The following is a 71,010-nucleotide window of genomic DNA, read 5'->3' as shown; positions in this document are numbered from 1 at the left end:
CAATGCTGGAGACTCCTCGTCAGCACATTCCTTATCACTTTGGATAAGAACGGTGTATCCCAAGAACAGTCAGATAATGATTTTTTGGCCTTACGCAGCATATCCCACTTCTCTGAGTCTTTTGATTTCTTCCCCCACTGTTTGCCACCATAGTTCTGGCATTTTTGCTTTACTTAATGTGGGCCATTGCTTCTTCCAAGCTTCCAAGGGCCAACCAAATACTATCACCTGGGATCTGTGGCAAGCTATTAAACCCTGTCATAGGTTTAGTCTCCTTTTTTCAACTTTATATTCTGTCTCCCTCCATCGAACGCAGTCCCATATATGCTCTTCTGAGAGTTCATGTGGCCCAGTTCTGCAGCTCCTTTAGCATATAGTCCTTTTATACCTTTAGCCAGCCGAGTATTTCCTCTGCTGGGCTGTATTGTGACTTCATCCCAGCTATTGCTCTGCTGGTCGGGAGTGAAGAATGGGTTAAAGGATAAGGGGAGCTGTGTATTATCTTGGAAGCCAAAAACATCTATATCATCAAGCTTATGCATACATCTCCCAAGAGAAGAGCATCAGTCTTTAAAAGAATAGATTACTTTTGTAGATCAAAAGCATTCAGAGAAATATGGAAATTTAAGGTTTTCAAATGCACTGACCCAAATGACCCCATTTTGTCCCAGTATCCCTTTTTTTTCTCAATCAGGTCCCTGACCTTGGCATAGCAGACTTGGGGTTAAAAATTTAACCTTCTCTGGAACTCTGCTACTTATATAACTTAGTTTTGGAGTCTGGCCCACAGATTTTTTTGCCCTCTGGGTACAGAATATGCAAATTACTTTACCTGCTGCCGAACAGACCCTCTGGCTTTCACAATTGATCTGATATAGGCAATTAATCATCCTCAGTCTTTCACTGTCTTTCTTGAATAATGTTTTTCATTCTGAATTCATGAGCACTCCTTCCCCTCCCCAAAATGGCGAATTCCAAAGTTCTTATAATAACTATTTTCTAAACCCAGAGATATTTCATCTGTTGGTGCACTCCCTTCCATAGGCATCCCATTCCAGTTTGCCACTGGTGAAAATTTTAACAATTGTCATAGCATTCCAGGGGCTCTCAGTGCTCCACTACCACCAGTGATGGGGTTCCCATTACCAGCAAGCTGGCTGGTGACACAACTTCAGAATTTAATTTTAGAGTCTTTTTCCAGGACCATTTCTTGTACCAACTCTCATTGGTTGATTCTTTAGGGAACGCATTTTAAGATTTGCATGCAGGTTTTTCATTGGGCGGTACTCTCAGAACCAACATCTGAGAGGGATCAGGGAAGCAGGATTGGGCAGCTGTTGTACTATAATGCAACTGCAACAGAGATTTAGAGCCCATAAGGCTTGTACCCTGGTAGAGTTAAACATTATCAATCTTTTAACTTTTATTGAGCATCTGCACCGCCAGATTTCTGGGCAGGGCTCTGGGATTAGAAGACGATCAACCATAGCTCCATGGTAAGGTTCTCCCTCTCACCAAAAGGCAGACACTAATAGAGGTATAAGCTATACATACACTCGAAAGTAAAGGAATCTTCTTCAGACGTCTCTGCTCTTAAAACACGTACGGTTTGCTCCGTGACGACAAAGCCAGAGAGAGATCAGGGACCCTCAGGGTGCCCTCTTCTGGCAAAAGGTTGACTCCACTCTTCCCAATCCCCATCCTTTGGGCAGAAGCAGGTTGCTAGTCGAATTGTGTGGCCTCAGAAAAGCCACTGAGATGCCCCATAACTGCCAGTGAAGATTACAGCGAGGTACAGGTCATGTAGGTTCGTACTCAAAAAGACGATGGGTCTTTTGAGACCTTCGATGGACCGCGGAGTTCCCGAGGCCCGCGCACCCCTCCCCAACCGCCTTAGCGGGTGAGCGGTCTTGGATCCCTCCCTGCCCACGCTCGCTGAGCATGCCCCCGGTACCGTCCAGTGTCTCCTCTGGACGGTCAGGGTCAAGTGCTCTTGCGCTGAAGTTTCCAGTGGGAAAAATGCACGAAGACAGGGTGGAACTTTATTTACACTTCTTCAACTATTCTCGTTCCACTCTATACATCTCTAAAAATCTGTGTCTTCTAAGTAAAATCGTATAGGAGGTAATGGGTCTCTGAACCAGGCGCGCGAGCGCGCGGCGGACCGGAAATGACGCATTACGTGCCCGCGGATTCCCGCCCTGCCCTTCGCCTGCTGTTCAGTGGCGGGAAGTCTGTCAACTCTGCTGAGGGCAGCGACTCTTGTCACCGGGCCCGGCTGCTCGGGGCTTTTTAGGCCTAATATTCTCAGTTTGGGGAACGGAGCTAAGACTTCGAGACCACCTCGCCCTCTCAGCGTCCCGGAAGCCCCAGGAACGAGCCGGCGGCGTCCTTGCTCCAGAGACGAGCAGCTGAAAGGCCCAGATAGTGCCCAGGAACACGCGCGGGGAGCCGGGGATATCAGGTGACCTGCTGGAGAAACTGCGAAGGTTGCGTTCTCTTTCCTCTACTCCTGCATCTTTGATGCCTCTGTGATGTCTTCCACCTCCATCGTAACACGTACAGGGGCCGCACCAGCGCTCCAGCCTAGCTATCTCCTACCCCTTTGGGAACTGGTGTTTCAATACAGCATCTTTCATAGCCCTGCTCCTTACTGTATTACTGTTTAGCAAGCCTGTGGCAGGGATGGAGTAATCCAATAATGTTAAGAACTTTGGCCGTTTAGAGATATTAACAGTTTATTTTGTTTGAGTACATACTCATGCCAAGCACAGAACTGTGTGATTTTACAATTCTTTTATTTAACTCACTTGCTTTATGGACTAGGCAGGCTGTAGCTCCTTTTACAGAAGGGAAAACTGTTTCTCATAAGTGGTAATTCAGTCATCAAATAATATGAAGCATCTATCATATGCCAGTTACTGCACTAGACGGGCAGGGGTAGGGGTTACAGCAGTGAAGAAAACAGAATTGCCACTAACGCTGGGAATTTTCAGGCAAGTTAATGATGTCTCTCTGTTCCTAAAAACTGCCTATGCTGCCTGGAAGAATGTTTACATGAATGTTAATAGTAGTTATCTTCTGGGTGAGATTTTCATCTACGTTTCTTTAAACTCCGAGGCATTTCTGCATTTTTTTTTTTTATTTCTTCAATGAGCATGTTATCAAGAAACAGATTTTTCCACTTTAACAACAGATTCTCCAACAGGACCAACCCTCCCAGTAAAATAGGCCCTTAAATGGAGCTCTAGGCCCAAGAAAAAAAGTAGAGGTTCTCATTTGTGGTCCCAGCACTCCTAGTTGCTGAGTCCATTCCAGAGTCTGAGCTAGAGCTAGGCCCATGACTGAAATGGTAGAGACTGTAGGAGCCTGTGTAGGGTTTGGCCATTAATGACATCATATTTATCAAAAAATTTGGAACTCTTAAAAAATTTTCCATAAGATTTATGTTTATAACTCCCTCATAAATAAATTCAAAGTTCCTTAAACACTTTGGCATCTTTCATGTCCCTACAGGTTTCAGTACAATGCATTCAGAGGTCATAGGGTGATGTCTTTTATTTAATAATTACTGAATATCTTTGCACAAGGTTAAGTGTGTTTTCAACTGTCCTTCCTCATAATGGTTTCAAAAGAGTTTTTCCTTTTCTGTCTTGCACCTAGTCAGGGTGAAGTAACCATGCAGGCGTTTCTAAAAGGTACATCCATCAGTACTAAACCACCATTGACCAAGGATCGAGGAGTAGCTGCCATTGCAGGAAGCAGTGGAGAGAACAAGAAGGCCAAACCTGTTCCATGGGTGGAAAAATAGTAAGAACTCTTGCGTTTTTGTTGAAGTAGTTAATAAATTAGATCTCTAACCAGTTTTGATCATTTTTTTGTTGTCGCTTTTTTAACTTAAGGGGGAATGATTTGCTTTGTTTATATGTCCTTGAAATATCACCCAATTATGTAAGTCATAGAACCTTAGAACTGAAAGTTACCTTAGAAGGATCTAATTTCCTTCTCTTATAGGTGAACTAAAGTCTTCTTTATAACTCAGGTCTATGGTTTTCAGGGCTAGGATATAGCAACCAAGAAAAAGTTTTTATAAGCTGGCTCTTGGTCAGGAGTTCTACTTAAGTCCACTTTCATTACCGATAGGTGGAAATTGTTGAGGTTTTTTAATACATTTTTTTTTCAAAAACACTTGAAGTGGCACTTAAATGTTAGTAAGCTAAGTGGTATTTTAACAAGTTGTAGTCGTAATCCATGGTGTAGTCCAGGGATCCCTAACTGCTACCAGTCGGTGGCCTGTTAGGAACCAGGCCACACGGCAGGAGGTGAGTGGTAGGAGAGAGAAGCTTCATCTGTATTTGCAGCCGCTCCCCAGCGCTAGCATTACCACCTCAGCTCAACCTCAGATCATCAGGCATTGGATTCTTATAGGAGCACCAGTCCTTGGTGCCAAAAAGATTGGGAACCGCTGGTATAGCCTGTTATTACCAAGGGTTTGCAGATTACTTATAGGCCACATAGGGCCCTCATAGGTTTTGTTTGGCACCAACAATGCTTTTAAAAATTTTGCATAAAAATCTAGATTTTTTTTTTTTCATTAAAAAAAAATTATCTAAGGAGGAAAATGTAGATTTTCAGCTTCTCAGAAGATTAGGTAACACTAAATGCAAATTCTCACCTGACAACAGTCAGATGGACTTGAATACTGCTTCTCATTTTGGAAAGGTCATATGTTCCTCAATTCACTATAGTCCCTGTTTTCTCTTTCTTTACACTCTGCCTTCTTCGCTCTTGTTATCTGCCTGGCCTCTGCAGGTATTTGAATATGAAACTCTGGTTTATAACATACACTGGTTTTCCTAGGTAACATTATCTGGCATGAAATTCTCACTGGGCACTGACCTGATTAATTAGAAAAGTATGACTCAAAGAAGAGTTTTTGATTAGTTAACTAAGCACAAAGCCTAATCTTAGGGTTGGGAATATAACTGTTCTAGCTTCTCTTGAAATCACAAGTTAATAATTTAAGATGAAATTTATATGTTTTACTTTATAGTGGTTAAACTTATTTTGCTATTCCTCAATGACTTGATAGATATGCCTTTTTTTTTTTTTTTTTTTTTTTGCATTTAGGCAATGGAAGAAATCGCTATTAACCAGTTAGCAACATAATTATGTAATAGTATTAACCAAAATAGTTAGCTATCCTGATGTTAGTAAATAGTTCCCCTAAGTTTTCAGCTTAGATGTGTGATCAAAATATATTACTTTCCAGGCAAGTGCCGACTTTAAATTTTTAAGCAGTTGGCATTTGTGGTATAATAAAAATCATTTTGCTTAATTTTTATAAGCATAACAGATGCAAGCTATATATCTGGAGAAGTGAAGACTTACTCCTTCAGTATGTAGTTGTTTAAGGTAAATACAAATGATGTTTCCACCTACTTCCAATTATGAAATTTTCTCATTTCATTACCAATATATGAGAATTATCATTGGTATTTTAGCAAAAGGAACACTTGGAGACTTTTCTGTGGCTACTACAATATACTAAACAATCCTCCCCATTTTTTTTTTTTTTTTGCAGTCGCCCAAAATGTGTGGATGAAGTTGCTTTCCAGGAAGAAGTGGTTGCAGTACTGAAAAAGTCTTTAGAAGGAGCTGATGTGAGTAGCAGATGATGTTTAATATCACTGGGAGATTTAAGACTTAATTTATTCACCCTTTTCCTCCCTTTATAACTTCCCTCCCCCTTTAAATACTATGCTATATATACAGTAGGCCCTTGATGACTATTTGTACAATGGATGATTAGATCAACAAATACTTGTTGGGCGTCTCCTATCTTAATCGTTATATAGTACTCAAATATAGGCTATTGAGCAAGGCAGACTGGGTCCTTTTGTTCATGAGCTTTTATTTTGGTGGAGAATGACAAAGTAAACATGTAAGCCAAATAAATAAAAGAATTCTAGATAATGATATGTCTTATAAAGAAGAGTCAGAGAGGAGTCATACAAATAATGTATATGACATCCATATATATTTTGAAGCATAACAATAAAATGAATCACCCATCTTAAAATATTACCAATACTAAAAAAAAAAGAAGTCAGAGATTCTTTGAAAGTATAATTTCTCACCTAGTTTTAGGATTTGGTTTGAACTACAATACAAAAAATAAACATTTAATTCTGCTTATAGCATTGTCTCTTGCCATGATGGGTGGGATAAAACGTTCTTGAGTGACTTTCATTTTAGATTTTTCAAAGACAAAATAAACCTATATAAAGAATTAGCAATTTAAAATTGTGTATAAGTGTTTTAAGAACTCAGTGAAGGAAGGGAAAAAGTTGCAGATGAAAGTGGGATTTGTTTTTTCCTTTGTTCATAAGATTTGCTTCCTTCCTCTCAACCTGGCTCCAAAAGAACCTCTCAACAAGGTTCTTTTGATTACCGCTGCTTTTGTTCTCTTCCTGGAATTACAGTACAACACTACATATTTTGAAGTTGTATTTCTAAAACTATTTTAAAAAAAAATTTGCCACTATTTGTTTTGATTGAATCCAATGTTTACTTTTTAATTTTATAATATTATAGAATTCTAATTGCATAGTAATATTTACACAGATTGCAGGATAAAGATTTATTTTAATCGCTAGTATTCCCAATTCTTTAAGTAAATGTAGTGGGATTAAGATCCAGTTCTTGACTTTATATCGTCTAATTTAGAAGCTTTTTTAACAGCTTGCTTAATATTTCTTTACATACTAAGTTTTGTAAAATGTGAAGTAATTTTTTTTAATTCTAAAGAGTACAGGAAAATTAATTCTTTCATTTACTTTAAAAAGTTTTGAAGTTTTTTTTCCAGAAATCAGTTTTAAGGACTGATACTCCACCTACAGTTCTTCTCCTCCCCCAGTTTTATTGAGATATAATTGACTTACCTCACTGTATAAGTGTAGAGCATATAGCATAATGATTTGACTTACATGTATTATGAATTGATTACTATAGTAAGTGGTTAGTATCCATCATCTCATTTAGGTACAAAAAATATATATATATTTTTTTCTCCTTATGATGAGAACTCTTAGAATTTACTCTCAGCAACTCTGTATATATCATACAGTAGTGCTAACTATAGTTATGTTGTACATTACATTCCTAGAGCTTATTTATTTCATAACTGGAAATTTGTACCTTTTGACTTCCTTCCTCCAATCCCTGCCTCTAGTAACCACAATTCTGATCTCTTTTTCTGTTAGATTTTTTTTTTATTCCACATATAAGTGAAATCATACAGTATTTGTCTTTCTGACTTATTTAACTTAGCATGGTGCCTTCAAAGTTCATGTTGTCACAATCGGCAAGATTTCCTAGTATTTTATGGCTGAACAATACTCCATTTTTCTTTTTTTAATTAAGTTTATTGAGATAACACTGATCAATAACAAATTTCTGGTGTACCACATTGTAATTTGATATTTGTATACTCTGTGTGCTCACTACCCACAATCTAATTTTCTTCCATAACCATATATTTGACTTCTTTTACCTAATTTGCCCTCCCCACAACCCCCTTTCCCCTGGTAACCACTATTCGGTTGTCTTTGAGTTTGTTTTTGTTTGTTCTGTTTGTTACTTTTTGTTTTATATTACACTAGTGAAATCATATGGCTTTTGTCCTTTTCTGTCTGGCATATTTCATTTAGCATAATACTTTCAAAATCCATCACAAATGGCAATATTTCTTTTTTTTTTTTTAATGGCCAAAGTATTTTATTTTACTTATATACCACATCTTTATCCAGTCATCCGTCAGTGGACACTTAGATTGCTTCCATGTGTTGGCTATTGTAACTAATGCTACAGTGAACATACGTATACATATATTTTTATGAATTAGCGTTTTCATATTTTTCAGGTAAATTATCAGACCATATGGTAGTTCTGTTCTTAATTTTTCAAAGAACCTCCATACTGTTTTCCATAGTGGCTACACCAATTTATATTTCTACCAGCAGTATATGAGAGTTCCCTTTTCTCCACATCCTCTCCAATGCTTATTTTTTGTCTTTTTGATAACAGCCATTCTAACAAGTGTGAAGTCATATTTCATTATGGTTTTCATTTGTTTCCCTAATAAATAGTGATCCACATACAGCTCTTGAATGTACCATATGTATATTTACCATATATATGTATGTATATATCATATTGTTACATAAACTAAGGTTTAATAATTTTACCGTGTTTTAAAAAATTTAAGTTATTATAAATAATTTACAATATTGATCGTTAACCTGGATGAATCATTACAAATATTGAAGAATGCACAGATCAAAGTAATAGACCTTAAAAATGAAGCCTAGGAGTTTTTTTGGTTTTTGTTTTTTAGTGAGTCTCATAGTTTATATCTTAAGCTATATGTTACCAATGTAACAGTAATAGTATTCTGATTACTATATTTATCTATATATTTATTTGGCATATATTGAGTACTGCATGCGGTGCTGAGAATACAAATGCGAATAAAATAAATATGGTCCTGACCTTAAGCTTACCATCTAGTAAGGTAGACAAGTATTTTACAATTAAACCCAACCATTAAATAAATAATTTTAAAAATTGCTAATTGCATCAGGTGCAACAGAGACTAATGAGAGAATAAGCAAGGAGACCCACTTAGATTGGTCAGAGAAGGCTTCGGACTTGGAGTAGGAGTTAGGCGGAATAAAGGAGTCACACCCCAGCTTGTGGGGGATAGCATATATGTAGGCTATAAAGTGCTTAGCTGTTGGAGGCCATTGTAAATTGGAGCCTAAAGGTAAGAGGTGGTAGGCAGATTATGGATGTCCTTGTAGGTTATGGTAAGCAGGTAGATTGTTTGTCTGTTTTTTCCTACATGGAGAAGCCAGTGAATAGTTTTAAGTAGCAAGCAGAGTGACATCTGATTTGAGTGAAGAATGAATGGATGGGAATGGGGAGGGTTAGGCAAGAGTGGAAGCAAATAAACTCTACTGCCTAATTTCGTATGTGCAATGATTTCCCTACATTGAATCATGGAAGAATATACTGTTTCATAACAGCTTATTAGAATTTAGTACATTTATTGATCTGTACCAGAGATCAGTTGCCTGCTTGATAAGGAGCCAGGCTAACTAGGCTGAAGGTATAAAAGAAGATACCAGTTATTTTATCCTTTCTTTCTGTAATGAATTCTCCCTGGTATATGCAGGTATCCCAACAGGGTACATGATTGTAATGTGGAGCACTGCCTGGCATTTAGTAGATGCTTAGTTTTTTAAATGTTGTTATTCTTGCAACTTTAGCTCATCCAAAGCACTAATATGTCCTGTCACCCCTTTTTACTCAGTATTGGCCAAATCCATTTACTCCTTTGGTCTATATCTATACTCTTTGTAACAACTGACATTTTTTTTTTTAAACGTTTATTATTATTATTATTATTATTATTATTATTATTTTTTAGATGACAACCCTTGATTGACCTCACAGATTGCAGGACCTTGTCAGTTACAATCCTCCCCTCCCCCCTTTTTTTTTACACCTACAGCACCTGATCTTCCTAGGTGGTCCTCCATCCAAGTACTAACCAGGCCTGACCCTGCTTAGCTTCCAAGATCAGACGGGATCGGGCTTGTTCAGGGTGGCATGGCCGTAAACTATTTTTATAAAATAGAAAATCTTGCCCAATCCTAAGCAAAAGAGTGAGATAGGGAACTGACAGAAGCCTGGGATTCCCTTCAGAAATAAAAAGTTTCTAATTTGTTTTGAAATTCCACCTAAGTAGAGTAAGTATAGAGCAATCATAAGTATGATTCAGCTTACAATATTAGAAAGACATCTTGGGGAAAAGTGATAGTATTATGTGAAGAAGCAAGATTTAAATTTAATACTATGATACCAGTTATATTAAGAAATCTGTGTATTAAGATATATGTGCCCTCTCAGGGAAGTTATTGCACTGTTCCATAGATATTTTTAGCCATCATTTTTACCTATTTGTGCCAGAACACAATTTTTAAAATAAAATTTAACTTCGACAGCTCCCTAATCTCTTGTTTTACGGGCCACCTGGAACTGGAAAAACATCCACTATTTTGGCAGCAGCTAGGGAACTTTTTGGGTAAGTTAAAGTCTCTTTTTTTTTTTTTAGATTTGATACTGAAAATCTCTGGTACTACCTTTCTTTCTCTAAAAATTTGCATTTGGTTTCTCTCTGAAGTTGTTGGGTTTGTTTTTGTTTCTGAGTTTTTAATTAATCCAGTGGGCCCACTTCCAGTTCTTCCCCTCCAATGAATTAGCTTGCCCACATCTTTTGTAAACTTCATTCTGAACCTTATTCAAAATTTGGATGTACTGCACATAGGGAGCCTTTTGATTTTTTTAGCAGTTTATTTTCATTATTATTTTGGAGCCCAGAGGACCCAACCTATCTCTAGTCATGTCAATAGTTTTATCACTCTTAATGATTGTGTTCACATATGTCATGTGATAGAATCTGTTGTGTATGATGCCACTAACCCACACCACTTGTTCTTGAGTTCCTTTTTCCTCTGGATTTCCCAGGCCCTGCCTCTGAAGTGGCTAGGCCAGCTCCTTGCTCTCAAGCATCCTGAGTATAAGCAGAGTGTGTGGTGGCTGCTGCAGTATGATTCCAGGTACAGCAGAAAAATCTCTGAGCCACCTTCTTAGATTCTTCTTGCTAGATCGACTTTTGACAGGGTTAGCCAACCATAGTATAGGAGCCCTTTACCTAGAAAAGATATATCAGCCCAGGTCTGATACCCATGCAACATATACCAACATAGCAAAGGATCTTAAATTTATCTGGAATTTTTATATCAGGCTATGACCAAAAGGTACATCTGAAATCCTACATATGAAAATAACTAGATACCTCTGCAATCATCAAATATGTAAGAATAATTAGTTATATTGAAATGTGAAGGGAGACAAAAGGTGAAGCTGCTATGACCCTGACATTATTTTAGACAGCAACTTTTGTTTCTTAAGGAAATTATAAGAGTTGTTTTGATTATTATACTACTCAGTTAGACCCAAACTGAACCAGCCTTAGCAATGTACTCATAATAAAATTGTTAAGTAGTTTATTATTTATTCTAGAGTAGGTCAGTCCAGAGTATAACTTTTAAAATGTCCTCTTAAAAATAATGCTTGTCCTTATAGAAAAGAACTTATTTTAATTATAAAGTCAAAATTTGTGGAATATATGTGGTTATAAAATAGAAAATATATTTGCAGAGCTTCCCAAACGTTTATGCCCACAGAAAAAAATACTTAATATATCTTGTTATTTAAGAAAAAGAGCAATAAATCTAAATTTTGTTGTTTTTATTTAAAAAATATAAATATGTAGAAAAATTAGAAGGAAGTTTTTAAAACAGTGCTTCGGCAGGGTACACCATTTATTTTAATTATCTTTTGAAAAAAATCTTTTGATGTGTCATATTTCTCTAAAGTGAGCTACTTTAAATAATTTTCTCAAAAACTCACTTAAAAGAAAACTTCATGTTTTAAACTAGTAATTTTTCTTGCATGCTACCCTATGGAAATCAGAGTATGCTGTATTGCAGCATTGTTTAAAATTGTAACATATTTAAAACTAAATGCCTAACTATAGAAGGTCATTAAATTCATGATGGCACAGTCATAGGATGGAATGTCATATAGCTATTAAAGTGGTTCTGATGACATAGCGAGATGTTTATGACACAATCCTAAGTGGAAATTGATTTAAATTTTTATCTGCATACCTTTACGAAAGAGAAAATACAGAAGTGACTGCTTTTTATCCATATTTATGAGGTGGATTTTAAACTACTGCAGAATGTACAAGTGTTAAAATGTGGTTTAAATCTGGGTTACTTATATGTTCTATGATGTTGCATATTTGTTTTATTTTGACATAGGCCTGAACTTTTTCGATTAAGAGTTCTTGAGTTAAATGCATCTGATGAACGTGGAATACAAGTAGTTAGAGAGAAGGTGAAGAATTTTGCTCAATTAACTGTATCAGGAAGTCGTTCAGAGTAAGTAAGCTCACCCTCCCTTCTCCATACCATGTTATTGTATTTGTTGAAAATACATGTTTCTGCCAAATTTACAACTTCTTTTTCATGTTAGGTCATATTTTTATCTAAAATTTTTAAACTCAGAAATGATCTTTCTATTTATACTTACTAATTTTATTTCGCTATCAAGGGTTTTTCACTAACATTTTGTCTAAGGAGTATTAATTAAATTTGATAGTTTGGTGATAGAGTCATAAAGTTTTGTCAGATATCTTAAGCTTCAGTGTATATTTCATAATTAGGGTGAGCATATAAGTTCTAACTGGAATGCTTTTAGAGTGAAAGAGAAGGTATTATTAATAATTAAATAGGACTGCCCTGAGTTAAACAAGGATGTTGAGTCAACTACTTATACTCTTTAGATGGCAAAGTTCCAAGATTAAATTTTTGCTGTATATTTAAATTTATATCAGAGCGCACATTAAGAATTTGTAGAAAGTGAATGACTAATTTTTGATATCCACCTTGAATTGACAATATATATATTTGATAAGGCACTTAAAGAACTCTGACAACTCAATAATAAAAAAACAACCCAATTTAAAAATGGGCAAAGGATCTGAATAGACATTACTCAGGAAGATATACAACTGGCCAATAAGCACATGAAAACTTGCTTATCAACATCATTAGCCATTAGAAATATGCAAATCAAAACCACTTTACACTCACTACGATGGTTATAAGCAAAAAGATGGAATATAACACAGGTATTGGCAAGGATGTGGAGCAATTGGAGCCCTTACACATTGCTAGTTGGAATATAAAACAGTGCAGCCACTTTAAGAAGTCTGGCAATTCCTCTAAAAGTTAAACATAGAGTTAGTTACCACATGACCCAGAATTTCTAGTCCTAAGTATATACCCACAAGAAATGAAAATGTTCATTTCTTGTGGGTATATACCTATAAATAACAGCACTATTCATAATGGTTCATTTCTTGTGGGTATATACCTATAAATAACAGCACTATTCATAATGGTCAAACATGGAACTAACAGCACTATTCATAATGGTCAAACATGGAACCAACCCAGAATACCCATTAGCTAATGAATGGACTAATAAAATGCAGTATATCTATTTGGCATATTATTTAGCAATAAAAAGGAATGAAGTAATAACATACTACAACAGGGATGAATCTTGAAAACATTATGCTAAGTGAAAAAAGCCAGTAACAAAACAACATATTAATGTTGACATCATAAGATTTCGTTTATATGAAATATCCAGAGCACATGAAATACCCAGGCACATCTGTGGAAACAAAGTAAAAATTCATGATTGCCTATGGCTGAAAGTTGGGTGAAAAGTGATTCCTAATGGGCACAGGGTTTCTAGTCAGGATGATGAATATGTTCTAAAATTAGATTGCGATATGCGAATTATAATTCCTCTGTGTTTCTCTGAATCAGTGGGAAGCCATGTCCTCCTTTTAAGATTGTGATTCTGGATGAAGCAGATTCTATGACCTCAGCTGCTCAGGCAGCTTTAAGACGTACCATGGAGAAAGAGTCTAAAACCACCCGATTCTGTCTTATCTGTAACTATGTCAGTCGGTATGTATATTCTGAAGATAGATGCTAGGCAGCCTTGTTTTGATTACCCCCATTAAGAAGAGAAAAAATTTAAATGCTTCAATGCTACATTAATTTCTCCATCAAATCTTTTGTTCTTGATAAAAATGAGTTCTTTGGGGGAAATTCTTTAAACACTAGCATGTTTTTTCTAATATTTTACAGAATAATTGAACCTCTGACCTCTAGATGTTCTAAATTCCGCTTCAAACCTCTGTCAGATAAAATTCAGCAGCAGCGATTATTAGACATTGCCGGTAAAGAACATGTCAAAATTAGCAACGAGGTAATTACTAATTCCTCTAATGAATGCCTGTAGAAGAAGTCCTGAAATGAGTCATGTGTGTGTTGTTTGTGTTTCAATTTCTGATGCCAATTCTTCAGTTAAAGTTAAGCTAAATGAGCAACAGTTTCAATGTCTAGGAATTACAGGTTCAGTCTTTGTTATTTTTATTATCAATATCAGACCCAGAAGTGGGGCAGATTTTATACATAGTATGCAAATTATGCAACAATCTCTCCATAATGACAAAATTTTAGTCTAGGTACTATTCCACTTCAAAAATTAATTTGGTATGATGAAATTCTGGTACAGTGATAGAATATATAGGCCTCTTACTCATTATAGCAATAACCGTAATTTGAATTGTCTTTGCTTTATATAATCAAGAAAATAGAATGAGAATGAGAAGTATGGAACATCTCTTTGTCTCTGCAAATTTCTTTCAAAGGCAAGAGCTCCATTCACACCGTGCTTCTCATTGGACCGATGCTATTCTCCATGAATTTTGCTACTATGGATCTGATAATATTCCCTCAAAAATAAATTTTTGCTAAAATAATAGTGCTGTTCACTCTATTAAAAGAGCCTTAATTAATTGATCATCAGTAAAAAAAACTTTTTTTCTTTTCAGGGAGTATCTTATCTTGTTAAAGTGTCAGAAGGAGACTTAAGAAAAGCCATTACATTTCTTCAAAGTGCTACTCGATTAACAGGTGGGAAGGAGATCACAGAGAAGGTGATCACAGATATTGCTGGGGTAAGCACACTAGTTATTCTGAAATTCTTTTAGATGGGTTTTAGAAAATTTTCACCCAACAGGTACATATGGAATGCTTATTATATGCTTAGTTCATTCAGGCTGTTGTAACAAAATACCATAGGCTGAATGGCTTATAAACAACAAAATTATAGTTCCAGAGGCTGGGAAGTTCAAGATCAAGGTGCCCACAGATTCCGTGTCTGGTGAGGACCCACCTCCTAGATCATAGACTCCTAATTCATAAATGGCCTTCATCTCACTGCTTCCACCTGTGGCAGAAGGGATTCTCTGGGGCCTTCTATAAGGGCACTAATCCCATTCACAGGGGTTCCACTCTCACAACCTAGTCACCTCCCAATAACCCCATCTCCAAATACCATCATTTTAGGTATTAACATGAAATGAGAGGGATGGTACATTTAGTCTACAGCAAGTGCCAAATACTGTGCTAGGAACAGTGTAATAACCTGCAAGTACTGAATGTTTCAGGCATGTGGCAGTTAAAGATTTAACAGATATCCCTGTTGTTAGAAATCTATTCTAAAAAAAGGGTCATACATAAACAAGGGGCATGCACATTCAGCTCATAGAAAATGGAGTGCCACACCTGGCTTTGGCCTTACCTCAGGATCAGTACTACTTTCCAAACAGTTCCTAAGGCATTTTTCACACTACAGTAAAACCAATAGCATTAGTTCCCGTCCATTTTCTTGGCATTATGGGTTTTAAAACCACTCATTAGTGGCATCTTTATTTGAAAAAAGGTCACTTCCCCTTAAAATTGTTTTTCAAGCTACTTTAACCACTGCTGAGGAAATTTTGTATATTCACTAGAGCCATTAATGGATTTTAAAAGCAAAATGCACAATTTAGTATATGAAATTGGTTTCATAGTACTATTGGCATAGCCGAGGCCAGAGGTCTCGGTTACCTCAGTTTCAGGTCTAATAGCTTTCTGGACCATCTCTGAGAACATAAGCCTTAAGGCTTAGAGACCCCAACTTTGTAAAGTATCGGGATTGGTGCTTCATGTCCTATGCTATAAAACAGGAGTCCCCAACCCACAGACCTAGAACTGAGCCACAGAGCAGGTGAGCCACGGATGTATGAATGCTGCTTCATCTGTATTTGCAGCTACTCCCAACACTAGCATTACCACCTCAACTCTCAGATTAGGCCTTAGATTCTCGTTAAGAGCACTGGCACCTGGTACCAAAAAGGTTGGGAACCGCTGCTATAGAATGTCGTCTTGCTCACAGTGAACCTAGCATGGAATGTGTAGGTGTGGATATTCCAAATTCCAAATTGTCTTCACCCCAAATACAATTTTAACTTTTTAGGTAATACCAGCTGAGACAATTGATGGAATATTTGCTGCATGTCAGAGTGGCTCTTTTGACAAACTAGAAGCTGTGGTAAAGGTAAAGTTACTTTACAGACTTTGGGGAAGAGAAAATTAATAAATCTTACTAAATGGCAACTTTACTGTTACAGGACTTAATAGATGAGGGTCATGCAGCAACTCAGCTTGTAAATCAACTTCATGATGTGATTGTAGAAAATGACAATCTTTCTGATAAACAGAAGTCCATCATTACAGAAAAACTTGCCGTAAGTAGGCACTTTTGCACATTTCAGCAAAAGATACCAGAAAGGGAATTTAATAAACTTTTTTTTCTTGTAGGAAGTAGATAAGTGCTTAGCAGATGGTGCTGACGAACACCTGCAATTGATCAGCCTCTGTGCTACTGTGATGCAGCAGTTGACTCAGAATTGTTGATTCATATTTCTTGTAAATAAAATGACCAAAGCACCTTTAAAGTGAATGTACAATTTATTTAACATTCAAACTTCATTAAGACATGTGCAATATGGCAATTTTACTGGGGTTTTAACCCTACCTAGGATGATTGCTTGCTGGGGCTTAGCAACAGGGTCCAGTTCACACTTAGCACTAATTAAATACTTTATTGAATAAATACAATACCAAACAAAATGCATTCAAATGCTCTCTAAAAAAAATCAGTTTTAAAGGCCTTTCTATTCCAGGCTAATGACAAACACAATAAAGGCAGGTAAGCTAGTTTAACATAATTGGCTGATTTTATACAGCACTTATATCTTTTAGTCCACAAGTATATTATTAAATGATAGAGAACATCTAATACAACCATTTCTACATAACTAGGAAATAAATTTCTAAGAAAAAAAGATTTTACAGACCCCATCTTTTATACCCAACCCCAACAGTCTAACTCTAAAGAGGATAAAGCCAATGACTTTCCTCACAAGAGCTCACGAAATCTGTATTTCTGATCCGTTATGAGCATTGAGACAAGATTCAAAATTCCCAAAGAAAGAAGCACAATGCACGTTGTGATCGCCTATTCAGCAACAGCGGGCACTGCATTCAAAACTATCTCATCCCAGGAATTAAATAAGGTCAGCCACATTCATAGGCATTTCCTCCACTGTAGTGTTGTAGAAAGTCTCAATGTCACGAAGAATCCTCTTGTCTTCTTCAGTAACAAAGTTTATAGCCACACCTTTCCTCCCAAATCGACCCCCTCTGCCAATTCTGTGTAAGAAAAGAAATCAACAATTAGAATGTTACTTCCACATACTGTGTGAACTACTGAACATGATGATCCACTTGTTAACCATCAGCTGCTGTTTACTTATCAAGGTTATAGTTCGTGCTTCTAACTGGAGCACTATCTGCTAATCAATATCTAGAGAAAGAAGTCTTCCTTTGCAGTTAGTGGCAAAAGGATTCAAGGCTTGTCTGGCTGCAAAATGAGATTTTATCAGGTGTCTTGAGCATTATTTTTAAAGCAGATGACAGTATTGTGTTTGGGGTAGTGAAATTAAAAGGCCCATACCAAAGTGGGCCAGCCAAGAGCAGATGTCAGCCTGGGACAGATGTAAACACCAGGAATAAAACAAAAAGAACAGTTATGTAATCCATTTCGACGCACTTCTGGAACTGTAAACTGTAAACACAAATGCTGCAAGCAAGGTTAACTACTGTCTAAAACAACTTTTTCCAGTGGGAAAACAAGTATTTGGTATGGTAACCCAAACTCATCACTGCTTTTTTGCTCAGTTTCACACGTTATAACTCAAATTACTCAAACGTGTTTACCTCCAACAAACTTTTCTACCTCCCTGATAGAAACCAGACAATACAAACCACCTAAGAGACTATTATTATACAAAAATGCCTTGGCTGGAACAACTTAAAATATCAAATAATCATGACAAAAGAAAAACAAATATAAATACCGACTCGCTCTTTATTCAAACAGTGTGCTGTTTCGCTTATGATTCCACGTCCTAAATTACGTCAACGCCGTTTCTGAGTGCCATCTCGCCATCAACTGCTGCTATCGACTCCTGTATTTTTTAAAAAGTCTTTTTTTACATCATATAACAAAGTACAATTCAATTTACTTAGGGATAAAGCCACTATAACTAAACCAGGGACTGCTCAAATTGCTACCAGACGACACCATGAAAATCCCAACTATAGAGGAATCACCAAGAAAGCACATGGACACACAAGAGCATCACTAAAAATAAAGCTCAAAAATAAACTAAGACCAAAAGATCTAAAGCAATCTAATCTGTACATATGAGCCCACAATTTGGGCAACATTTACACAACTGTTTTCCCACTGTGTGTGATCAATCTTCCCAAGTACAATTTTAATTACATCCTACCAAGTTTATTGTCTATTTACTAAATCAATTCCCTGATTTGAGGTTAAGTTTCAGACAAAATCAGTCAACAGAAAAGCAATATAAATTCATTTTACCAGTAAGGTAATAAGGTGCCATTTACTCACCTGTGAATATAGTTTTCACGATTGGTAGGTAGATCATAGTTTATAACCAATGACACTTGTTGCACATCAATCCCACGAGCCTGAAATATAATGGTATAATGTTTAAATTCTAACTGAAAAATCTAGACACCTATGTAATGTAGGCCACAAAATAGTAGTGAACTATATGTTTAGTGATACAGCTCACTGTGGAGTGTGGTCTTTACTCTCCCAAATAGCTCAAATTGGTAAAGGTTATTTATAAACCTTCCCCCAAAAACACCTTTTGGTAGGAATAAAAAACAGCAATAAGAGACTTACTTACCAACAAGTCAGTAGTGATCAGAACACGGCTTGACCCTGATCGGAATTCCCTCATGATAACATCTCTTTCCTTCTGGTCCATATCACCATGCTGCAAATTAACAAACCTTAATTCAAGAATCACCAGTCAAATCAATATTTAATTTTATTGACCATGTATGAAACCAAGCGTCCCTGGCTGCTACAGAACACTGCAGACAGGTATAGTAAAGAATCAACTTTATTTTGAGCAGGGGGAACGACAACACAGCACTTAACAGCTATATTGTAGTCTAAATCCTGCTTTAATGAAAATACATCGTAATTACCATTACTAAATTAGAACACCTTACCAAAGCGGAAACTGTGAAGTCTCTGGCATGCATTTTCTCAGTGAGCCAGTCCACCTTGCGCCTTGTATTGAGAAAAATAACAGCCTGTGTAATGGTGAGTGTCTCGTACAAGTCACAAAGCGTATCCAATTTCCATTCCTACAGTATTTCAAAGAGAAAGGTAACAATCATTAAATTTCTAACTTACAATCATTAGAAGTTCACTGTCAGGTTGGTATACAGACATATTGCACCAAATCTTAAGACAAAGGACACTGGACATTAAGAAAGAGGTCCACCCCAGTCTTTACAATCTAGTGCAGTTACTTTTCTTCTTGTGTGTACTCTGCTAGCATTATCACAAAGACCAAGATGTAATCCTAGTTTCTGCAATTTTAGCACAGTGCTTATACAAGAAGGTCAAAAAAACCTGGCTACATTTTTATTTTAATAATTAGACAAGTTACCTCTCTTTCAACATTAATATAAAACTGTTTGATTCCTTCAAGGGTCAATTCTTCCTTCTTCACCAGAATTCGAATTGGATCTCTCATGAATTTTTTGGTCACTTCCAACACATCAGTTGGCATAGTGGCAGAAAGCAACACAACCTTAAAAGGACAATGATGATGATGTCACACAAGCAGTTAATTAGCACAACCATCACAATACTCTACGTGTTTGAGACCAAGCGTCTCTGTCTTGCTAAGGAATTGCAGTAGACAGGTAGTTATGCATCAATTACTTTAAACAGGGGAAACGACAATAGAACACTTCAGTTGTATTCTAACAGTACCTGCATAAACCTAATCTCCAGCTACAGAAGAAAAATAAAAGCTCACCTGAATACTTGTATTTAATTTTTGGAAAATCTCGTAGATTTGATCCTTAAATCCTCGGCTCAACATTTCATCTGCTTCATCCAAAACAAACATTTTGATCCATTTTGGAGCTATTAAAAACAAAGTCATTATCATCTCTAGTTTCACAGGGATACTAATGAAATGCATTAATAGTAAAAAAAAACTTATGCTCTCTAAACAGCAATACTTACAAAGATATCTTCTGTTTAACATATCAAACACTCTCCCTGGTGTACCAACAACAATATGTGGTGCTTCAGCCTGCAGTTTTTGCATTTCATTTCGAACATTGGTTCCACCAATGCAAGCATGACAAGTTGCTCCCATGTAGTCTCCAAGTGCCAGAATTACCTTTTGGATCTAAAAGCCAAGAGCCTTAATTATTATTCAGCAGAATTACAGACTGTGACTAAATTCCAAAGCATAATGGCAAATATCTGGTCTGCAAACAGCCTTTACGCATGCATAGCATTTAACTACTTCCAAGCTTAAGATGCAAACTGATCTAACTGCTTCAAGATAGAATTCTCTTAAAATCTTTCTTGTGCCTTGTCAAACTTGGGATCCTGTTGCCCCAGGTACCAGACCAGCTAGTTTAAGAACTACATTTCTTTTTATTATTCTTCATTGTGTAAGAAGGTGTAAATAGTGGATCAAGCTCTGCAATTACAGCTAGGACAAGATACTTTACTTTTCCCACAGGGTAATGCCTACAGTTTTATCAGCAAAGTTTACTTCAAAGCCAATAGCAATGTGCTTTGAAAACATCATGCAACAGATGCATCACAAACTACTGAGACAGTCAAATAACATGTCACTGCAGTTTTCATGTTGCACAACTGCATTCAAACTTAAAAATGGGAACAAATCTAGTCCACCCTAAACAGAAATAAAGCTTTTTGATTTGTCCATTTTATACAACCCTGCAAACCATACCTGCATACCCAGTTGCTATTTAACTTTCAACAAAAACTCCCTGCATGCATGGACAGTTAAAAGGAGGGCTCTCATAGGACCAATTTATACTGTTTTAAATTCTTCACAGTTGTGAAACCTGAAACCTATGCAACACGCAAGCAGTTTTTTTGAACTACACTATCAATACCTGTTGAGCCAGTTCTCTGGTGGGGGCCAATACTAGTGCTTGGGTCTCCTTGAACTCAATCTCCAACTGTTGCAGGATGGAAATAGCAAATGTGGCTGTCTTGCCAGTACCTGACTGAGCTTGAGCAATCACATCATACCCTAAAAAAAGTAGGATACATATTTACCGATCCCACACCAAACCGTCACTTCTAGTTCACACCATGTATTCCATTTGGAACATGAACTATGCCCAAATAATTAAGTGATCAGCAATGAGTATTCTCTTCATTTCAGGTCAGTCCCGAAAGATGATTGCCATCATTTCACTTTAAGGAATACAAACAGGTGCTAGTCCCCCAGAAGTTATTTTCCCTTTTAATGGTCCAGGTCTATGTAAAACTGAATCGTTTTTAAAAAGTGCTGAGTTCTTTTACCTTTAATACAAGGAATAATAGCTCTCTGCTGAATAGCTGAAGGCTTCTCAAAACCATAAGCATAGATGCCCCGTAGTAGAGACTCCTTTAAGTTCATATCGTCAAAGTTATCAACAATTTCATTCCAGTTGCTCTATAAATTTAAAAAAAAAAAAAGGGTGGGGAATAAATAGGATGAACAAACTCACCTTTCCAGAGTTTCAAAATCCACACACATTTCTTACCTCGATGACACCATCGGGGTCCATTCCCTCTGGGCCGCCATGTTCTCTGCAAACAAGACCACTACAGTTAAAAAACATATCCCTTTCCCAAGACATCCTAACTGTACATTAGGAGAACAGCTCTTTACAACCAATCTCATCAGGTTACCCTCCTCCAACACGTGTACACATCCCAGTAAAAGAGCAAAAGCTGATGGTGCAGGGCCCGATATACTACGCGCCTGCCCAAGAGTTGAGAACCAGGGACACGCAGAAAGCCCCACGGACGCCGGCCCTCCTCCCCTAACCCGTGCGCCAGGTGCTCCCGTCTCGCGAGAGCTCCACGCGCTGAGCTCCGCCCCTTACTCTGCGCAAGCCGATGATTGACGCGGGCCTAGGCCCGGAGAGCTATGCCAACGGTTCGCCGGGCCCCGGTTGCCGCCGGCCCGGTCCCAGCGCACCTTCTGGCCATGGCGAGTGACCGCCGCTGTCACCCTCCCCCCACCACCTACAGTCTAGCACTAAGTCGCGCCGTTGGCCGCAAATAAAGCTTCGGGCCCCAGTTACACTACCGAATGCGGACTGCACCACGGCTTTAAATGCCGGGCTCCGTACGGGCAGAGGAAGGGTCGAAATTTTAAAGGATCTTGGGGAAGAAAACACACCCTCTAACCACTCCGTTTTCATACCCTTATCACGTCTCCCCGCAATCCGAGGCTCTAGCCATCAAATTAGATTCTCGAAAAGGCAAGGGTACCGTACCCCAAGGAAATGCCTATGAATCTGGAGTTCCCTTCCTCACGCCAGCTACTCCAATCTCCTCTAGCGCCCCATGACCTTCACCACGAAAACACCACCACCGAAAATACGCCATACCTGTTATAATCCGCGGAGCCACCAGACATGTTCCGAAAAACCACTCAGCGCCCGACTGAAAAGACAGCGGGGCCCCGCCACCCGTTTTTTATAGGCTCGCGGCCGGAACCCGTTTTCTGCGGAGGAATTTTCTCGTCGTTCTTCGTTGGCTTCAAAATTGTGATCCAAGTGTTCTTACCTCGGAAAATATTCTAAGCGAGTCGGTGGGAAAATCCAAGTTGGTTATTCCAAGATATTGCAGGGGCACTGGAAATCCCAGGGCCGTGGGAGAAGGTTGGGACTCTTTGCTCGGCGGCGGAAGAATATTGCAGCAAGCAGCGGTCGAACTGCGTTCTCCTCCCACCCTGCTCCTACGGGGTTTCCGCGTCCCTGAAGCAGAGGCGGCCGGGGGAAGCGGGGCAGGACCGGGAGGCGGGAGCCTGAGCCCCGCTCCTCGCTGGCCGCCCCGGGCTATCCCGGGGGCAAGCGGGACCAAGTTCATCTTTCACCGCCTGTGCTTGGTGCCGGAGAGGCAGGCACGCCCACGTTCTGCACTGCAGGGGGAATCAGGTTGTTCCGCCCGATTAAATAGCTGTGGGAAAAGGCTATTTTATTTGACAATAAAGAGCCGCTATCTTAAAAGCGTAAAACTCTTACTAGGGAAAACGTCGGCCACCCAGCACATCCCGGGAAACCCGGTTTACCATACATTGTGCAGGGCGAGAAAAAGACATGTAGTGTCATTTGCAAATGTCTCTGGAGTAGCCAATTCCATTCTTACCACGCGGCTTCTGGTCTTCTCTCGCTCTCTTTAAAATAATGCTAATGATTTTAATAGGTGTGAGAATGACTGACAAAACCATTGCAAACTTTTGCAAAGCTATAATAGCTGAGGAGTAGCAATTTTCCTCGTAACGCAGGAATTTAAATGGATGCATCTGACAGCTACAGTTCCATGCTGCTTTGAGGCTTTGATCCTGATCTATATTGGTAATTTTTTTTAAAAAAAGACCGAGTTTTAATTCCTTATGCATAATGAATGATTTATTGAAATTGAGAGCAATACAACTCTTACTCCTTGAGGAAACTGCATAATTCTTTAAGCTCCAGAGGCTTTCAGTTGTAACCCTATCCCAGGCCCTTTGGTAAAAACAAAATAATATAGTCATTTAACTTTAAAATACAATCATACTCATGCTGCAAGATATCACAAATAAGAAAACATTTTCTCAATGATTCAGAGTAGCAATCTAAAGTCCGAAAACTAGAAAAACTGACTTAATTTTCTATATTTGTATGTCATATTTGATACGATAGTCGGTTCTAAATAACGTCTTTTTTAAACCATCTATTTATTTGTTTGTTTGTTTGTTTGAAAATTGTTTTACCAGGAACTGTGACAAAAACTAATACCAAGATAACAAAATGGGCCTGGTCCTCAGTCTAGTGGTGCTATCTATTCTCTTGTAATGCTGAAGTCTAGATTTGAGGTAATGCCAGACATTTTCTGAGAATGGAAGTCAGAGATCCTTACTGGCTCATCCAAAACCTACTTAAAAATCTGCTGAAGAAAATACTAAATCAGAAATGGAACCATTTAATTTCATTTGAGTCTTTAAGGTGAAATCAGTCAGTTACAGGGTGAAATCAATCAACAATTTACACCTAATTGTTGAGTGTTTTCTTTAGGGTTGGCACTGCTGCTACATGCTGTGGGGGATTTCCAGAGTCTCTTAAGAGGAAATCATCAAGGGTCAAACTCTGCTTTAGGGTTGCATGCAATGGGGATCTGGATTTTGAGTCTGGATTTTTACTAAATTTTGGATTATGACACTCTCTTATCATAAAACCACTTTAGCCTAAAGCAGAGTTTGGCCCTTGAATGCTGCACTCACCACGTTTTCATGTGCTTACTAATTAGTAGTAAGAAGTAATAAATGAGTTAAAGATCTAAAACACACACAAGTTTTGCATGGCAACATAGAACATACTTTTTTAGGGTTGAGATACATTTTTCTACTCACCTGAGATCTAAAATTAGATGGCCTTCTCAGAGTCAACCACAACGCCATATTCTTCACAATAACTTTTAAAGCCATTTACATGAAGATATTAATAGACTTGAAGAAAACTGAGGAAGACCATGAAAAGGACTGTTGAGCTATATAAGGACTTAATGGGTTTAAATCCATTAATTCAAGGTTATTAAACTCTGTCATATAATCAAGATATGGAGATTTTTCTAGCTCTACCCTTATAAAGACTAAAATAAAAATACATTATATACTTCTATTCAAGTCATCTATAACGGGTATGCATAAAAATCAATGGAAGATCTATCTGAAATGCAGGTGAATGTGGAATCTGCCCTCTTACCCACATTTGGTAGATCTGATCTGAGGTGGGGACAGCTTTTCACTTTGAAAAATTCTGAACTTAAAGAAAAGTTACAAGAATAAAGCAATGAACACCAAATGTTTGTCACACTTGCAAACTGTTAACAGTTTACTGCATTTATTCTCTCATTTTTTTCTGAACTTTCTGAAAGTCACAGACGTAGCGGTATCACTTCACTCCTAATAGTTCAGTGTTACATCCTAAAAACAAAGATATTCTCTTTCCATAAAACCAAACAATTCTATTAGAAGATGAACAAAAGACATGAAAAGACTTTTCATTGAAGAGGATATACAGATGGCAAATAAGCAAATGAAAAGATGTTTAACATTATTAGCCATTTGAGAAATGCAAATAAAAACCACTATGAGATATCACTTTATTAGAATGGCTAAAATAAAAAATAGTGACAACACAAAATTCTGACAAGGATGCAGAGAAACTACATCACTCATACATTGCTGGTGGCACTGTAAAATGGTATAACCACTCCAGAAAATAGTATGTCAGTTTCTTAAAAAATGAATCATGCATCTATGCCCATGCCACTCTGAACAAGCCCAATGCCGTCCGATCTCATAAGCTAAGCGGGGTCGGACCTAGTTAGTACTTGGGTGGTAGACCATCTAGGAAGACCAGGTGCTATAAGTGTAAAAGATAAAAAATAAGGGATTGTAAGCTGACAAGGTCCTTGCAATCTGCGAGGTCAACCAAGGATTGCCTCACCTAAAAATAAAATAAATAAAAAATAAAAATAAATAAAAATAAGGAGACACTCTTGCCTTGTCTTAAAAAAGAAAAAAATGCAACTGCCATATGATGTGGCAATTTTGCTCATGGGCATTCACTCCTGGGCATCTGAAAAATGAAGATATGCTCACGCAAAGACTGTGCATGAATTGTTATAGCAGCTTCATTTATAATAGCCAAAAGCTGGAAACAGTTCACATGTCCTTCAATAGATAAGTGGTTAAGCTGCACTACATCTGTACCATGGAATACTACTCAGTAATAGAAAGGAAGGATCAGTTTATTGAGAAACACGCAACCTAGACTATTATGTTGAGTGAAAAAAAGTCAGTCACAAAAGGTTCCATACTGTATGATTGCATTTATATAACATTCTTGAAAAGACAAAATTATAGAAAAGGAGAACTGGATGGTGGTTGCCAGGGGTTAAGGAGAAGGTGGGGGCAGGAGAGTAGTGAGTGTGGCTATAAAAGAGGAACGAGAGACATCCTTGTGGTGATGGAAATATTTATATCTTAACTATGTCACCGTCAATATCTTGGTTTTGACGTATTGTGGTTTTCTAAGATGTTACTTACAACTGAGGGAAACTGGGGAAAGAGTACATGTATGATCTTACAGCTGCATGTGAATCTACTATTACCTCAAAATAAAAAATAAAAGTTTAATTAAAAAATAAAGAGAATAATCGCAAAAGGTAACATGGTATTCTTGATTGGATCCTGATATGATAAAATGATAGCGGAAACAACAACAAAGTCACTAGATCTATATGTACCAATATGGAAAGGTTTTCAAGATCTAAATGGAAAAAACTCATTGAAGAACATTATATTTAATAATATCCTGTTTGTGTTGAAAATGAATAGATATATGTATACTTTTATGCAGAGAACCATCTTGTCTTTGTTTGTGCTGCCACACAAAATACTACAGACTGGGTGGCTTAAACAACAGGAATTTAATTCCCACAGTTCTGGAGACCAGATGTCCAAGATCAAGGTGCCAGCAGGATCAATGTCTGGTCAGAGCTCTCTCCTTGGGTGGCAGATGGAAACCTCCTCACTGTGTCCTCACATGGCCTTCCTCGGTATGTTTGGGGGTGGAGAGAAAAAGAGAAAGGTGAGGGGAAGGAAGGAAGCTCTCTGGTGTCTTACATACAATGATTTCAATCAAGCAGTTCTAGAAGGAAACTGATTTATTCTAGAAGGAACGCATAAATGAGAGAGAAGAAAATTTTTATATTTTACTTGATGTAGTATTATTCAGTTTATATTTTTGTACCATTGGCAAATATTACATTTTGTAATTTTTAAAATAATAGTTACAATATGATCTGGACTGAACTGTCTTTCCCCAGAATTCATATACTGAAACCCTAACACCCAGTGTGACTGTATTTGGAGTTAGGGCCTTTAAAGAGGTAATTAAAGTTAAATGAGGTCACAAAGGTGGGACTCCAATCCAGTAGAACTGGCATCCTTATAAGGAGAGGAAGAGACTAGGGGTGGGCAAGCACAGAGGAAAGGCAATGTGAAGACACCAGGAAGAAGGCATTTGTCTGCAAGTCAAAGAGAGAGGGCTTAGAGGAAACCAAACCCGTAGATACCTTGATCTTGCACTTCCAGCCTCTTGAACAGCGAGAAAATAAATGTTTGCTGTTTAAGCCACCCAGTCTGTGGTATTCTATCATGGCAGCTCTAGCAGACTAATGGATGTCATTCTTCAGATTTAAACAAGTCTAACCATGTCTTATTTAATATAAAATATATGTTAGGGCATGATTATATTTTATTATAGGGATGTTTCTTTATCAAATGACTAATAATAAGTTTATTTTAGAATAAAGTATTATATAATTTAATTTGTAAAGCTTATGCCAATTTCTCTATCCCTTTTATCTCTTAAAATATATTGATCCTCTTAGGATCAGCTCAAAAGCCTGTTTTCTATTATGTCCTTCCTAATTACCCTACAAATAAGGTGATTTCTTTCCTTGGACTCCCACAGCCATTCTGGTGTACCTCTCTTACAATATTCATCATGTTCTAGCTTATGGTTTAGTATATGTGTTTTATCTCTTCGAAATTGTAAACATCTTGAAAGGAGGGATTATGTTTTTTTCATCTTTGTATCTCTCACAACATGAAGCCCAAGTTTTGAGGCTTATATTAGTTTCTATTATTGCTGTAACTAATTACCACAAACTGAGTGGCTTAATACAACACATGGTCAGAAATCTGAAATGGGTCTTACCAAGCTAACATCAAAGTATCAGAAGAGCTGTGTTCCTTCTAGAGGCTCTAGGAAAGAATTTATCTGTTCCTTGTCTTTTCCGGCTTCTAGAAGCTGCCCACATTCCTTGGCTCCCGGCCATATCACTCTGCTTCTGTTATGGTCACATCTCCTCCTCTGAATCCAACCCTCCTCCTTTTCTCTTATAAAGACTTTGCGGTACAGTGGGCCCACCTGGATAATCCAGAATAATCTCTCCACCTCAAGATCTGTTAATTCCTTTTTGTGTGTAAGATTATAACATAGTTGCAGGTTTGGGGGATTAAGATGTGGATATCTTTGGGGCATTATTCTGCCTACTACAATGCCTAATTAATTTTGTTGAATAGTGCATAAAATAATAAAATAATAAAAAAGACTGAGAATAGAATAGAGAAGAGTTGGCCTACAAAGATGAAGGGTTATTATATATTTCCTTCAGTGATTTATAATGTTGATATTCTGTTTTAATTTCTTTGAGAGAGTATGTTACTCCTTGCTATTTATATTTGGAAGGGACACATCCTAATGTTCCCTTCAGCTAATATGACCTTTTTTGTCCACTGGATTTATAGACCTTCATTTACTTACTGAAATGGTGATGATTTACCTTAAGGTGCTTTTAACAAGGAGCTGTTTTAAACTGTCTGGATGGCAAAACGAATTGCAGTTCTACTTGCAATTTTTTATCTTACTTTTTTTTATTGTACAGACAATACTTTTAAAACAAAAGAAGACATTTAAAAAATAAAATTTCTCCTAATCCTGCTACATTTAGCAACGAAGCTTAGAGTGGCAGGACATTTCTTCCTGTCCACTGACACCTCAGTTGGTTTGGTATTGTTTTTTTCTGTCAATGTCATTTGTGAATTTTGCATGGTAAAATTCGTTCAAACTCGAAGCTAGGCTTGGAGCGTGGTTTGGGTGGTGGTGGTTCTTAGATCTGGAGGCTGGTGTGCAGTAGATATAGAAGTGAAACAGCAGTTTACAGACCTTATTTCCTTTGTGTAAATCCAGCCATTTTTCAATTATTCAGGCTTCATGATTTTAGCCATACTTGAGTACCATTTGAAATATTCACCTAATTTTTTTAGAAGTCAATTTGCATTTATTTTGAGTGAAATCACAGGATTAATTTGTGTAGTTTTTTTCTAATAGTGATTATAATAACTACATAACTATCAAAATAAATACTTTGGGTCTATATATTCATCTGACATTTTCTGACTGTCTGGGGCACACTGGTATCAACAGATTGCAGTCTTACTGAAATCAGTAGCCATTAGCCAGACCAGGGCAGAGGCAAATTACATCTTGGTTTTCAGTTTCAGATTCTGAATGATAGGCCACTGAAGTCTGTGACTAGTCAGATAAATATTAATTGTCAGTTGCTTCTGGTGAAAATTATTTTTGATCACATCAATCAGTTTAACAATAACAAAATACCTCCTAGCACTGCCACTCTGTCATCTTCCTGGCTCCCACTGAAAGGTGAAGGCAAGGCGTAACTAAATAGTTGGTGTTCTCAGAGAAGTTCTCTGAGAAGGCCTTTGAGTCTTTCCTGAAATGAGCAGACAGTCAAAGCGTAGTGCCTCCTTGCCGAAATCTTTTATTTTTTATTTTTGTCCTTTAAAATCCTTTTGAAAGTAACTTTAAATTTTTACACTTATATTTTACCTAAATAAAATGAGAGAGGTTACAATCATTTAATAAGCTTTGGGGGCAAAAAACCTATATGTCAAGTACTTGAAAATTTCAAAGTATTAGGCTGGTCATTGTCTTCCACATTAAGTGAAGGAGTCAGAGATCAAGAGTACGTACAAGCTGGTGATATCAACAATAAGGAAACCAGACCAGTGGAGAAAAGGTCTTATTTAATTGTAATTTATAAGACTCTGTCTCTTGTTAGGTTCAACAAGAAACACCAACAAATTCCCTGAGAAATTTGTTGCATGCTTTTTTCTGAGCTATTAATTCACATTTACTAATCTCCCTTCCATTGCAAAACAAATACAACTTCGCGGGGTTTCTTTAATCTCCAGCGTATGTTTACAGCAGGAAATGGAATTCATTTGCTTGAATTGCAGTCAAACCAATCTCCTGATATGACCTATCTTCCTATATAACCTGATGTCTCCTCAATTAGCCCATTAAAAAACCTCAGACTTTGTGTCTAGCTGTCTTTTTGCTGGTTGTGAAAGTAAAATAAAATGATGATTCTAATACATTTAGATCTAAACACACTTCAAAATGTGATTCTTGGATAACGTGGTACTGTGGTAAATGCAGCTGTCAAACTTTCTCCAGCCGCTCTGGACTGAACTCCCTGACATGCCAAAAGAAGTGAAAGGCAGAAGATCCTTTGCTGCCTTCAATGGGAAGCTTCCTGTCTTTCCTGCCTATCTCTCGTTTGGGATTACCTGCTGAATCTGTTAGACTCACTAAAGTAAATAATGAAAAGAAAATCTATCTCATGAAATAAATGAGGTTTCCAAGGTTAAGAGATACAGTCAGTATATTCATTTCTATATGAATTTGGATTAATTAGATAGAAGGTCGTCTGATAAGACAGGTTTGTATACTTGTGTATGGTGGGAATCACTGAGAGATAGAGACACTACAGAGTACAGATTTAGGCATAATTACTAAATTTTCCTTTGGGGCATGTATTTTCCAACTTTGGTTGCCTTCCTACTTTGCAATGATCCTGGTTCCTAAAAGTAAAAAAAACGTGGAGGGGGTTGGACTGTATAAAGATAAATGTTTTATCACAATATACTTATATTTGAAAGCTTTGCTTGAGTTAACTGGGATGAGCGTTCCCCTGGATGATGCTTTGGCTAACGGTGTGAATTGAGATTTCAAAGCCTCCAGGGAACTCTGAGTGGCTTGTGGCTCTAGGGGGAGGCTTTAGGTTCCTAAGGGCATCAGTAGCCCCACCTTTGCTCCACCCTGCCCTCCCCCATCAAATAGGGATTTTTATCCCTATTTTTAAAGTCTTGATTTTGTATTAAAGTGAGAAGATTGATATTTAACCTCTGCCTTCTCTTGAAAACTCACTAAAACATTGATAAAAAGACTTGTTAAAATGACTTAAACACTGAAGAAAACTGGAAAAAAGACAATAGCTCACGAAGCTTCTTAAATTAGAAAGTGAATGGGAAAATGACAACAAAACTAGCAGATGGGAGAAAGCTTAGTTCTAAAGGGGGAGTGGGGAAAAGCTGATAAACAACCTCCAACTTTCCCAGTCCAAGGGACTAGTAGCACCATGTCCCTTTGGACATGGGAATGGGAGGCTAACCTAGAAACACTGGTAGAAAAATCTATTGAAAAAGCAGTTAGAAACTGCCAGAGCAAGGAGGAAAAACACATTTCTACACCCAGGCACCTCCAGACCCTGCTGAATTCCAGCAGGGCAGAGTAATTGCCAGCTCTTTGCCTGCCTTGATTGGAACCCTGTGGCTGCAGAGAAAACTCAGGAATAAAAATGTAGAAAGTGACGTGTTAGGCTGAAATTACTAGAAACCCCCAGGGAGTACAGGAAGAAAAATAAACCCAGGGATGAGAAAAGGCCAGTTAATAAAACCTTAGAGAGACCAGGAAATCCAGAATTTCCCAGCAGAATGGGAATTCCTTGAATGTGAAGAGGTGAGGAAGAAGAATCACTTATGGTCAAAAGCAATTATCCAGGGTCTCCTGCCTTTTTACTAGCAACCCCCAGCTCCCAGCAGCCATTGACCTCCTCTGACTCTGATTCAGGAATATGGCCCTTTTTTCCCAGTTCAATGTAATAAGAATAAATGTGAAATTAAATGAGAAAAGAAAAAAAAAAAGAGCAGTCTTCAGGAGTTCCTGTCCTACTCCATGAAGTTAAACATCTTTCCCTCCTTCACTCTGGCTAGTCTCAAGATTTATTCTCCAAAGACAGTGAAATAGTAGGTTTCTGGATTGAGGCTCCTCACATAAAGCTGTACTTGAAATTTGGTGGTCAATGTAGAGAACTGTGGTTTTATCATCTCATACTGTTAGACTTGAGGAGGGGCCACATTTATAGTCAAAAGTCTACCTACAAACCCATAAAGAGGATTTTACTATGCCATAGTGATTTACTTTTCTGTCCTATTTGCTGCCACATCACCACTCCTGGCCAAGGCCTACCACAGGCATATACCGGACAACCTATTCTGTTGCTCTTGGCACCAACCAGAATTCTGTTTGGATCACATTAAATTTGACATTCAAGTAGGGACATCACGTCGGCACTTGTATATATGAGTCTAGGGTCCCAGGGAGGTTGGGAGAAAAGAAATCAGGTTGTTATATCTCAATTTGGGAGTTACAGGCACGTGTATGACATTTTAAATCATTGAACTAGACGATATCACCTAGAGAGTGACTGTAGAATTATAAGAGCCTGGTGGCAGACAAAAGAGTCAACATTTAAAGGTCAACAAAGGAGGGAGAGTCCACAGAAAAGTCTGAGGAGAGGCCAGTGAAGGAGAAAAAAGAGGTGCAAGAGACAAACCAAGAGAATAAAGGGATTCAAGGAAGGCATGTTCAAATACTAACGAAAGATTGAGTAAATGACTATTAAGAGTTGACTACTGTGTTTGCAAGGTGAATTTTATTGGTCAGGTTGATTGCAGCAATTTAAGTGGTAGGGATGAAAGCTTGATTTGTGTGGATTAAAAAGAAAATGGAGAATTAATGTTCCACGTGTAGTAGACTGATAGGATCTGAAGATCCATCTATAATACTCCCAGAAATGCTACATAAATTGTAACAAAACTTATTTTAAATCCATAGTTGAACTGGCAAAGAAAAAGGGATATTGCAGATACCCAAAATGAAGGTGAAAATAGGACCAGGAAGCATACAAGGTGACTCTATGGTTACCTAAAGATTTGACTGATTTTAGTAACCTAGAGGCTTCATTTTTTAAAAGTCTACTTTTTATTTTAGATTTATTTTAGATTTATAGAAAATTTGCAAAGATAGTACACAAAGTTCCTGGATTTACCCCTTGTTCAGTTTCCCCATTATTAACAACTTGGAGTCCTGTTCCTCATTGAAGTTTGGAGTTGAAATTTATTTTATCAATTAAGTCCCACAAACCCCAAGTCGAGAGCGTAACATAAAAATGTGTCCAAGCACAGTGACATCCCAAGACTCATGGCAGAAGTCAACAGAATGGATCTCCCAGAGCACAATGGGTTCTCTCAGGAAAAAGCAAGCCCTGCTACAGATGAGCTCATAATCGAAACATACATGGAAACAATTCACCAAGCATGAGAGTCAGTACTTACAACAAGCAGCAGGATTCAGCAGCATCGAACTACAGATAATAGAGAGACATCTGAAAGAGAACATGAAACAACGTTCAAAATGACGAAGACATAGAATAACTGAATTTCTAAGAAAAGAATGAGGCACTGTACAAAGAAGAACGATTTGGAAGGGGAACGGGTGAGTGAACCGAGCTCCTCCTTCTCTTCTCCCATCTTTGGTCTTTGTTTCCTCTTCTCTCCCCTCTCTTGTCCTCTCTTCTTTCTCCTCCCCTTCCTTCCTTTTAACCACGATAAATGCGGAAGAAGAGCCAAAAATCCTTTTTTAGCTTAATAAAGAAAATGTACAGATACTTAAAGCTTTCAGAAAAAAAAGAGACAATCATGTAAATATTATTACCAGACCAGTAACTCACAAAGAATCACCACCAGCAAGAAATGCAACTTTAGAGGATAAAGACAACTTATATAAGATATGACTACAATCTCTGAACTAACATAGTTCCAACTCATTAAACAATTTTTCAGGCCCTAATTTCCTGATAGTCTACCAATCCATTCATATAATAGGTCCCAGCTCTCAGGGGAGTATTTTCGCTTACAAGATTTTATCTTTTGTGATTATAATGTTATGAAATATCTCTGGGTCTTTTAGTGTGAAAGTTCGTACAGACATCACTTCCCCTGGGATGTGTTCACCTTTTGTGTCACAACCATTTTCCTCATTTATGTTGGTAAATTCACCTTCATGAAAATTCCTGTCTGCATACCTAGAGTCTCGAGAGTTGAAGCTTTATTGACATCCATCCATCCAATTTCACTTCTAGCAATATCACTTTTCTTTTCTTTGCTGCACTTCCATCTTCATTGGACAATTCCCTCTTTCGATCACCCATTTTTATCAAATGGCATGTGAGTTTATCACCAGGAGACAAAGAGGCAACTACATACTTTGCTAGACTGTGTGAATGGAATAACAGATGCACTGGGACTAATCACCAATAGACTTGGAAAGAATTGATGGGATTGGCCACTGATCATGATGCATATCTGTTATTTTTCTGGTGCTTTGAAGATAGTGAAGTTTGAACTATGTGATTGCTCACAGGTAATAAACTGTGGTAACTGAAATTTGCACTGTGTTGTTGGGGGACTGGTCTCAGTTTTACTAGACTGAAATTTGTGCATGTCAGAACTATGCGAAGACAGGATTGCCTGTCCTCATTTCCTCATGAGAAAGTAGTCAAATTGGTTTCTGGCAGAGAAGTTATCTATCAAAAAAGGAGTTCTGTGGTAATTATTTTGTAGTCTCTGGAACCAATTCACTCAGGTCAAAGGCAGCCAAGGCCAAATCTTGATGTATAGCAAAAACAAGTATGTACTTAGGAGAAACAAAGTACAATCTAGTTTTTGAGAAATCAAGAAATGGTTTTGAAACAAGACCTTCCTCTTAAGAAACAGGCCATTTGAATGTCGCTCTGGGAATTACCCTTTCTCTATTAGTCCCTGCCTCCTCAGCCCTCGTCCCTTTAGTCATCAAAACAATTCTTTTAGTCGGAGATCCTTAAAGTTTAGCCTTTAGAATCAATCAGGGCTTGCTAAAACACAGATTGCTGGAAGTTTGCATTTCTAACAGTTGCCCAGGTAATGCTGATGTTGCTGGTCTGAGGACCATACTTTGAGAACCACCGCTTTGGATGGTAAACTTAGAAATGGAATTGAAATATGTTCAACTAAGTGGATAATTTGTAAATTTTTTGACTATTAGAAACTTGTGCTCAAGTAATGATAAACACCTCCCTCAGGCCATAATTTAAGTGTCCCTGAAGCCAATTCCACAATTCCACAGCACCCCACTTCTTCCAGCATAGATTCGGTCTGCCTTACTGTACACATATGAAAATTTAAAAATCTTCAGAATATTATCTGTTCTGAACATCTGCAAAATATTTGTGACAAAATATTGTGATAAAGTCCAAAGACAAAATAAAAAATTGTTGCTGTATAGCAGAAAGAAATAATGTGTTTACATTCCTACTAATGGCTTGCTTTTTGAATCAAGTAGGTTTTGAAACATAACTTAAAAGCTCACAGGAAATAATAAAATAAAAAAGTTCACTTTATTCACACAGAATAAAGTCTGTAATGTAGTTAATAGTATTGTATCAACATTAATTTCTTAGTTTTGATAATTGTACTATGATTGTGTAAGATGTTAACATTACAGGAAGCTGGGTGAAAGGTGGTATACAGGAACCAGCTGTAGTATTTTTGCAACTCTTTGTAAGTTTACAATTATGCCACAACTTAAAAAGTTTTAAAAAAACTCATAGGAAGAAGAGCACTTTGATGCATGTATATTTGTGTATCAAAAAACGTTTTCATCTATGAAAAACTACCTGGGTTTCCTCGTTTATCTTTATAGAATAGTTCAGTTGCCATGTTCTTTCTACTTCGCAGTCTCAGAATATTTTCAGAGATAGTTTAAATGGATTTGATTGAGATACCAATTGAATTTTGGTGGAGGTGTACAAAATGAATACAAATGTGGTTTATGAAATTGGTAACATTTCACTATTATCTTCTTTTTCTAAAAATTTTATTTTTATTTTTGAATAGGCAATCTATCTACAAAATTTAAAGTTTAAAAGATATAAAAGTATATACAGTGAAGAGAGTTATCCTTTTACTTTCGTTTCACTGCCACTTAATTATTATCTCCAGATTCAACCAATGATATTATTTCTTTCTGTATCCTTTAGATATATTTATTAATGCATAAACAAGGAACTGATGTCTATTTTACAGAAAATGATAGCATACTTTACTTTTCTGTATCTCTCTCTCCCTCTCTATCTCTCTATTAGTTTCAAGTATACAGTACATTGGTTAGACATTTATATAGTTTATGAAATGGTCCCCCTGATTACTTTCCCTCTAGCCCACACATAGCCATTACTTTATTGCTGTGCTCTCCGTCCCTGTGACCCTCTCTCTCTCTTTTTTTACTCAATATATTTTATATATTTTTTTTACTCAATATATTTTATTTCTATATCAGTGCATAATAGACTTCTTGGTCCTTTCTTAGATCTGCATTGTATTCCATTCAATGGATGTACACAAATCACTTCATCGATCCCCTTCAAGGTGCAGTTAGATACTTCCCATCTTTTGCTATTACACACAGTGGTGCTATGAACAGCTTTGCACCATCATCATTTGCACATATGCAGATATATCTGTAAGAAGCGTAATTTAAGGGTCAAGTATGTGAAATTGTAATTGGGAAGAGGATTGTTTCATTATATACACTTCTTGATACACAATAATACACATTGTACAAAATGGGACAGAACAAAAGAGTCAACAGTAAAAAGAAGTCTTCCTCAAACCCCAGTTCCTGCAGCTCCTCTTCCCAGAGGTAAGTACTACTATGTGCTTCTTTACTATGGGCAGTAGTTCTGACTACTTTAACCGATTTTTTTCAAAATCCTTGGCCAGTGGGTTGGTCTTTCCTTCCTTTTTACCTCTTCCTCTCCTGTCATCTCCTTCCCTTCTCTTTCTCCTCTTCTTACTTTTTCTTATTCTTCTTTAATAATATTGTAATAACTATGTATTACAATAGCTATGCATTACGATATGTGCATGTTGTCAGATGGGTACTAAACTTATTGGGGGTGATCACTTCAGTAAGTTATATAAGTATCTAATTACTATGTTTACATGAAACTAATATAATATTGAATGTCAACTATAATAAAAAATTAATTAAAAATGTAAATAAAAGGAAAAAAATTTCCATTTTGACATTTATTATCCCTGATCTATTTAAGATGAATGAATCAATGGAGGTATTGATATGTGTAAGGATTTCAAACAAAATTCTTCTATAATCTACCCCATAAAGTGTATCTCAACTACTGTTAACAGACAAGAGTATTTCAAATCTGGAAATAAATTGTTGAGAAGTCTTCTGTGGGTAGTCACTGTGTCCAACCATCCTAAGTAGGTGCTCGCAATCATGAGAGCCTGCTCCCGCGAACGGCTTCACTAGGTTTCCAAGGAGGGGAGGAGTGCTGCCTCTTCATCTTAACATCGTTTTTGACATTGAGGGACTCATAAAAAAGGAGAGTTTTACAAGACTGTAAAGCAATTTCGGAAAAATCTGCAGCATATAAATCATGCCTGGACTCCTCTCCTTGTCAGCAAGGTGAGGGAGCTGATCTTTGTCACTCTGGGGAGCAGTAAAGACAGCTGGGGTGAAAATAATATCCTGTAAATGGCCAAAGCTTCTGATTTGGGGTCAAATAGTAGAAATGGATAACATATGAAAAAGTAGACCTAAGAAAATGGACAATTGATAAAAATAATAGCAAAAGTGGCTGAAAATAAAGAATTGATATTTTATAACAGTCACACAGAAGTAACAATGGAAATTGTCATTCTTTCAGCAATTGAAAACTGAGTTGTTTTTACATTTGTGTACAATCATGAAGACTCAAAAGCTTCACAAGGATCAGTCTAAATATCAGCACATTTGTGAAAAGTGAGAGAACATACTCAGAGGTGTGACAATTGTCAGAATATAATTTAGGCAAAGAACTTTTCCCTGCTTCACGTTGACAGCAGATATACCCAGAGACCAATTTTCTTTTTCCAAACTATAAGTAATCTCTCCTCTATTATATATAATTTTTAAAATTTCATGAACTTAATAGGGTTTTGAATATACATATCATTTATGTAATCATACAAGTTTAAATACCAATACTTAAAGTTTTAAAACTCTAGCTTTTGAAAGAACTTCATCAAGTATATCAAAATTTGATGTTTATATTTCATCTTGAGTATTCTGAAAGAAAAAGTATTTTTGTATAAATAAAAATACATACATAAAAATAGGCATAGGTGTTATGTAGGAACTGTGTTTTATTTTTCATTTCTCTTTGTGTTGGGAGACAATCATCCATGGGTTTCTCATGATTACGCATTTCTTAAGAGCAGAGCAATGACTAACTTTGTTGGACTATCTTTCAAAGATGTTTATACAAAGAACAGCCCTGGGAGATAGAGATTGTGACTCCCTCTAGAGCAAAGGGCAGTTTTATTTACTGTCCATTATAGAAATGTCTCCTTCCAACACAGGGTCAGGCAAGATTACTGCTCGTTATATAACATATGTGTTCTTTAAACTCAGGGTTCCTCTTCTGCAATGCAATCCACTGTTTATGCAATGCAGGTATCACTTGGTTCTCTTTGTGTCATCCTGTTGGAATTGGGGCTTGGAAACTGGTGAAATGCTGAGATTGCTGTGAATAATACTGTCTGTGACCCAGGCATCCTGTATCTTCTGCCAGCATCCATGGAAGGTTAACTTGTTGCCTGAAATTAAAGGCTTAGATTCTTCACAGTTCTTGGTACAATTTTAAGATTTTTTAAAAGTCCTTAGGTAAATATTGATTATTAACTAAGTATTTCAATAATCTGTTAGTCTAAAATTCCAAAGACAATTTGGGATTTTATAAAAATATAATAAGTCATCATTAAAATTTAATATAATACTGTTCTAAAACTTTATCATAGATCACATCTTATAAGCTTACACATAAAGGGTAAGTAGAGGAACTCTACAGGTTCTTATAAGTTGCAATATTGTCTGAGGTCTTCAAGACTAGTTTCTAATGACATTGGTCATTCAAGTAAAAACTTAATCAATTGTATGCTCATATTTATGTTTATATACTTTAAAATATTAGTGTAAACAATAATAATTTATTAGACAAGTGTTTAAAATTTTGGAACTTTCATTTAATTTAGCATTTTTTAAATGCTAAATTTCTCACATTAGATAAAATCTATGTTTGCAGTTTTATTAATTACATGGCAAAACCAGGAGAAGATATATAGCTATCTTTCACATCCAGAATATATAAAATAATTTATCAATGTATTTGAGTAGTATTACATAAATGTGACTTATACTTTACTTTTTATTCATGTATTTTACAAATAATAGGAAAATCCTATAAATCTTGGTTAAAAGAATTTCTTAGGGTTTTTTCAATTGGGAGTTGTGTCTTTATAATGAATCATTTTACAAATGAAAAGGGTTTTCTTCAGTTGTTTATCTTCTTTCCCTTTTTATAACTACTAATTGTTGGCTTAATGTCAATTTGCCTATCTATTTTTAATTTTATAACTAATAGGGACATCAGGTCTTTTAACAGAAGTTAAATTTTCCTTTTTCTCACATAAAAATGTTCTTGCGAGTGTTTACACTAGAAAATAATAGACATACTATTTAGATTTTTAAAAATAATTTAGTTATCTTCATATCTTAACATGTGTGTTTTTACTTTATTTTGGTCAGATATAATTTTAACTCTCATCTAAACTTAAACTTTTCCACTTCAAAATCACCTTTTCCTGGAAAAATCCCTTTTAAGTTTCAAACTTTTGAAGACTAATTTTAACCTACTAGTTGCATTTCTATGAGCCAATAGAGTATAATTTTACTGCCGGGCACTTACAGACAGAATGACAGCATGCCACTTACCTTTCCTCCCAGCCTGGAGAATTTTTCTTCAGGCCGATTAGTCTCATTTTTATTGAGAATCTTTATGATTCTTTCTCTTAGATTTATATAAAGTCTTAGTGGTCTTTTGAAACCAATTAGAGTTGCCCCATTGAATTTGAGATATTTTACTGGACTTTATCTTGTAAATTTCTTTATGGGTGAGTTTTCCTATATAATTTAAAGGCCTCTCCAAGGGAGCTTCTTGTCCTCTCTGGTTTGTGACATATCAATACTAGTCCCCCAGAAAGAGAAAGTTTTTACTGCCAAAGGCTTCAGACAGGCTAGAGTCAGGTCCTACATCCTCCTAGGTACATATGGACTTTAATATAGCAGAAAAAAATCATAGTCAGATAATAAAAGGAACTAGCAAACTCTTAGGTAAACTGAAATTATGCAGTAGTCTGAACAAGGAAAAGAAAGGATGAAAAGGTATTCAGTAAGAAGAGAGAGCACTTTCTCCCAGCGGCCTTGAGGTTCCTACGAAGACCTCACCTCTCGGGGGCAGCAATTCCCTACAAAGGAGGAAGTATAACCTTGGGAAGGGAGTTCAGCCTCTTTCTAGTCATTCATTCCATTCCTTATTTTACCAGTAGTAAGGGAAAACTTGCTTCTTACTGAGGCTGGAATCTCACAAAGGATCCTCACGTACCTGAATAGCATTAAATATTTAAGGTGAATCACTTCTCAAATATAGAAACACATATTCAGAAAGGAAGGACAGTTGGCTCTCCTCTGAGTCAGCTACTCACAGATGGCTCTCCACCTATCCTATGGATCCGCCTTTCACAATATCAGCCACAATAATACCATACTTACTGAATTTTCTTACACCGTTGTTTTTCAGCAGCGTATAATTATTAAAAGGTATTCATGTATTTATTATAATTATGAAAGGATTTATGGGAGTCAAATCGAAGAACATTAAAAATAGTCATGGTATATGTTGAGTGAAATATAGAGATTATATATTATATTTTCGGCAGGATTCCCTTTTTAGAATATGCATACCTATAGACATTTGGAGAAAACATTACTAGGAAGTTCTAACAAAAATTTTAACGCTAGTTTCCTTTGGCTGGTGAGACTACAGTAGTTTTTATTTACTGCTTTACATTATTCTGTATTTTCTAAACTTTCCACACTAAACATTAAACTGTATACTATAAACTAGTATATAAAAAAAAATAAACATATTGGGAAACTTAGAAAACAATTAATAGTGACTTTCAACATTTAAATGAATATTTAAGGAGGGAGGGGAGAGGTAGTCAGGGTAAGGGGGGTCAAATATGTGGTGACAAAGAAATCTAACTATGAGAGTGAACACACAGTGTAAATATATATATGCCTTACTGTTAAAATGTACAGCTGAAACTTATTGAATTTCATTATTGAATGTCATATATTGAATGTCACCATAAAAAATTAATTAATTTTAAAAAATGAATATTTAAATATGAATAGCCTCACTCTTAGTCTTACATTTGCTTGTCATATGTTCTGGGTTTTATTTATTAATATTTATCTAGCACATATAACTAGCATAAAGTTGTTTTGAGGTGGATAAAATTTCAGAACCAAGCATTAGTAGATGTTCAAAACAGAGAGACTCAATGCAGGAAAGAAGCATCTGCTCATAACTCCTTCAAGGCGCCTCTGAGCAAGTCACTACCCATATTTTTCTCCTTTTCCTCTTCATCTAGATGGCCTCATTATAGAATTCTAGGTTCTTTGAGGAGGGTAGGTCACAGCTATCATCTTGTCCTGCCCTCCTACCAGCTCAGAGATCCATCCCTCTGACTTCTAGGTTCTACTTCAGCACCTCCAGAGATGCAGAACTCTGTGCTGACATACCTTGAAGACATCACGGGTTCAGTTCCAGACCACTGCAATAAAGCGAGTGTCACAATAAAGCAAATTGTAATCTTTTTGCTGGGGGAGGGTCTTGCCTTCAATTTATAAAAAATACAACATCTATGAAGTGCAATAAAGCCAAGCACAATAAAACGAGGTATGCCTGTACTTTTGTCTGAAAAGCTTTCCTGTCTTTGTCTGCCTGAAGAACTTCTGTTCATTATTGAATATTCAAACCAGACATGCTGTTTCTGTGAGGCCCATGTGGCACAGGCATTGGTGGTTGCGAATGTAGCCTCCGTGGTCAGAGAGACCCAGGTTCCATCGTTCCTCTCCTGTTAACACTTCCTATGTAATCTTGGCCAGCTCATCTCACCTCTCTGAGCCTCAGTTTTCTTACCTGTAAAGTGGGATTAGATGTGAGGATGTGTACGGGATCTTTAGATGGTGTCTGGCAAACAAGCAATAAGTGCTAACTGCTGCTATTCTTCGTGTCAGTGGTTTTGAAGTTGACCTACACGTTAAAATCACCTGCAGAGCTTTTAAAACATGACTTCATAGGTCTGAGGTGATGCTCCTAGCAAGGTATTTTTAAAAAGTGGCCCAAGTGATTCTAGTGCAGTGGTCCCCAACCTTTGTGGCACCAGCGACCAGTGCTCCTATGAGAATCTAATGCCTGAGGATCTGAGGTGGAGCTGAGAAGGTGATGCTAGTGCTGGGGAGCAGCTGCAAATACAGATGAAGCTTCTCTTGCTAGCCTGCTGCTCATCTCCTGCTGTGTGTCCTGGTTCATAACAGGCCACAGACTGGTACCAGTCTGCAGCCTGGGTGTTGGGGACCCCTGTATCTAGTGTATAACCAGGTTGAGAACTGTTACACCAGCAGTTTTAAAGTAGGTCCCTGGACGAGCAGCAACAGCATCTCTTAGAAAATCATTAAAAACTCAAATTCCATGGCCCTACCACAGACATACTGAATGAGAAACTGGAAATGGCTCCAGCAATCTAGGTTTTAACAAGCCTTCTGGGGGATTCTGATGCATGCTAAAGTTTGTGAACCACTGCACTAGATTGTAAAATAAGTAAAGGCATGAACTGTTTGTCTTGTTTAATGCAGTATTCCTAGGGCTTCAGGCTATGCCTTATGCAAATTTAGTTGAGTTCAATTTAATCAAGATGTGTTCACTGAGCACTAATTTTCTGTTAAGGCACTGTGCCCTGGACTAGTAAAAATGATGCTGTAGGAGACAGGTCCTTGCCATGTCACCTTGCTTATCTCTCTAAGCCTGGACTCTTCCTTTCTGCTCTCACTGCCCCTTAAGCATACCTCTACTTCCTGTCATTTTTATGCTGATTAATATACATTTTATATGTCTGTGTTCCTCACTAAATTGACCTCCGTAGGGCAGGAACAGCCTTCACTCATTTTCTCAGGAGATGCTCTAATGCATCTGGTTCTGTATTCAAAAGCAATGGAACATGTTCCTCTTAGGTAAAATGATAGGGAAAAAAGGCCGATGTGTCATTCAAGGACTGATCAGGAAAGCAGAACCACTATGAGTCTTCTGGTACAAGGGATTTTATCTTCAGAAGTAGATCTTATACTGTTGTGGGAGGAGCTGGGGAGTAAGATCCAGAAAAAAGAAGTCGGAGGATCAGAGAAAAGTTCTTCATCAGCCTTCCTCAGGGCAAGTCAGATTTTAGGGAAATCTAGACAAGCACAACCAGTTGCCAGAGGGACTGTGATGGGGGTTAGTAAAGAAGGCTGTGGAAGGCTGTTGCCCTAGGTGGCCTATTGTGGCTGTAGGTCAACGTGGCCAGCAGTGGGAAAAGAGCTGTATGTGAAACAGGGAAAATGAGGACAGGCTGGAGCCCTTAGCACCTCTGCGTGGTCTCTCACTGCATCTCACCTTGTGACTTTTGAAGAGCAGTGGCTGTGCTTCATTTCATCTTCTTGATCACACACAAATGTCTCCTGAGAATAGCTCTAATCTAGAGACATATAGAAAAGGGGCTTCCTGAAAACAATTCCTGTCTAGCTAAGTTGGCACAGTACAAAATTACCCAGCCCGTAAATATTATTTACCTAAAAAGTGGGTACTTATATTTTTCCCAAGAGCTACTATTTTGGCCATTTTTAATAACCATGGCAGAATAATGTTATTTCCACACACGCCGTCTCCAAATGTCATATGGAGAAGAGACAGGAAAGCTGTTCTAACAGAGGTCCTTTGCTAGCCTCAGTCTCTAGATCAGCAGTAAAAGTAGACGTTAAGATTACTTTCAGAGAATAATTTGTTTATGTGGCAGGTCCCACAGGTATCAGAGTAAATGAAATCATTTGAGGTGGCACGTAGTCATGTTTCACACTCCATTTGTATAGTGATTTTATATGTTTATGCAGCTGTTGAAATATCTTAAATTATGTGCATTTTGGGTCAGTCTGTTTCTTTATGAGTTACTAGAAAATACACACCAGCTCTGTTTCCTCGTTTATGCTACTGGAGTTATCATTCCCTTAGGCACCTAGACTGGAAAACTTCCTGTCACTTTTGATTTATTCCTGTCCTTCAATCTTCATACTCAGTAATTTTTTTTTTTTGTGACAGAAATAGGGATTTATTAGTGGAAGAGTGGGGGGCGGGGCAACACCAAAACTCTCATAAAAATATCGAACACTTCATGAATTTGTATATCATCCTTGCGCAGGGGCCATGCTAATCTTCTTTGCGCGTGCCTCATCTCCATTACCCTTTGCGAATTAAATCCTCTCTGTATCATTCTAATTTTAGTATATGTGCTGCCGAAGCAAGCACCATACTCAATAATTTGTTTATAAGTCTTGGAAATGCCACTTTTACCCATCTTGTATTCTCCATTCTTGTGACAATCCTAGTGCATATAATAATAGTTAGTCATCTCTCTGTCTGTCCGTCTATTAATCCATCTATCCCTTGTGAGTTTCATAACCTTTCTATTTTAGAAAAGACTTGAAGAGTTAATAAAGTGGAACAATCTAAACCTGAGTAATTAAGATTATAAAGAGAACAAAGAGGTCCTAAATGAATTGTTCTCACTTTTGGATGATTTAGAATCAATGGAGAACTTTTGAAAAATACCGATACTCAGACTACTCGCAGAGATCTGGATTCATGTGGTCTAAAGCTCCCTGGGTCATTCTAATATGCAGCCATGGTTGAGAACTATAGAATTGGAAATGAGGGGGGTAGATATCACTAAGCCAATTGATCTGATCCGATTATAACCTTTGAATCCTATGTGTGACTGCAAAGAGAGATGTATGCTGTCTTACACACATCCCATTGCCTGACAAAACATTTCTCCCCAGATTTAAACTCTAAAAGTAACATATTGTTTATGTCCTAGTAATGCAATAATAGCTACCCTTTATTGACTGTTTGCCATGTGTTAAGCATTATGCCAGTTAAAGGAATTATCTATTTTAAGTATCACAACACACCTATGATGTGACTATATTATTAACCTAATATTTCAGATGAGGAAACTGGGGTCTTGAGAAGTTAAATGAATTGCTAGCTTTTGGATTCAGGCTAACTGCAGAACACTGATTCTTAACCGCTACATTTTACTGCCTCTAATGTGAATATACTTGGCAATACCTCCAATTAAAGTTTTGCAAGAGATAGAATGGTGTTCAAATGGAGATCCTTGTTAAATAAAGGTTGAAGATAAATAATTAACAAGAGCATTTCTTGCAAGGTGTTTAGATATTTTGCTTTCTGATAATCTAACTTATTATAGAGAGACATCAGAACTTCTGGAAGAGTGGGTTGTTAACATATCTACTGTATTCTCTCAGGTCTTCTCATAGGAGCCTTGGGGAAGTCCGGCTTCACCCACAAGGTAAGAACACAGAGCACCAGCCAAGGTTGGGGGTGGACAGGGCACGACAGACTGGGATGAGGCCAACAAGCAGTAAGTCTTTTGGAACCAGCCTTAGAAGTAGGAAAGGGAAGAAGGGGTAAAAGGCCAATAAGGGCATGCTGCTTGAGGAGCAAGGCCTAGACAATGTGAAGAATGTAGGTTGGGCTGGACAAGAGGAAGTTTCTGAGCTGAGGAGAAGCATAAATGGATGAAGCTGTGTGGTGCCAGAGCCCAGATCATAAATATGGGTGTGCCTCGGCTTGGGAGTTAGAGAAGTGTGCAGATACTTAAAGGGTGAAAGGTAGGTGCCGGATCACAGGTAACTCATGATTATTTTATCTAACAAAGTCTAAAGTAGAGATACGTCATATCAGGTAAGAACTGTAGGCTTTGTATACCAGCCCCCAGCGGTCATGTTTCTGTTAAAACGTGATGGCCTGGAGATACCTGGAATACTGCCTTGAATTCAGTCTTATCTCACTCTAATCAGTGCTCTCCAGAATCTTCAGAATGGGTCTTAAGCACTTTTTTTTTTTGGTGGCACAACTTAAGAACCATAAGGGGCGCTCTACTGCCTATTTCAATCTAAACTCCCAAAGGGACTTCATTTTATCTTTCCAGATTGGTCCCTCCCCCTCTTCAACATCTTCTATCACATTCGTCAGGCCTGCTCACTGCCCCTCAAATGATCACCGCTTGGATTAAATCTGTTCTGCATGCTTTAGTCTTGACTTCCCAATGTGATTGTAAGCTCTTTGAGGGAAAGAATTTAAGTCTTTTAAAATTTCTCTTCTTCTCATGACCTAATGCCGATCATATGGTAAGTAGCCAATGCCTGCTGTTTGACTCAGTTATAGTTTACCCTGAGCAGTCCTTAGAACAGCGCCAGCCACAATGAGGTATTTAATAAGAGTTTTTGGATTGAGATAGTGACCATCTTAGGATCAGAAATTATCTGGATGTGTTTTTTGTAATGACAACATGAATACTAACGCCTCATGATAACATGATGTAATGGACTTCTGAATGCCCGCTCTGTCACATATGAACAGTGTGGCCCTGGGCAAGACACTGTGAACTATGTTTCCTCATTGTAAAAGAAAGGCGATCATGGGGACCTCAGAGTGGTTGTGAGGATTAAGTCACATACCAAAAGGAGATTGTCCAGCATGGTAAATGGCTACAATAGGCGTTCAGTAAATGGGTTTTATTATAGAAAAATTTAAATCTCTATCACTTTTTTTCTCAAAAAAATCTATTTTCCTTTGAAATAAAAAGTACATCCAAAAGAGCTAAGGGCTTGGGACGATAGGAAGTTTGGGTGGGGACACCAGTTTGGAGGTAATAATCTGTGTCTCTGACCCTTCCACCCCACATTTTTGCCAAGGAGGAAGGAAGGGTCTGTAAGCCAGGGACCTCAGAAGGGAAGGGAAATATATGCTGTGCCGGTGCTTCTTTCGGAGCAGGTAATCCTTCAGGTATAGAACACCACCTCCACGAGGTGATGTCAGAAACAAAGACTGGCAGAGCCCTTGGAAATCATACAGCTTGCCCACCTCCCATCATCCACATAGGCACACCAAATCAGAGTAGAATCTCTATTACTTTTTATTCTACTGGTTTTCTGTTTTGTCCTTTACTCATGTCAGAAAAATAATTTTAAATTTTCTTTAAATGTTTTTGAGGTTAGATACTTTCTGAAAATGAGAAGTTGGTAGACATCGTATTAACAAAGATTTTTTTCTTTTTTGGTAATTGTCTGGATCATAAAAAACAATCAAATAAGTCAACTTATTCTTAGTTTTGGACTAGAAATCAGGAGAAGGAAAAAGAGGGGAAGGTAGAGAGATGGTTCTTAAATTGTTAGTGGAAACATGGTCCCCTAACCCTTGATTTGGCATCCACGATGACATCTTGGTGGTAGGGAAGGCTCACAGAAGGGATTCCCGTCTTGGTTAGCAAGAGTGCTCCAGAACTAGACTGTGAGCTTCCATGGCAGAACGTGCTCTCTGATCAACTGGACTTTGCTGCAGGAGGGGTATGGCTGAAAACAGCCTACTGTAAATTAACCAGGTGTGAGAACATAAGACCAAATTTTATTTCACCCAGCAACAGAATGATAAAATGACATTCTTCTCTATTTATATTCTATCCCATCTTCTTGTCCTTCCATGCAGGGCTGCTGACAGAGGTTGTTGGGGCTATTGTGCCAGGTGTGGAGATTCTGCCCACTGGTTAAGAGACCTCACTCTCAGCTGTTGGCTCTGCCTCTGCTTTTCGAGGTCGGCCCTTGTACTCGCAGGAACTTAGGAGCTTCTGTAAGTATGATAAAACTCCGTTAATCTGATGTTCTCATTCGATAAGAGAAAAGTGAAGCAACCAGTGGACAAAGTGAGGCTTTTTCTTGACAACATTGGTTCTTTAATTATAAGTACAGATAATGTTTGAGATGAAATGAAAACTCAGAGGCTCAAATACAGCCAGTGACACAGGCATCCACAGGCGAGTGTAGCTGTTTTAAGCCCTGTCTAATGTCTCCAGGCAAAACAAATGTGTGCCTCCCTCCCATTAGAATCAACCGAGGACAATCATATTGTTCTTTTTTACAAAAATCAGTGCTCTTCAATGTCGTAGCAAAAAGATGACGTGATAATAAAGTGTGCCTAGAGAGGAATTTCCTCATAAAATTTCTGAACAAAATTTGCATCACATCTTGTGATATCCCCTTGTCAATTATAAAAAAAAGACTTCCTTCACAGGGCTGCCTCTATATTACTTCTTCTGCTTTCCATTCTTATGATTAAACTCAGAGCTACTGAAAACTAAGGATTACTCATTCTCGTCTCAGAAAGAAATAAACAGAACACTCTCATTTGGAAGCCTTGTTGCAAAGAATAGCTAATGAGTAAACAGAAATTACTGATTTATGAGAAACACTTCCATTCAGAGAATTATGAGAATGCCTTTGTCAAGTGGGAGTAACTATTTGATATAACTAGCCCATTTTGAAAACAGAAAGTCAATTAATTTATTTCCCCCTGTCCTCCCTTTAGCCAATCGGTTTTTCTTTCTTGTTGCCCCTCTTTGACCTCTGGTGGCTTTTATTATCATTTTTCCCCCATTTAGAAGTTGAGCATTCAGTCTCTTGACTTCCCTTGTTTTCACATGTGTTCAGGGACCAGATGTCATGGTCCATTCAGAATGTTAAGAATCTTTGTATGAAAATCGGTGATGTTCATTTTAAGATACACATTCATTATTAGAAAAGCAAACTGCAGTAGGCCACAAGGCACATTCGTTTGCCCATTTTCTGTGCTAGTTAAGAAAACTTGTGAGGAAGACTCAGAAAGGATTTAGAATTCTGCACACAGTTTTATGTCATCCATAGAAATTGACAGTACCCCATTGGGAGTCTCACCACTTCTCTCTAGGCTGTTCTGAAGCTTCATGGTTTTTGGTGCATCATATCAGGATATTTTTACGATGGGGAGAGGGGATGATGAAATGTCAAAGAAACACCTATGGCTGCATAAATTAATAAAAAGCATCAGAGAGATCGAAATCAGGAATTTTTTTCATTTCTACAGTTGGATTCATTTCATTAACTGGCTTCCAGGGGCGTCCAGGACATTTAGGGGAGCTTTCTGGAAAATCAGATATCAGGTTAAATGAAAGGCTATTTGGCTCTATCTGGATGTCAGGGATCCAGGCATCATCATTCTCTGTGGGAGTTGGTGGTACGTTAGTCATCATAGCTGCAATGAGATCTGAGTCCTGAAAGTAAGGAATGGTAACTGCTACACCTGGCTGGGCTAGAGAAGGGAGGAGTATTGGCCCTTCTGTCTTCTCTTGTGTCTGTGCAGAAGATGTAGTACTATCTTGAGAAGAACTTGCCAAATGCTCTGTTCTCCGACCATCGTGCTTTCCATTGTTTTGTCCTTCATTTTTATGTTTTTCATGGCCATGACCATGTTCATGTTTATGTCCATGGGCTAGGCCATGTCCCCTTTGATGTCCATGGCCAAGGCCATGTTGCTTTTCAAGTCTATGGCTAAGGCCATGTCCCCTTTGATGTCCATGGCCAAGGCCATGTTGCTTTTGAAGTCTATGGCTAAGGCCGTGTCCCCTTTGATGCCCATGGCCTTGGTCATGCTCATGTCTATGGCCTTGACCAAGGCCATGCTTTATTTGCTTTTCATGGCCCCAGCCATGTGCACGAGCGGGTCCTTGTTCTTTTCCTGAATCCTGCTCTTCATCTTGTACAGGTGCCATGGAAGTGTGGGGTGAACTTACAGTTGTTCCTGCTTTTGTTTTCTCCACTTGTACTGATCGGAAAGGTGAAAAACCTGGAGGCCTTTTCAGCATTGAGGTCTAAACAGAAATATTAAGATGAATGTATTACTGTGAAAACCACACTATCAATGCAGAAAGAAGGGACTGAGACCTGGCAATGCTATCTTGGTTTACAGCAGAGCAAGTCTTTGCCATATTTTAAATACTGTATTAATATTCCAGAAAGGATGAGAATACATAATATTTTTTCCTCTTTTGATTGATTTTATAGTTTTTGGAAATTGCTTATTGTTCTTAATAATACTCCTCTAAGCTGGAAAGTTTTTTCTTTATCTGGAAAAATTGGAAGACAAAACTACATCTCTAGGGTAACTTCTAAGCCTATGATTATGTAAAACCATGGCACATTATTTATTAATTGATACTATTTCTATTAGCACAATTATTGCTTTTATCCCAAAAGACCCTGAATGGCTTTATGACCCAAATATATATGGAGCATATCCACAATCATTTTGTTGGGCTGAAACATATTAGGACATGTTCACGAGCTTGAAATACACCTTTTGCATAATGTTCATGTTAAACTACATACATACCTATACTTGGCAAAAAACTAAACCAGAAAAAGGGAAGAAGAGGCAACTTGCATTTAAGAGATGGATTTGTGGATTATTTCTACCTATACTTGCACTACCGATGAGAACATGGAGGCAGTGTCTTGTGGTGCAAAGAGCTTGGTTTTTGGAGTCAGACAAGCCAGACCCTATTAGTTATCAGCATCATGTAACAGGGAGGGCTCTGACTTGACCTAGATTTCAGTCTGAGTGCCACTAGCTTCACTTCTCTCATCTCTAAAATAGGAATGACAGCAGCACCTGCCTCATAGTGTTGTCAGGAGAAAAATATATGTGAAGTCCTCAGTATAGGGCCTGGGACAGAGGAAACACTTCATAGTGTTATTATTCACTGTAGGACCTCAGCATCTTTGTAATTTTTACTGTCTCATCCTTGACAATGGGGAAAGTATTACTCACCTCTCAAGGTTCTCTTAAGAATTAGAAAAGATGATACAAACTAATGCTTCTCTCTCTTGAACAAAGATATGAATCCCCTGGGGATTGTGTTAAAATGCAGATTTTGATTCAGTAGATGTGGAATAGGATCTGAGATCTGCATTTCTCCCAAGCTCCTAGAATGTAAGCAGGTGTCAGTGGAGCATCTCAGACACACCTTGAAGCCGCATAGCTAGTAGTGTTAGCTCTCCACAGCAGAGGCTGCACTTCACTAAGAGCCTACTAAACAATGGGACACTTACTAAACAAGAGGACTGCTGTTCTTCTTTCTAGTCATAAAAAAAGAGAGATCAGCATAGAAATGTGAGAGTTCTCCCCATTTTAGAAAAGAGAGTCTCCCAATTTGCTTAAATAATGGTTCATTTTCAACCCCAGAATAGGACTTTTCGGAATTGCAAAAGTGACCTAAACTGATTGTAATTAAAATCATACCTTTCCTAGTGATCGACATTTGACAGTAGGGTAAACTTTTTTCTCCCAAGGTACCACATAAACATCAGCAGTGCAATCCAGAATTTGCTATCCATGAAAACGGAAGCCAAAAGAGAGAACAGTGTTATTGATGAGATACTTAAATAAGTATAAAACATCAAATAGATTTTCAGGAAATAAGTAGACAGTTGCATTACTTACTCCAAATTTATTGATCTCACAACTTTCAGTCAACTCTTCATTATTCTCCTTGGAACATGTGGTTTCCCTGGCCGTGAACTCAATATGAAATTTTGTTCCAGCCACCACCTGGAAAATTAATTAGCACAAAGTAGATGCTTAATTAATATTGTATAATAAATCATATGTTTTAACCCTAAGGGCTTTTAGAGGAGAATATTAAAATTTTAATTCTACACTGACCAAATGAGAGTTATACAAAAAACTACAAATTGATTAAGACAAAACTTTCGGTTTGTATGCATGTGTCTCTTGGTTGGTCTCACTTTCTTTTCTAAATGAAAAAAGAAAAGCAGGCTATAATTTTTTATTTTTATATTTTTCTGAGTTTTATTGTTCAATAGCTGTAAAATTCACTAGTCATTCAAGAGCTCAAGCTGTAATAGAATCTAGGAAGAATAGGAAGAAAAATTTAAACATTTTCTTTAAATATGCCTTATTGTCCTACCAAATCTTGAATCAGAGAAATTCTGAGTTACTACTACCAGTACAGAAATTACGTGGATTAAATTATGTGATTAGGAAAATTATTTGGATTTTCTAGTTAGCATCTCTTAATTTTTTTTATATTAAGAAACCATTTCAATATTTAGCAAAAATTTTAATCATTAGGCGATACTGTCTCCACAAGTAACATTTTGTGCCCCCTCTCTTTTTTTTTCTTGTCTACAAGGATACACTTTATTTATTTAAAAAGTTAAACTCATGCTTTTTAAAATACTCTAACTTCAACAAAATCCCAAGCATAGTTTTTTCAGTCATTTTTAAAATGTCATATTTTATATCTCTTTTACACCTGAAAAAATATTCTTGGTAAAATGATCTCAAATTATTGTTAAAAGTTAGTTGATGTGATCCAATTTCTAGACCCAGTTATTCAGTATTTAATTCTAAGATTTGTGTGTGTGTGTGTGTGTGTGTGTGTGTGTGTGAACTGGATGTGTCTCCCCTCCTCAAATTTATACACTGAAGTCCTAATCTCCACTGTGATGGTATTAGGAGATAGGGCCCTTGGGAGGTAATTAAGTTTAAATGAGGTCATGAGGGTGCAGGCCCCATGATGGAATTATCTCCTTAAAAGGAGACAAAGAGAGACCAGAGCTCTCTCTTCCTCTGAAATATGAAAGGATTCAGTGAGAACGTGGCCATCTGTAAGCCAGAAAGAGAGCCCCCACCAGGGAACCAAACTGGCTAGTTTTTGGACTTCCCAGACTCCAGAACTGTGAGAATTAAATTCCTGTTGTGTCAGGCACCCAGTTTATGATATTTTATATGGTACTGTGAGCAGGATAACAGTGTGTGTGTGTGTGTGCGTGTGGTGTGTGTGTGTGTGTGTGTGTGTGTGTAATATTATGTAGCTATCACAAAAGACATCAATACATCTGTTGACCTGGAGAAATGACCATTATTTTTAAAAGTTACAGGGTGATAGTATAATCTCATCTGGAAAATCAAACCGCAACAGTCTTCCTTATCTCTCTGTTTTTTAAAAGCATGGAGAAAGTGTGGTGGGAGGAGGATGAAGAGAGCAGAGTCATAGGCAGGACTAAACTCCTCCTCTACCTTTTTGGGTATTGTTTTGCTGGTGAAACAGGGTTAATTTTTTTTTTCTTTAATTGAAGAAATGATTTAAATTTCTTCCCTGCCCCGCCTCACCATCTACACATGGTTAAATAACTATTAAAACTCCAGGCGTGTGTGTAAGTGGGGAGGAAAGTTCTAAGAGAGTTTTAGAATCTATATTTTGGTGATCACAAATTTTCTTGCTTGTTTTAGATTACACCTTAATGCATTTTTTTTTACAGTAGTGTTGATCAAGGTAATGTTGCCTAAGAAAGTTGACAATATGTGACACAAATCTATTCAGGGTCCAGAAGGGAGGAATTAAATAGACTTAGTAACATTTTACATCTGAAGGCCTCAAGAACGTATCCATATTGCCATTATTATCAGGTGTCATTCTTATCAGAAGTCTTCCCTGCTTTAACTCACCCTGCTCAAGTTTTGTTTTTAAAGTAGACAATAGAGGTGGCTTTATGGTGCAGTGGTTAGCACATCTGCTTTACACACAGAAGGTCCTGGGTTCTTGCCCCAGGTGGAGCCACGGACCATACCCAGGGTGCACCAGCCCCACGTGCGCATCCCAAGCACATGGGAGGAGATGCCCTGCCCTCAGAGATCCAGTTCTTAAAAAGGGAGATGGTAAAATCCGTAAGTCAGAGGTGGAAGTGAGGGTGGGGGGAAATTAAAGAGGGGTAAAAAATAAAAATAAAGTAGAGAATAGCATATAGCAAAATAAATTCCAAATGCATTTAAAATTTTAAATTAAAGGAATAAACTCAAAATATACAAATAAATATCCATCAGATCTCAGGGTGAAGAAGGCCTTTCTTAGATGAAAAGTAGAGGAAGAAAAGCTAAAAGAAGGAAAAAGTTCTGAATTTGACTAGACAAAATAAAAACTGATTCAAGCAAAGTAAAAAGGCAAACTGGGAAAAAATATAGTATAGAATTAATATTTTTGTGCATACAAAGCCCAACACACAAAAAATGGACAAAAGACATGAATAGGTATTTTAGAAAAGAAATTAAAATTGTCATTAATTCTGAAAAAAAAGTTTACCTTCATTAATAATCAAAATATGCACATTAAAAAGCATTGCAACAGCATTTTCAATCTTCCATATGTTGGTAAAGATGAAAAATAGTGATGATACTTAGTGTTGACCAGGTGTAGGAAGTATGCAGCTTCAATCACTGTTGGTAGGAATGTAACTCAAATCAAGATGATCAACCAGAGTCTTATACTCAGGCAATGTGAATGTAAATTGGCATAATTACAAATTGTTTGGTGATTTGGCAATTTGCATCAGTCTTAAATATAAACATATGCCTTGACATTTCTTGTACTTTGTCAAAGGAAAAATTCCTGCATATACACACACAGATACCTTGTATATTTATCTGAGCAAGGACAGGGAGGAACTTTGACAATGGCAGGGACAGAAGTAGTAGGGGCAGGGCAAAATAAATGGCCTATGACAGAAATTACAATTATTCACATGTGCAAATGGAAATTTTAAGAAATATTTGGTATCTGAAATAAAATAAGAACCCAACTTGGAATGGACATAAATCCAAATAGGACTAAATATGCAAAGCCAAAGAAAGACTAAATCTGTAAAATAAATTTTTAGCAATTTGGAAAATTGTTCATTTGGAAATTGGTAAATGGTTTCCAGTAACTTGGTTGCTTGCACCAAGGCTGCCTTGAATGACTATGTCAGAACAACCAAAATGCTCTCTTTAAATGCAGAAATCAGCAAAGATTCATCTCTTAAAAGTAAGTTTGAGATTCTCACACTATTCCAAATTGATTTGGCAACTGAAGGAACGTCAGTTTGCTTCAATTGGCAGCATTACCAATTGTCATTCCCCAAACACACGCACACACACACACACACACACACACACACACACACACACACACACACGTTATAATGTTGATTTGTTAATTTACAGAGAACTGTAAGTACTTAGGGGACTAGATAGTCATGCTTGAGAATGAGTGGTTCTTTCCTGACAACAAACATGCAATATATAATGGACTACTGGACTACTCCTGCATCATTAAGAATAAGAGAATTTCACAAGAAAGCAGAAATATAAAGTGAAAAGAAAAGCTGACAAACACGAGTATCATGGATTGTTGTACTCTTCAAGTAAGCCTAACATGGATCATGTGCCAAAGAAATCTGGGAGAGATCAAAGTGTCAGTTTTGACTTATTTTAATACCATTTGCTTAGGTTTTTGTTTTCCAGTAATAAAACTAATACAGGAAATTAGAAGATGAAACTAAATAGCTCATTGTGCCATCATCTAAAGCTACCACCGTGAATAGTCAGTCTCAGGCATTTGTATTTTTTTTTTTAGTATTGTTTTCTGTACTTTTTAATACCACAGTCAACAACGAAATGTATATTCAATTTTATGGCATCTTTGTTCGCTGCATATTTAATCACAAGGCATTTCCTACATCAAGGACTCCTCACAAAGATGCTTTAAAATTGCTGCTTAATACTCCATTGTAAGAATATGCCAGATACTATCTGATCATTTCTATATATTGATCATTTTGACAGTTTACGGTTTTTTCTTTTATAGTTAAAGCTGCAATGAGTATCGCTGCATATAAAGACTCTATTTTAGATTTCTAGAAATTCAATTACTGAGCCAAAAGTATGAACTATTTCAAATGAGATTTTTTTTCATCAGATTATAAATATCATGTTGGTTTGCTCTAACAGTTTGGTTCTATTTTGATTACTTTTCTTCAGCTTATACTTAGGGAGGCCAATTTTGAGGCTCTATAATAGGAATCTGTCTGAGAATACATTGGTTATAGGCTGTTGGAATTGGCAGGGATTTGGGCTCTTCTTTTCCAGCCACTTATTTTACATATGAAGCTACAAAGGCTGGTGAGTCTGAGTGACTGACTTCCAGGGTCCACCCAAGACATGCGTGGCTGTTGCTGTGGTAGAGCTAGGTCTCCTGACCTCCAAACCAGGATGCTCCTTATCCTCTATTGACAGGGCATGGAAGAAAAGGCAAATCCCCAGTGAGATGGGAAGGACACCCCATTTGTAGATGGGAAGGACACCCCAGGTGGGAGAAATGACATGGAAGTGAGAGTGTGAAGAGAGTCTGGGCAATGATAGACGAATGATGTGGCTGAGCCCAAGGTACTAAGGGATGTTACCATAAGAAATGAGTCTAGAAATGCAGAGGATAAATCCTGCTTTTTCTAGTCCTAAATTTTATTAATTACTTAGTAGTTGCTAGATTTATAGAGCACTTTAGAGTTTAAAAAGTGATTAACATACATTATCCTATTTGATCCTCACCCCAGTCCTTTAAAGACAGAAGACAGAGAGAATGTTTTAGATGATTTGTTCAAGATCACATGATAAGCAAACAGTGAGGCTGAGATTGAAATTCAAATCCCTTTCTCTACAGCCAAGATCGTGGCAAAATTAGTAAGCAATCTGCACACAGACTATAATATCACTATTTTTGTAGCATAATTCACAGACCTGTGTTGTTGCTTTGCTCACAGTGTCAATCTTGAAATAGAAGGTTCCATTATTCTCTGCATTAAGTTTTGTGATGGAATGAGTCAGAGGCTCCTCCAGCTCTGGACTGTCAACAGGTATATCTTTGGGGCAACCAGCGCAAATCATGGTACGTAGTGGTACAGAATCCTCCGCTGAAAGAAATCAGGCTTTAAGTCAGCGTGCGCTCTGAAGGAGCAGTCTAGCCTACTACCTCCCCCACACATGATCCAGCGTCCATTTATAGAGGGCTACGTGGCAGCTCAAGGCCCAGTAGTGAGTGGGTTGAGTTTATCTGACCTTCACCTTACTGCCTCTTCTTTTTTCCCTTCTTCAGAGCTAAGTGTGTTTAGAGAAATCTTCAATTGGAGGGTGTTAGTGACTCAACATGCTGCACTTTTCCTAAGTTTTTACATGTTGGATGGAAAGTCTAAAGAACAATGCTTAACTTAAAGGAATGACTCTCTAGTGGAAAATTTTTAAGTCCTACGATTCTGGTGAGCAGGCAGCTTCAGTAATGCTTTTCATTGTGGAATGTATACAACTATCTTTCAAGTATGAGAAAAGCCAACTATTGGTTAAGAAATACCGACTTGACCATAAATTTGTGCTATCCATCCCTCCACCCCTGACTATAATATGCAGGGAAAAATAATCTTTAACTGAAAATATTTTGAGTGATTAAAAATGAGATACAGCTTCCCCAATTTACAACACCTGATGTAGGGACATCTTGTACACAAGGAAGACCAGCTGACTTTGTACCTGAAGGCCAGCTTTGCCTAGAGAACATACATTTTCCCTTCTGCAACCATATTCCCTTCTTTCCATTTGCAGAGCAGTCTCCACTGCACCTGCTACAGCATAACTGGGAAGAAATGGGGTATAGTGCTCTCAATAAGGTCCTTTGGTCATATAGACTTTGCGTCATATCATGAAACCCAAAGCACAATTCCTATGAAAAGACCTAGCCAGTTGTCTGAGACCAACATGTACAAACTTGTATTAACCCATACCTGGATAAATGTCACATTTCTGTGAGAAGGAAGCAATTCTTAGCTGAATATCCATGTATGCATTATCTGTACATTCACCGATATCCTAGTTTTTAAAAAGGATAAGTGAATAAATTAAAAACATTTTAAGAACCTTTAAAGTAAACAACTAGTAAAAATGAAATATAGGATGTCAACTTTGCATAGAAAGCAAAACAAAACATAGTCTAGTGGCAAAAGAGAGAATAAGAAACAATTAGGTAATAGCACCACCAACAACAAACACATATATGCAAACACACAGAAACATGAAATAAGATGACAAGAATAGGAATAATAGTATAGGAATAATAATTATATAAGTAAATGAGTAAAATTTCCTTTTAGAAAGGCTAACTTTCAGATTAAGTCAAAAACAAATTCAATGTATTACATTTTTAAGAAAAATATCTTATAATAAAAAAGATAAAGATTAAACATAATAGATGAGCAAAACTATATGAGGCAAATATAAACAAAAAGAAGCTAAAGTATTATTAATATTGGACAAAGTAAAATTCAAGGTAATAAAAAACTCGTGAAAGTAGTAGAAAAGATAATTTCATTTTTATAAAATATATAGTCTAGAAGCATAGAATCAAAATACACAAAGCAAAAAATAGATATATGAATACAAATGGATAATAATTGTGGTGGAAAAATTTAATACACAACTGTAAATCTAAGACAGGCCAAATGGATAAAAAAATAATTAAGGTCATAGAAGAATTGAGTAACATAATAAAAAATTATTTAAGTGCTATTTTCATATGCTACACATGATTTAAAGTGATATTTTTATATTTATGATGCTAATATTTTTAACTGCTTTTATACTAGGTCACAAAAAAGGCTCAATAAATTTTGCAAATCAAAAACAGTATAGGCCATGTTCTTAGACTTCAGCACCAAAAAGAAAAAAAAAATCTCTAAAATTAATACTGTAAGTTTAAACAAATGAACAAAAAACTAACTACTTGGAAATCTAAATACACTTGCCTAAATAGTTAGGGTCTTCTTTGGATAAGGAAAAATATAAAAAATAAAAACAAAAGCCATCAATTTCTAACAAACATATGAAAATATAATGGTTAAATAAATGCATATTAACTGCACTGCTGTTTGAGACAATGGAAACCAAAAGTGCTTTTGTCTATGAAATTAGAAAATTAGCTATATTTAAAAAGTAATACTGAATTATATTAAGGGTATACATTGCCAATAGAACAAAAATTGGTGCATTTGGCAGATAGTCAACCTATATATCAAGAGTTGTAAGAGATTTTGTACAGTTTTATATTATGTATAAAGCTGAGACTTTATTCTGAGGAAAATATACCAAATACAGAAATAGCTTTATTCTCAAAATATATTTGGTGAGTTATTAATTATAATAAAAAATGAAAATAACCCAAGTATAGGAAAGTAATTTAAAAAAAATCTACAGTACCTTTATTGAGATACTATACAGTTATTTAAAAGCGAGTCTATCAAGTGTTTTAATGACATATAAAAATTCTTAGGTGAAAAAATGTAGCATATAAAATAATTACAACTATCAAAATACAAAATATCACTAAAAATTGTCTATATCCTTCCTAAAAAAATGTACAAGAAGGAAATACACTCAGATACCTTTGGGTATTTGGTATATGGTTCAATATATATATATATTTTGTTTCTGTATCATCTTGAAGTTTTCTATAAATGTATATTTTCAATAAGGAAACACATGTATAATAAATGTTATAGTTTTTAAAGATATGGGGAATACCACATTTATAATACCTTAATTTTGGATGGGGAGAAGTAGCCCAGAGGGTCTCAATTCTATCAGCATATTTGATTCACCTGAGAAGTTTTTAGATCATTCTGACTCCAGAAACCCACCCCAGATCAATCAAATTAGACTGAGAGAGTGGCCTAGGAATAGGTACTTTTTAAAGCTGGCCAAGTGATTCTAATGTACAATATGGCCTGAGGAGAACTACTCATGAAATCTCTTAAATCAGTGCTTTTCCAAACTTAGTATGCAAATGAATCATCTGAGAATCTTGTTAATATGAAGATTAAGTAGGTGTAGGGTGGAGTTTAGGATTCTGCTTTTCTAACAAGTTCTCTGGTGATGCTGATGATCCAGGGACTAAACTTTGAGTGGCAAGGCCTTAACTCTTACCGATGTGGGCAAAATATTTCATTTATATTTTATGTCCTTTAATTCTTGTAACGAACTGTGAGACAGGTGCTAGCTATTATTCTTTGCTATTTTACAAATGAGGAAGTGGAGGCTCAGAGCAATTACACTAAAAATTTGATTGGCTTTGTGACTCCAACCAGCTGTTGCACCTCTCTGTGCAGCAAAGAGAAAACTAAATCGAGACCTTACAAACAGATGCAGAAATATTAAAGCAAGGTAACATTTAGGCCTATATAATCTCAAATGGCTAACTAAACATAAAAAACAGAGGGTGTGAATAGATGCTTAAAAAGCCAGGCCATTCGAACTGACAAAGTTAAATGGTAGTAGCTAGAGCATATGTTTTTAGAGGATTATATATATTATGGTAAAAAATATGGAACATAAAATTTGCTACTTTTATCATTTTTAAATGTATAATTCAGTGGCATTAATTATATTCACAGTGTTGTGCAACCATCACCGCTATTTCCAATAGTTTTCGTAAACCCTATGTTTAACTTTTTGAATAACTACCAAATTCTTTTCCACAGTGGCTGCACCATTTTACATGCCCATCATCAATGTACAAAAGTTTCAATTTTTCTACATCTTCCAAAATACTAGTTATTCTCCAATTTTTTTTTAATTATAGCCATTCTCTAGATGTGAAGTGGCCTCTCATTAGGGTTTGTACTTACATTCCCCTGATAGCTAATTATGTTGAGCATTTTTCCATGTGGTTATTGACCATTTGTATGTCTTCTTTAGAGAAATGTTTATTTAAGTCCTTTGCCCATTTTAAAATTGGGTTTATTGCCTTTTTGTTGTTACATTGTAGAGATTCTTTACGTATTCCGCATATTAAACCCTTATCAGATATATGATTTGTAAATATTTTCTCCTATTCTGTAGGTTGTCTTTTTACTTTCTTAATAGTGTCCTTTTTACTTTTTTCCCAATTATGAAATATATATATACTTGATTAGATATATTGGGAAGTACTGAAGAGTTCCAAAAAGTATAAAGGATTAGAAAAAGCACCCACGGTTCCAACTGAAAGTTAAGTATATTTTATATTTTGGCATATTTGTTTCCTATCACTTTTAATACTTACATTATACATTTGAATGAATTTGTATGTATAGTTTTGTATCCTGCTTTTTTGTTTTTTGTTTTTACTTAACGTATTATAATCATTTTACTAAGTCATCAAAAACTCTGCAAACGTAATTTTAATGGCTGCACATATTCTACTTTATAGACAAATTGTAATTTACTTAACCATTAGCTAAAATTGAAAATATAAGATATTTCCAATGTTTTTTTTTATTAATAATAATGCTGAAATTAACATCTTACTGTTTGGATTTCTCATTTTTTTCCCATATAATAGAATTTTAGAATTAGAATGAATAAAGGGTTTTCAGGAATCTTTTGCTTAAAGCACAGATTTCTGCTAAAACGCAAATATACATGGGAAGGTCTTCATACCTTAGTTATCGAACACGCACTAACTTCTGCCACCTTGAGATACATTCTTTTAGCATAATTTTGGTTGTGATAACAAGATATTATTCTAGAAAGTGTCACTTTCCAGGTGTTTAATTCTTTAACAATCTAAAATTGAAGCACCGGTGTTGACCAAGGTAAATATTGGGATTTGTGAAGTTAGTTGCAGTTTACCAAAACAAATACAGGATGTGTTTATTAAAGAAAGATAAAGGTACAGGAGGGAAAGTGAGAAAAGAAGCAGAGACAAGTGTGAAGTGAGGGATTGTACTAGATAGCACTTGGGAGCACCAGAAGGACTTGGAGCACGAGAGGAAGAAAGAGAGACAGAAAAGTGTGAAGACACGAAGAGACAAACTTGACTGTGGCATCGTTTTATCTCAGGCTATTTTTAGTTCCAGGCTATATCTGTAAATGCTTATTGTTAAATGAACAGATTTTTTTGACCAAGTAGGTAAGGCAGTTTGCACAGTGACATGAGCTTCAGAGTACACAAGGGAATGTGACTGTGAATTGGTGAATGCCATCTAAAATTTTAGTGACCAAGTCTTCCTACATAGCTAAGAGTTCTCACACCTGTAAATACTGGACACAAAATGCTGAGACATTTATAATTAGGTTTTTGCCTACTTACACCGTTGAGAAGAGACTTGCAGTCTGGAGTTAAGGACAGAAAATTCTCCTTGGAACAATTAGTTTGCTCAATTGAATAAGTGACTTTATAGTTCCATCCAGCCACCACCTAAAACAATTTTGAATTGAATATTTACAGGGCAGTTTAAACATCATTCACAGTGTTATGAGGAGCTTAGTATACTGCCTGGCATGTCATGAGTGATCAAAAATATAAACTATTATTATTACTAGGCAAAAGTCATGACCAAATAAATATTGAGCATTTTATGACTCTCGCATCCTCAACACACACACACACACACACACACACACACACACACACACACACTCCTACACATCTGAAAATGAAAAACAATATATAGATGGAGTTGCTGTATTTCCTGCCAGACAGCAGAAAAATAAATGTTCTATTGAATTTTATAAAATATTAATAATGCTCTTCTAGATGGCGAAAGAAAACTTTGGAACTAGAGTGGCCTTTACTGGTAGGTTCTCAGGTTCCCAGATTGTCAGATAATAAAATTTCTCTGCTTTATCCCGGGCTAGTCCCACTCTGATTGTTCCGTATGGACATAATTGAGTAGAACATGCGTCTTGCATGAAGGCAAGTTAGAAGATCTATTAAAGACAGGGAGTGACTGACCAAAGTGAGTCCCTCATAATTAGAGACATAGTCAACTGTCAGGAAAGACAGTGAACCAAGGCAATGGAAAGAGCAGATTTACAAGTATTTACTTTTTTTTCCTGATAATATGGAAACTATAATTTAGAGGGTAATGAGAAATTTGTGCCAACCTTTTTAGGTATACTTTAATATTTCAGAGCCATTTTTGACACATTATAGCTAGGTGATGCTATAGTTTTCTTAAAACCTTAAGGCCAGAAAGCTTTTTCATTTTACCATCTTTAAGAAGAACACGTATGCTGACTCCCCATTTATTAAAACCAATCTCAAAGGAAGGTGTCTGTTAGCCACCCTTTTCCCATTTCCATATTGCAATATCCGAATCACTTTGACTGAAGAGAAAGCTCTTTGCCTCCTGTGCTCTTTGCCTCAGATGAGAACATAAAAGAGCTCCTTCACCACCAGTCGTGGAATCACGTTTTCCTTAGCCAATGGTTTATTTTAGGTAATGAAACCTTAAACATAAGGAGCTAACAAATTTTCACAATACTTTGAGAAATGAAAAATTAAAGAGCAAACCTGTCTCTCGGCCCTTTTCACTTCTTTAAGAGCAAAGAGGTGGGAATGATCAGTGTCGTTGTTAAAATATTGAATGGCATATCTCAGAACCGGTTCCAAGTCAGGGCTGGCAGTTGATATGGGGTGCACGCAGCCAAGGCAGTCGTACTGGGATGTCACCACAGAGCCCTCGGCTTTACAAAGAATAGGCAAAAGAGCAGTTAATAAGCAAAACCTACATTCAGATACATTGCCCTAAATACGTAAGAAAATTTCGAAGGCCCTGGTAAACAAATTTTCCAGTAAGTCCTAGTATGCATTAATTAAAGAGAAGACAAGACTGCTTTTCAGTCAGAGGGAAAAAAAGCTATCATTCTCTTAGAAACATCTTATATACATACTACTGTGCATAATTATTTTAAATTATAGAATATATGAATTTATCCCCTTATAAAAAAGTCATTACAGATATCTCGTGATTTAGTTTTCATTGTTAATTAAAGCTCCTTGAAGCCTGGTTCAGGGTATGATACGTTTTGCATCAATTCAATCCAAGAAATATATATTTTGTACCTGCTGTAATATGCCAGGCACTGAGCTAGACTATGTGGCTATGTTAATTTGTTGGTAATGGTCGCTGCCTTGAAGGAGCTGGGCAATGTTAAGTGGGAGAGATGGAACTGTAGATGGATCATTTCAATGTAATTTGGCAGGAGCTTTGAAAAGGAGCCCAGAGTGAGCTAAGGACTTTTCTGAGAAGACATCTGAGCCAAGAAAGGTAAAGTACAGTCAGTGTCAACCAGGCAACATGATGTGTGAGGCCTGAGGAATAGGAACAAACAGCTCCCAAGAAAGCAGGATGAGTCAGGGGCAGCCTGAGGGATGTCGAGTACGCACATTCACCAGAGCTTAGAGCAAGAGGCAGAGAGAGGGGATTGAGGTCTGAGCAGTCAGTAGAAAGAGTTTTACTGTTGAGTCAGTCTGAGATACTCTCTGGAGGCCAAGGGTCTTGGGCATCTTGGCAAACCTAATGAAAGCTATCGCACGCTCTCCAGGAAAATGAACAACATTCTCCACATTATTTTAGAGTCTTCAGAGACCCCTGAAGTAAATTGAGAATGGTCTATTGTAAGAACGAGGAGCCACTGAAGGGATTTTAATAAAATATGTAAAATATTAACAGCAGTGAGTTTATATTAACTTAACAGGTAATGTTTATAAATAGCCGCAACCCGCTGGTCAGTAGAGGCACGCGCTGTAAAGAGGGGGAACTCGCAAAGGAGTCAGTCCTAGGCCTCTTTGCCCAGGAGGCTCTCACTGCTCAGTGTGTAAGATCCAAGCAGAACCAGGAGGCCAAGGTCAACACAGCACGCCTTGTAACAGTTTCTTGGTTTTCACTCCATTAGAATGCATGTCAAGAGAAAGATTTACTGGGTAAATATTCATAGCTTTCCCCCCTCCTCTCCTTACGTAAATTATGTCGAATCAGGGCAGTGGGCAAAGTTAAAAACCTGGAGGAGAATTATATGGGAAAGGTGAGAGAATTACTTATGAGGGAACAACAACAAAAAAGATGAGCACAGAGGTGAAATGGGAGATGGAGAAAAGACAAGAAGCTGGTTCGCTTGACCTCAAAGGCAGTTCTGACAGGGATAAGGAAAGAGATGCAGCAGCTCTTTAAGGGTGAGAGGATTAGGGAAAGATGTAAATGTGGTTTCCATCCTGCCCCAACATTTCTGGAAAGATTTTTAAAAATTAAAATAAAGATTTAAAATTTTGAATTCTGAAACCCATTTGACTAAAAAGGTTTCAGATGAGGGACCGTTGACCTAGTAGTAATTTCTGAAGGTGTGGCAAAGAGCTTTTTTTCTCATAGTATATAAGTGCTGTGTTCTGGATAATGTGAAAATTTGCTTGTGAGATAGAGTTCTTACACTGAATAATAAAAAGCTACTCCAAGGAAAAGAATTTTAATTACTTGTGATTTTTTTTTCTGTTTTGGACTGTTTTTGGGGGGGGATGCAACTTCTTGCAAGAGCTGAAACTCGAGAAATATAGTTTTTGTGGGTTCCGTACAGATTACTAAATCCAGAATAGAACAACTGCCACTCTGGTGAGGTTCAAGAGAGTAGCTGAAGATACCGTTCTGGAGGCTCATATACTAAAACTCTATCTTGTAGAAGGCCAGATCTGGGATGGCTTCTGTGACTGATGTCACCTAGATGTGCCCATTTTTCTGTACCCAGCCCCTCTGCCACAAGAGGGAAGGAGCTAACGGGGTTACATCTGTTCATGAGTTGCTCCATACTTAGAGAGTCTACTATACCAGTTCTGTTCATGACTAGCCGTGAGATCTCAGGCAAAATACTTAACACTGTTGGGCCTGCATTTCCTCATCTGTAAAATGGGGATATTAATACTTGCCTCACAGAACTGTTGTGAGAATTAAATAAGTTAATACATGTAAAGCGACTAGAACTGTGCCTGGCTATAAGTGCTCAATAAAGTTAGCTATTATTACTTTTATCCTGATTATCATTAGTACATTATTATGATTATACCTTCAGGGGTATCATCTAGTTTCAATCTAAAAAATGCTGTGCGCATGAACTATTGCAATCCTCTTTTATAGATAAAAGAGAAGCCGAAAAAGATGAAGAGCTTTTGAAAGATTTCAGGCCAGGTCTGGCCTCAAAGCTTGTGCTTTTCTCACTCTAGGATGCTGCCTACAATTGAAGGCAGGTCTTATGTCTTCTAGTCCTTTCACAGGGCCCTGGCACACACCTACTACAGTACCACTCTCAGGAAGAGAATCTGGATAGTGCTGAGAAGATGACTGGCGGGAGCCTGGCCCCAGCCTCAGGACTCCGCTGCTCTTCCCCTCCCCCACTCCAAAGCTGCAAATGGCATCCCTACCACTGCCCTCTGGAGGAGCTTTTTCTATGTTGTGCTCCTGGCCCCACACAGAAATGGTTCCTTTTCCCCCAAGGCACCACCACCAGATGTGTCAGCTACCTGGAGTAATCTGGCAGGTCTGGGTAGCCACAGAGAATTTCATTTTCTTTCTCTTCCCCACAGTTGCTGTGCATTCTCCTGTGGCCTAAACAACAACAACAACAACAACAACAACCAGCTAAAACATTTATCTTAATCTTTCAAATGGAAAAGTGCATCTAGTTCTGTTGCTAAATATAACTTTCCTTCTTTTTAAAAAACTTGTCAAGATTTTTTCTAACAGAGTTTTGAGACACAGAATGAAAGCTTTTTTAGCCTAATCATTATTATTTATAAGCCACTGATATTCAGGAGACATCGGAGAAGAGGCAGCATCAATGGTGAGGTTTTAAAGTAAAAGTTTTTTGTTTAAGCCCTGGAGATATTTCTTTTCCACCCAAATGGACACAATGCCCTAGAACTAGCCTGCTAAACTCTACTCTTGACTTACCTTTCAACTTCAGTGTTCGAACTGCAAACAGGATGCCGGTGTTTTGACATTAAAGCAGTGAATCCATGGACTGTGGAAAAAGTGGCTTGCTTTCCTAGCCGATACCTTCTGTAGTCTGCCTTAATTAAGGCCAAATAACCAGCGGTGGTGGGGCAAGCTGATGTCTGGCATTTAGTTAGGATAGCCATTGTTATTAAAACAGGGACCTTTACATAAAGTATCTACTTTTACCCTCCTAGCAGATAAGGCCAATTTTATCTTCCTTCTAAAGGGAGTGCTTGGGTTCAGAGTGGTCAGCCAGTTGGAGGCAGACTAGGATTCACACTCAGACCTGTGCAATGGAAGCTCCCATTGTCTCCCCTTACCAGCCCTCAGTCTTGGCCCAAGTATTGATCTGTAGTCTCTCTGGGTCCACTTGTCCCAATTAGTCGTTGGAGTTCTCTTCTCATGGGAGGGCTTTCTCCACATTTAACAGCTAGCCTCTCCACGCCCCTTCTGTCTACGCAAGTACCCAGACATCAAGCATTCGACTTTTCTATACATTTGAGGGTTTATGTGTATCCCTCAGAAAAAGACTCAACAATATTATTCATTGTCCCCAGCACTAGTAAAAAAATCTGGCAGGCTCAATGGAGAAAACTGGAGGCTCCAAAATGTCAGCACACTTACAGCTTGTTCAGAATCTTTGTAGTCACAATCTTGCCAGGTTTTGCCACTTTGAACAGGACAGTCACCCTCCTTGATTTGGTACTTGAGGGAATAAAATATGTCAGGGTTTTCCTAAAAAAAAAAAAAGCAATCAGAGATATGTAGGATTATGAATATTTGATCTCGATTTAATTAAACAAGTGCAAAACATCTATTAAAAATGATGAAAGACATAAATGTTTACTTAGAAGAATGTTCGTAATATATTTTTTAAGTTACAAAGTATTATCCATAGTATTAGCTATTTTTGTAGTATCCTATTTATATGTGTGTATATGATTTTTAAAAGTCTGGAAAGTCACTCAGCAAAGCTGTTAAAATGTCTATCAGTGGTGAGCGTATAGTTATCTTTGCCTTTCTTTTTTAAACAAACATTCCTGAATTATCTGAGTACATATTACTTGTTATACATATTACTTGTTCAACTAGAAAGTAAACAAACAAGAGGGTTTTTTCTTTTTTTTTTAAATTTTATTTCTTTTATTTATTTATTTAATTGAAGAAATGATTTAATTTTTTTCCCCTGTCTACCTTCCTCCTCCCCGCTCCTGGGCTTGTTTCATTTTTGAAAAAAAATGTTAACAGTTATCTCTGGATGGTGTGATTAGTTGTGGGTAATTCTAGTATTTTTATTTGCTTTGTTTTGTTTTCTGTTTCTTTCTAGTATGTCATGAAATAATAAGACTTTTAAAGTGCAAAAGTGCCGAGTTAGATGAACTTTCAGAAGCAAAATTCTGGCATGTGCAGCAGCAAAAGGACCTGGCAGGTCATGTCGTCCAGCCCTTCACTTTACAGGTGAGAGAAGGGAGCCCCCCTCCCCAAGTAGATGGAGCATAGTTTAGGCAGCCTCCCACTTTGGAAAGGCAGAGCTAACCCAGATCCTAGGGTTCCTCACTTGTGGGGCAGGACTCTCTCAGAGTCTGTGCTGGTCAGAATATTTGCATCTGGGAGATGATGGCGTTATAACTGCACACAAATTTCACTTCTTTAATACAGTTTTTTTCTGATTCAAGCTAGTTTTGCCCAGATAATGGCATTGTGACTTAGTATGCCTGCTCCTTTAATCATTAAGCCTTAGGTCTATAATCATGAGAACAATGCATTTCAGTTACACTAAGGATAACATTTTAGCCTTAGATGTGTGTGGGAGGTGGCGGGGGCCGGGGGGGGCCAGGGGAGCAGGTTGTTGAGAGCAATAGCTCACCTGTGTCTCCAGGACTTGTGCAACTCTCTAAAATAAACCTTACTTTCTTTGCTGCAAAACCTGCATATATCTCTTCTTTGACTCAGGTGAGCAAAGGAAGACAGACCCCATTTGCTCCGGTAACAGTCAAATTAGATAGTTTCTGAGGTTCCTTCTAGATCTCAGATTTCGAAAAAGTAGTAGTGGTGTGGTATAGACAATGCCCACATAGCTAAGTAGAGTGATTCTATGGACATTTTAGGAAACACACACACACACACACACATTTGCCACTAATGTCAGCCAATGAAGATAGCACCAATAAAATGTTGCTGAGGGCACCAGGACTCACATGACTATACCAGTTTGTGAAACAGAATGGCTCGATTTTACTTTCAGGAAAAAAAAAATGTCCACTGGGTTTTTTTTCTTTAACCTCATCATGTCAAATGGCTGGATTTTTTTTTCCACTGAAGTAAACAATTGTTTAACCATCTCAGAGACAGTGAAATTCATTTAAACTATTGAAAGATTTGTATTTCTTGGAATCACATGTCCTGTCAGGATTTGTCTTCAACCCGAGTGCATCAATAAGTGATTAAAAAATATTAAAAACCAACTAGAACATTGCTGTTACCCTTGATGCATTCAGCCATGTGGTTTCATGGTAGGTATTTTGTCTAATGCAGTAGAATCATGTTAATCTCATTTCTGACTCTTCATAGACATACCCCACACTTTACCCTAGCTTTATTGAGATATAATTGACAAATAAAAATTGTATATATTTAAAGTGTACAACGGTGATTTGATATACAGACACTATGAAATGATTACCACAAATAAGTTAACTAACACAGCATCACCTCAACTATCTGTGTGTGTGTGTGTGTGTGTGTGTGTGTGTGTGTGTGTGTGTGGTGAGACTGCTTAAGATCTAGCCTTTTAGCAAATTTCAAGTATACATTACAGTATAATCAACTCTAATCACCATGCTGTATATTAGATCCCCAGGACCTATTCATCTTGTAATCAAAAGTTTATATCCTTTGACCAACATCTCCCCATTTCTCCCACTCCATAGCTCCTGGCAAGCACCATTCTACCTTCCGCTTCTGTGAATTTGACTTTTTTAGATTCTACTTATAAGTGAGATCATACACATACAGTATTTGTTAGATTTACCCTCTTAAGCATTCCCCTCCCCATTTGAGGTCTAGAGACCTTTGTATTTGAGTCTAAGTCTGCTCATCTAGTAAACCCTTTTGCTGAGGCCTGAGTTCCTGGGTTATTTCACACTGCACAGTCCCTTTCAAATGATTCCATCCACCTTTCTTTAATTTCACCATAGAATACTACTCCTTTGATCTCAGAGGAAGGCAACCTTGGTGGCCCGAGGACTAGTCATACCCTGCCCTGCAGTCCTAGGCCAGAGAGTGGTCTTTATTAAGAGCTGTAAGCTTCTACCTTTGATTATCAGTTCTTTGGTGATTGGGTGTGTGTAATCCCAAACAACCTCAAGGTTAAACACGCCTCACTCACCGTCTTGGTGACTTCAGTTATGCGATACAATACAAACTGGTTGCCACTTTGGTTTCTATCATTATATTTCTTCAAAGCTGCGTCCACAGCCTTAAATACATCCTCATCATTGCAGTCGATTTCTTGCGAGTGGTACTCCTCGGTTATACTTAGCGGCAGCATGGAGCAAAGGAAAAGGATGGCAGTTAACTTCATGATTTAACAGTCTCCCTCTGGGAGTTTCAGCAAGAATGGGGAGCCAACTTGGATGCGATTTTAACTCTCCTCAGACTTTTATCTCCTCTGCCTCAGCACTCCAGGGCCCTGATTGGATTCCTGCTGCCATACACTATTTGCCCTGTTTGAAAGGGACAAATGACTCTGCTGGGTTATCTAAGCAGATTTCAGGTTGAAACATTACAACACTGGGGTTGTGACCTGTTTGTATTTGGGAAGCAAGTGGGAGCACAGAACACATTTCCAGGTGATTACATAACTCCATATAGTAAATCAGAGCAGAATCTAATAAAGGAAGAGAAAAAAACACCAACCACCTCTGTTATTCTCTTTTCCAAATGACTTGCCCAAAGCCATTTATGAGGGTCACTACATGTGACAACAATGCAACAATGTGCAGACATCTTTCAATAAAATTTCTTTGCAAGATATCTAGCTGCAGAGAAGCAGGCTGCTACCAATCCTATTGCATGCCTGGGGAACCTATGCACAGGGACACACTGAGTACAGGGAGTCTCATACCAGGAC

General features: G+C 37.3%; 3 protein-coding genes, 4 non-coding genes and 2 pseudogenes across 13 annotated transcripts; 1 reads left to right on the top strand and 8 right to left on the bottom strand.

Moving 5' to 3' along the window:
- Positions 1-2,196: 2,196 nt before the first annotated feature.
- RFC4 (replication factor C subunit 4) lies at positions 2,197-16,564 on the top strand. 5 transcript variants are annotated; one of them, XM_039850875.1, is made up of 12 exons: positions 2,197-2,464; positions 3,668-3,810; positions 5,585-5,663; positions 10,071-10,150; positions 10,569-10,685; positions 11,958-12,077; positions 13,539-13,682; positions 13,866-13,986; positions 14,615-14,740; positions 16,084-16,164; positions 16,238-16,354; positions 16,428-16,564. In XM_039850875.1, exons 2-12 carry the CDS (start codon positions 3,680-3,682, stop codon positions 16,521-16,523), a joined length of 1,212 nt encoding a protein of 403 aa, XP_039706809.1. In that variant the 5' UTR covers positions 2,197-2,464; positions 3,668-3,679; the 3' UTR covers positions 16,524-16,564. The 5 variants fall into 5 exon arrangements, with proteins under 5 accessions (XP_039706809.1, XP_039706808.1, XP_039706807.1 ...); XM_039850874.1 differs by having other exon boundaries at positions 2,197-2,489; XM_039850873.1 differs by having other exon boundaries at positions 2,197-2,489; positions 3,664-3,810.
- On the bottom strand, positions 9,569-9,687 carry LOC120593151 (uncharacterized; annotated as a pseudogene).
- EIF4A2 (eukaryotic translation initiation factor 4A2) lies at positions 16,559-22,854 on the bottom strand. Of its 3 annotated transcripts, none has more exons than XR_005650292.1 (12): positions 22,668-22,853; positions 21,813-21,858; positions 21,589-21,721; positions 21,174-21,313; positions 20,260-20,428; positions 20,048-20,157; positions 19,673-19,816; positions 19,227-19,364; positions 18,896-18,985; positions 18,592-18,671; positions 18,029-18,139; positions 16,559-17,321 (listed from the first exon to the last, which is right to left on the bottom strand). XR_005650292.1 is itself a non-coding variant. In XM_039850871.1 (11 exons), exons 1-11 carry the CDS (start codon positions 22,694-22,696, stop codon positions 17,177-17,179), a joined length of 1,224 nt encoding a protein of 407 aa, XP_039706805.1. In that variant the 5' UTR covers positions 22,697-22,854; the 3' UTR covers positions 16,559-17,176. The 3 variants fall into 3 exon arrangements, 1 of the variants encoding a protein (XP_039706805.1); XR_005650293.1 differs by having other exon boundaries at positions 18,033-18,139; XM_039850871.1 differs by lacking the exon at positions 18,029-18,139 and having other exon boundaries at positions 22,668-22,854.
- Positions 18,728-18,863, bottom strand: LOC120593127 (small nucleolar RNA SNORA4). The gene has a single exon (XR_005650304.1). It is a non-coding gene; the product is annotated as a small nucleolar RNA SNORA4 (small nucleolar RNA).
- Positions 19,049-19,179, bottom strand: LOC120593125 (small nucleolar RNA SNORA63). Its single transcript, XR_005650302.1, has one exon. It is a non-coding gene; the product is annotated as a small nucleolar RNA SNORA63 (small nucleolar RNA).
- LOC120593130 (small nucleolar RNA SNORA81) lies at positions 19,449-19,626 on the bottom strand. The gene has a single exon (XR_005650306.1). It is a non-coding gene; the product is annotated as a small nucleolar RNA SNORA81 (small nucleolar RNA).
- Positions 21,415-21,483, bottom strand: LOC120593133 (small nucleolar RNA SNORD2). Its single transcript, XR_005650308.1, has one exon. It is a non-coding gene; the product is annotated as a small nucleolar RNA SNORD2 (small nucleolar RNA).
- A 21,598-nt stretch (positions 22,855-44,452) lies between the features above and the next one.
- On the bottom strand, positions 44,453-44,604 carry LOC120593120 (uncharacterized; annotated as a pseudogene).
- A 2,680-nt stretch (positions 44,605-47,284) lies between these two features.
- Positions 47,285-70,573, bottom strand: KNG1 (kininogen 1). The gene is made up of 11 exons (XM_039850626.1): positions 70,267-70,573; positions 67,503-67,613; positions 66,404-66,488; positions 63,410-63,582; positions 62,204-62,311; positions 57,864-57,948; positions 56,830-57,002; positions 51,697-51,804; positions 51,496-51,582; positions 49,988-50,065; positions 47,285-48,010 (listed from the first exon to the last, which is right to left on the bottom strand). Exons 1-11 carry the CDS (start codon positions 70,459-70,461, stop codon positions 47,930-47,932), a joined length of 1,284 nt encoding a protein of 427 aa, XP_039706560.1. The 5' UTR covers positions 70,462-70,573; the 3' UTR covers positions 47,285-47,929.
- Between the last annotated feature and the right edge of the window lie 437 nt (positions 70,574-71,010).

Source organism: Pteropus medius, unplaced genomic scaffold (genome assembly GCF_902729225.1).
Source record: "Pteropus medius unplaced genomic scaffold, Ma_sr-lr_union100, whole genome shotgun sequence".
Classification (NCBI taxonomy): domain Eukaryota; kingdom Metazoa; phylum Chordata; class Mammalia; order Chiroptera; family Pteropodidae; genus Pteropus; species Pteropus medius.
The sequence above is the reverse complement of the archived record's forward strand: the minus strand, read 5'-3'. Positions and strand labels throughout refer to the sequence as shown.

What these genes read in the sequence shown, in the direction of transcription:
- KNG1 (XM_039850626.1), bottom strand. Translation starts at nt 70,461, where the DNA reads ATGAAGTTAACTGCCATCCTTTTCCTTTGCTCCATGCTGCCGCTAAGT. An exon ending in TGAAAAGGGCCGAGAGACAG is followed by an intron (nt 62,312 to 63,409) that starts GTTTGCTCTTTA and finishes AAATTGTTTTAG; the next exon opens with GTGGTGGCTGGATGGAACTA. An exon ending in AATGTCGATCACTAGGAAAG is followed by an intron (nt 50,066 to 51,495) that starts GTATGATTTTAA and finishes ATTTCTGTTTAG; the next exon opens with ACCTCAATGCTGAAAAGGCC.
- RFC4 (XM_039850875.1), top strand. Translation starts at nt 3,680, where the DNA reads ATGCAGGCGTTTCTAAAAGGTACATCCATCAGTACTAAACCACCATTG. An exon ending in AGTCTTTAGAAGGAGCTGAT is followed by an intron (nt 5,664 to 10,070) that starts GTGAGTAGCAGA and finishes TAACTTCGACAG; the next exon opens with CTCCCTAATCTCTTGTTTTA. An exon ending in ATGTCAAAATTAGCAACGAG is followed by an intron (nt 13,987 to 14,614) that starts GTAATTACTAAT and finishes TTTTCTTTTCAG; the next exon opens with GGAGTATCTTATCTTGTTAA.
- EIF4A2 (XM_039850871.1), bottom strand. Translation starts at nt 22,696, where the DNA reads ATGTCTGGTGGCTCCGCGGATTATAACAG. An exon ending in ACCCCGATGGTGTCATCGAG is followed by an intron (nt 21,722 to 21,812) that starts GTAAGAAATGTG and finishes TTAAATTTATAG; the next exon opens with AGCAACTGGAATGAAATTGT. An exon ending in ACTTCACAGTTTCCGCTTTG is followed by an intron (nt 18,986 to 19,226) that starts GTAAGGTGTTCT and finishes GTTAATTTGCAG; the next exon opens with CATGGTGATATGGACCAGAA.